Source organism: Pistacia vera, unplaced genomic scaffold (assembly GCF_008641045.1).
Source record: "Pistacia vera cultivar Batoury unplaced genomic scaffold, PisVer_v2 Contig706, whole genome shotgun sequence".
Classification (NCBI taxonomy): Eukaryota; Viridiplantae; Streptophyta; class Magnoliopsida; order Sapindales; family Anacardiaceae; genus Pistacia; species Pistacia vera.
The window spans coordinates 335,762-407,850 of NW_022196564.1; the positions used below are offsets into that span (position 1 = coordinate 335,762).

General features: G+C 33.6%; 2 protein-coding genes and 1 long non-coding RNA gene across 3 annotated transcripts; 1 reads left to right on the top strand and 2 right to left on the bottom strand.

Moving 5' to 3' along the window:
- Positions 1 to 9,358: 9,358 nt before the first annotated feature.
- Positions 9,359 to 9,721, top strand: LOC116114292 (secreted RxLR effector protein 161-like). Its single transcript, XM_031400447.1, has one exon. The coding sequence runs from the start codon at positions 9,359 to 9,361 to the stop codon at positions 9,719 to 9,721; it is 363 nt and encodes a 120-aa protein (XP_031256307.1).
- A 20,644-nt stretch (positions 9,722 to 30,365) lies between these two features.
- LOC116114275 lies at positions 30,366 to 32,376 on the bottom strand. The gene is made up of 3 exons (XR_004125529.1): positions 32,131 to 32,376; positions 31,082 to 31,177; positions 30,366 to 30,922 (listed from the first exon to the last, which is right to left on the bottom strand). It is a non-coding gene; the product is annotated as an uncharacterized LOC116114275 (long non-coding RNA).
- Positions 32,377 to 55,445: 23,069 nt separating this feature from the next.
- Positions 55,446 to 56,632, bottom strand: LOC116114294 ((-)-germacrene D synthase-like). The gene is made up of 3 exons (XM_031400448.1): positions 56,501 to 56,632; positions 55,944 to 56,220; positions 55,446 to 55,825 (listed from the first exon to the last, which is right to left on the bottom strand). Exons 1-3 carry the CDS (start codon positions 56,630 to 56,632, stop codon positions 55,446 to 55,448), a joined length of 789 nt encoding a protein of 262 aa, XP_031256308.1.
- Between the last annotated feature and the right edge of the window lie 15,457 nt (positions 56,633 to 72,089).

Genomic DNA, 72,089 nt, shown 5'->3' on the forward strand with positions numbered 1-72,089 from the left:
GAAAAAGAACATCAAGAAGAGGTTGAAAATGAAGATAACACCTTCATGGAATCTCAAAGAACAACAAAGGGAGATCTCCTTTCTAAAAGTGAGAGATGAAGTGAAAGATGCACAAATCATTGGATATCTTACTCAAGGAGTAAGAACAAGGGCATCAATGAGGAATGCATGCCAATTCGTAGCATTCTTGTCTTAAGTTGAACCTAAGAAAGTGGATGAAGCACTTAGTGATGAAAGTTGGGTTTAAGCAATGCAAGAGGAGCTAAATCAATTTGAGAGAAGCAATGTATGGGGGCTTGTAGCAAGGCCTAAAGATCATCCAATCATTGGCACCAAACGTGATTCTGGAACAGGATGGATGAGCAAGGTATTGTGGTAAGAAACAAAGCAAGGTTAGTTACCCACGGCTACTCTCAAAATGAAGGTATTGATTTCGATGAAATCTATGCTCCCATTGCTAGATTATAAACAATTAGAATGTTACTTGCTTATGCATGCCATTTAAACTTCAAACAGTTTCAAATGGATGTTAAAAGTGCATTTCTAAATGGGTTCATTCAAGTAGAGGTTTATGTGAAACAACCACTTGGATTTGAAAACCTTGATTTTCCCAAACATGTTTTTGAACTCTCAAGAGCACTCTATGGTTTAAAGCAAGCTCCTAGAGCTTGGTATGATAGATTGAGTAGTTTTCTTGTTCAAAATGGTTTTTCAAAAGGAAAGGTGGATACTACCTTGTTTCCTAGAAAGCATAAACATGACATCTTGGTAGTTCAAATATATGTTTATGATATCATCTTTGGTGCTACTAATTAAATCCTTTGTAAAGAATTTTCAAAGATGATGCAAGGTGAATTCGAGATAAGCATGATGGGAGAACTTAACTACTTTCTCATATTACAAATCAAGCAACAAAAGGAAGGGATTTTGTTGAATCAATCCAAGTACATTCATCAAGCGATTCAAAATGAATGAGGCAAAAGATCAACCTACTCCCATGAGCACATCACTCAAATTGGAAGCCGATGATGGAGGTAAAAGTGTTGATTAGGGGTGGTTAGGTTCGGGTACCTTGGGATTTTTGGAGGAATCGAAATCAGAATCAGAACCAGAACTGGAACCGGTCGGTTCCTGAAATTAGGAATCAAAACCGAAACCGACCAATTCTGGTTCCTCAATTGTTGGAACCAGAACCTATGAAATACGTTCTAGTTCTGCTTCTGGCTACCCTGGATAATCACAAGTTCTGGTTCTGGGTACCTTGGACAATCATAGGTTTTGATTCCGGTTCCGGGTACCCTAAATAATCACAGGTTCTGCTTCTGGTTCCGGGTACCCTAGATAATTATCATTAGTGATTGTAACTTTACAAAATGACCAAAAAAAATGTAAAATTTACAAATACACCCCTATTTGTTTAAATATTCTATAACAATATAAATTTTTCCTTATTAATTAATTTCAATATTTCAAATAATTTTAATATATAGTCTTACTTTTAATATATAGTGTAAGATTATATATTAAAATTATTCATAGCTTCTTCATATCCAAAATCCAAAATGTTCACTAGTTAATATAGTCTAGTGGTAAAATTTATTAAAACCCCCCAATGTTGTATACTAGTTATGTATAAACCCTGGTTCCTTGCAAGGTACCCTGTTACCGGTTCCTTGCAGGGTACCCTGTTACCTGTTCCTAGCAAGGTACCCTATTCTTGTTTTGGTTCTGGTTCCCGGTTCCTGGCCGGAACGAAGGAACCGAAACCAAGGGGTCCCAATTCCTATTTTTTAGAACCGAAACCTACCCTATGAGGGCTAGTTTCGGTTCCTACTCGAAACCAAGACCACAGGTACCAACCGGTTCCGGGTAGAACCTATTTTCATGCTCACTCCTAGTGTTGATACTAAGCTTTATAGAGGCATGATAGGTGCACTTTTGTATTTAACTGCATCTAGGCCAAACATTTTGTTTAGTGTATACATGTGTGCACGTTTCCAATCATGTCCTAAGGAATATCATTTGAATGCTATCAAATGAATTCTTAGGTACTTGAAAGGAACTCCAAATATTGGTTTATGGTATCCTAAAGGATCATATTTTAGTTTTATAGGATATTTAGATCCTGATTTTGGAGGATGTAGGATAGATAGGAAGAGCACTAGTGGAACCTGTCAATTCTTAGGAAGCATGCTAGTTTCATGGTTTTCAAGGAAACAAAACTTAGTTGCTACTTCGACTAAGGAAGCTGAGTTCATGTTAGTGGCTAGTTGTTGTGCACAACGTCTATGGATGAAGCAACAACTTGAATATTTTTGTTGCAAAATGCATAACATTCATATTCATTGTGATAATAAAAGTTCTATAAATTTGCCTAAAAATCTTGGACATCATTCTAGAACAAAGCATATAGACATTAGACATCATTTCCTACATGATCACATCAGCAAAGGTGATATTGTGCTTGAATTTGTTGATACTAATCAAAATTGGCTGATGTTTTCACTAAGCCACTTTGTAAAGAAAAATTGTACACTATTCGAAAGAAGCTTGGAATGATAGATGCGAACCAGGTATGACTCATTGTCTTATGTGATTGCTTTACATGTGAAATTGATTGAGATAATGTGTTTTATGTGCATATTGAGAATGCATTTGAGTTGATTGTGATAACATGCTTTATACATTGATTGTGTGATTGTCTTAGCATAAGTCAAAATACAATTACTCTTACATAACCCTATAGTGATTTGATCCATCGGATTGCAAAGATAAAAGGGTTGGGATTATGAGTTGGGTACTCTAACATCTACTTTTGCAACGACCTATACAGAGAAATCTATACATGTTTCTCCACAGGGGACCAATAATGTACATTAGATAATGGACTTAAGAATCACTAAGTGGCAAGTCTTCTCACAAAGATGGAGAACATATTCAGTTCATATGTAAGACTTGTTTTGTAATTTTAACATATGAGAGACACATTGATTGATAATTATTTGCTTGTATGATGGAATGGGTGTTTTGATTGAAGAAAAGTCAAAATGATACAATCTTGTGGTTGATATCAAACTTGACACTTTTTCTCAAATATGGAAACTCCCTAAGTGATTGGAATATCAAAAACATTGGTTGTTGATGATGTTTTGATCACTGTGCAAATTAGAGTAATTTTTTTTTCAAATTGCCTATTTTGGAACGATCATGCCTTTCAATAGAACAATCATACATGTTGAATGCTTTTAAATTAGTTTGTAAAAACCAACGCATGTTTGTGCTGGTTATCACAAATGACCGTGTATTGAGTTAAGTTGCCTTAACCCTAATATAAAACATTAGTGGAATGATTGTGCTCAACTGCCGCACGATCGTGCCTCATGTTTTCTATATAAATTTTGGTTCCTTTTTTCATCGATTCCAAAAAAGAATTTCAAAAACTCTCTACACTACTCAAAAAATTTCACTTCAAATTCATTCCATATACATCCCAAATACCTCAAATCACCCAAACACCATGAGAAGAGCAAGAAGGATAGCCAGAAGAAGCAATGTGTCTTTGATAAAAGATCTAAATGGTCTAAATGGGATTATCTTCAAAGATTCAGAGCATAAAAGAAGGTTTCAAGCTACGGAACAGCAAGGTATGTTTCTTGGAGGTGCCTTTGAAAGGAAAATATTGACTAGTTTAGAATTGACTGAGCCTTATTACTGAATGGGTAGCAAATTTGAAGTTTTATAAGCTGATATGGATAAAAATGGACGCTTATGAGCATCTTGTGTATGAGTTCAATAGTAGTCTTGAGATCATTAAGGCATTTGATGGTGAAAACGCTCCATACACCATGTTCTTTAGGTTGAAAAATGTGGAGTTTAAAGTGACTCCTGCATTACTTGGAGAGTGGTTGGGCTGTAGTGCGAAAGGAGTAATTCATCCTCCTAGTAATTGGGACATCAACAAGGCTTGGAAAACGATCTTTGAGGTAGAAAAGTTTAACCCCCATCTATCCAAATCCACCAAGATAATGAACCCCTCAATGAGAATATTTCATAGGTTCATATTCTACTCAGTCATTGTTAGAAAGAGAACAAACACCCAAGTTACCAAAAGAGATGTTCTAATTTTGGAAGCTGTTGTGGCTAAAAAACAAATCAACATTCTTGCTTTGTGTAATAATTGCTTCATAGTAGGATACTCAGAGAAATACATCAAGTAAAACACATTTATATTAGCAAAAGTAAATGGGCCCCAAAATTTTCTTTTAATACATTTAATCATTCTTTATACAAAGTAAGGTATCATTTGTAAAAGTTATCAAAAACAGTGGACAGTGTAGCTATTGCTCCTTGCTTGCCGACGCCCATCCGACCGCGTCCTTACCTAGATCCTGCAAATACAAAGAGAAACAACGGGGTGACCACAAATTAATGCTCAGTAAGTAAATCCTCTACTAGTCTGTCCCCGTAACTCTTTCTCTTAATTCTTTCCTTACACTCTTCTCATCTCATTTATTTTCTCTTTCTGTTTCTCTTTCACATAGATATTTTCTATTAACTTTCTATTGTATGTCATGGCCTCATCTTACCGGAGGCACGGCTGAGTGGAGATCACAAAGCACCCACCCACTCTTCGTGACTTCTACTCATTCTCTTCCTCTATTTTTTCTCATATTTTCTCATTCTTCCTCACTTGAATGTCACGGTCTCATCTTATCGGAGGCACGGCCAGGTGGAGTTCACAAAGCACCAACCCACTGTTCGTGACTTCCGGGTGGAGTTTACTAAGCACCAACCCATTCTTCATAACTTCCGGGTGGAGTTCACAAAGCACTAACCCATTCTTAGATTTTTCTCATTCTCTTTACTTTTAGAGTAGCCCATTCACAAAGTTCTCTACTCTTTCTCAAACTACTTCTCAATGTACAATTAATGCATAAGGATGATTCATGCTTAAATTTTCTTACTTAATGCACTTATGAAATGCACAAATGCAATATTGCATCAAGATAGTCATTTTGCACAGGTCACACTCAAGAAGGCATAACTTGAGTTATACAAATCAGATTGCTACGATTTTGGTCTTGTTTAAACCTTAGAGACAGGGCTACAACTTTTACGTTTTGGTCTCAACCCAGTTCAATCTATAAAATGCCCAAAAATCACTCAGAAAGTCACCGCTATGACAGGACAGTTTTCACTTAAGCATTTCATCAAACATTAGTTGTGCATAAACAAACCCTAATTCAATTATCATTCTATTTATTTCTCAAACCATCCAAAATGAGAGAAAAACTCTCTTGTAGCATCACATACCTACATGGCAAACACACTCCACAAAAATTTCTCCAATTCTTCCAATTTCAACCCATCATCAAATCATCACATATACTTCTCATATTCAAATATATCCAACAACAAGCATAATTCATCATCAATCTCATCTCAATTTCTCAATAATCAAAACATATGCATATTTAAAAGAAATCTCTACTCACTTGAATTCTTAAATTTTAGCTTGAATTGGATTTTGAGTGGAATTTACTTACCTTGTGCTTGAGTAGTCTCTCCTAAGCTCTCTATTCTTGTTGGATTCCAATCTTCTCTTAACCCTAAGCATAAACTTCATAAGAACTCAACCTTTACACAAATAAATCATAGATAAAGAGCATGAATCCTTACCTTTTAATGCCTAGAATCAAAACCCTATGAAAAACCATTTAAAAGCCCTCAAAATCCTTGGAGGATTGAATGACAATTTGAGAGAAAATGGGGGAGGAGTGTGGCGGTGGAATGAAGAAAATAAGGGTTTCAAACCCTTAACACTTTAATTTATAACCACACTTTCCCATTTTGCCCTTGCTCTTTCTTAGAAATTTTATCTATGTCCCTTATTCAATTACAATAATGCCCTCATTTTTAATGCATTCTCTATGAAATTCTATCTCTTTTCACTCCCCACAATTTCAACTAATTTTGAGTGAAAAGACCATTTTACCCCTGATGAAAGTTTAAGGGATTTTCTTCACATTTTTCTCAAAATAACTTTAACAAAAATTCAACTAAGGGCCAACCAACCAATATTAACAATATATTAACCCAAATGAGAGCAAAACAATAAACATTCAAGCAATACACTATAACTTAGCTACGTACCTCAAGTGGGGCGTTACACTTTGTTGATTAAGAGGTTAGAAGAGATCCGTAAGGACTTTGGAGAAATTTAGTTTGGCATGTTCATAACTTTCATCTACTCCAAGCTGAATTTGAGCTTACTAAAGAGGACGCTACTAGGAAAGTAGAGTTTGGTTCCTCTCATCTCATTTATCTTGTGTTGCAGAAGATGCACATGGTACAGTTAGTTGGCAAAGACAAATGGATATTGGCTACTGACAAAGGAAAAATAAAAATTGAGGAGAGTGAAGAAGAAGAGGAAGCTAGAGATGGCTCAAAAAGTTCTGATTCTCCTACTGAAATCTTGCCAAGAAGGAAAATTCCAAAGCTGGACAAAATGAAGCTGGACCAAGGGAATAAAAAAGGCTCTCTATTCTCTAGCTTGGTTGATGGATAAACTTCCACCATTCCCTCCACCATCTTCACCTCAAAATCATTAGCCCATTTTGTTATTTTTTCAAAACCTTTTTAGTTTAAGTCTTTATTTACTTTGCACATTGGGAACATTTGTGTCTTTTGGACACCTACCTTTACTTGTGGACGTCACGGTTATATATCAATGCAAATGAATGTTTATTAACTCATTTCTTTTCCTCGATGTTATAATGTTGTATCTTTTTTATTGATGACAAAAAGGGGGAGAGAGAAGATGGAAATTAAGTTGTGTTGTGTTATTGAAGTGTTGAGATTGTGTGTTGGTATGGAAGTGTTGTTGATAATGTATATTGAAGTTGTTTTTTGCTTGATTGTTGTGAATTGTATTTATAAATTGAAATGTTAGTTTATTGAGAGAATATGCTTGGTGAAAGGGAGCATTTGTGCTCAAAATTCATGTTTGAAAATGCATATTTGGAAGAAGAGTTAATAGTTTAGGGGGAGCTCTTCTCAAGTTTGGCTTATAAAGAATGAATGTTCAATATATGTTATTATGCTTATTTGAAACTCAATTTTTGTTTAGTTTTATCATCAATCAAAAAGAGGGAGATTGTTAACCTATCATGTGTTTTGATGTGCAAAAACTATCCAAAAAGTTGATTGAACACTAACCATAATATGCTAAGGTATGACATTAGTCATAACCAAACCAAAACAGGTTTATCAGGTGGTATGATCGTGCATAAGCAAATTTCTACGTAGGTACGACTGTGCCAAGCAAGGCACGACCATGCCATAAGAGAAAGTTGTCTTGCAATGTCACACAACATTTGGTCGTTCAACATTCTGCCAAATTGAGAGGCACTCGCATGACCAGACTACACTCGCACGACCAGCCTGCACGACCGTGCACTTAAGTCAAAAAGTCAAGATATTTCAAATTCAGATCGCTTCGCGCTCTTTACTTCATCTCAAAGGTCAAAGTCAAAACTCAAGGTTCAAAATTGGAACAATTGTTCCTGGTGATGGAATGACCATTCGTATCTGAAGAGTTTTGCATGACATCATTCCAAGAGGTCGTCACACCTTTGGAAATTTAAGAAGATTTGGAAGAGCATCTGGATATGATCATTCTGTGTGGTAGAATGACTGTGCAATGTCTTTGCATGATCATATGGCATGGTGGAATTATCGTTCCAGTTAAACTAGATTTGAGAAAAATGATCGTTGTGTCAAGAATGACCATTTGCGATTATGAAATGACTATTCTTCTAGGTTCTGGAGACTTTATCAGAACTACATACATTAAATGCTGCAATGGCTAATCTTTTTAGTGTTATAAAAAATCGACCTTTTTAGGGAAAAAGAGAGAGAGAATAGTCATAGTAAATCATAATACATTATCATACAATCCCTACAGCCCAAGATCCAAATCATATACTCTCACTTGTACTCATTTTGTAAACCTTTGAGAGTTCACTTGTTCTTATTGTGTGTATAAGCCTGTGATAAAATCCTATAAAACTAGGTGCAATCTTGTAAATCTAAGTGTGTGAGGTGAAAATCCTTGTGAAAACTATTGTATTGGTGAAACCCAAGTCTAGTGGGACTTCAAGGAGGTTGCCTTGAAGAAGTGGGTGTAAGAGGCTTGTGGATATAGCTCTGAACCACTCTAAATCCTTGAGCATTTCTCTCTCTCTCTCTCTCTCTCTCTCTCTCTCTCTCAACTCTTTGTCATTCATTGCATAGTTGTTGGTTGAACATCATTATTTCACTTGTTCTTGCATTCACTGTTCATATTTATTGCCTACAAGTTGAATTCATTTACTGTTCTCTTTTGAGTTCATTTATTGCTCATTTGCATTAACTTTAACCCTATCATACTTTGGTTGGTGAGTTTAGTCATTGAACATTGTTTTGATGAACTCATCATTTGCTTTAACTTTTATTCCACAAATATTTTTATTGATTCCTATTCACCCCCTTCTAGGAATATTAGCCATATTTAGGGTTTAACAAATTGGTTGCAAGTGGGTGTTCAAAAGAAAGCTGCGGGTAGATGGAACAATTGCCAAATATAAGGCGAGGCTTGTTGCAAAGGGATTCTCACAAATTAAGGGTGTTGATTATGGTGAGATTTTCTCACCTATGGCCAAGTTAACATCAATCAGGTATGTTCTATCTATAGTGCTGCATATAATCTTGAAATTGAGCAATTAGATCTAAAGGTTGTGTTCTTACATGGAAATTTGGAGGAGGAAATTGACATGAGGCAACCAGAGGGGTTTGTATGCAAAGGGAAGGAAGACTTGGTGTGTAGGTTGAGGAAGTCTCTATATGGGCTTAAACAGTCACAAAGGTTGTGGTACCAAAAGTTTAATTCACGTATTCTTCAACATGGCTTCAGTCACAGTAACATGGATCATTGTGTCTACGTGAAAAGGTTAGATAATTTTTTTTTTTTTTTTTTAACCTTATGTGTGGATGATATGTTACTGATAGGGAATAGCAAAGAGTTAATAAATTTTGTCAAGGGTTGTTGGTTGTGTAGTTCAGTAGTTCTTAGTGCTACAAATTTCATTTTGGATATGCAAATTACAAGAGATCATTAGAGTTGTAAATTATGATTAAGGTAGAGAAAGTACATTGAGAAGTTGTTGAAGAAATTCAACATGGTAGACTGTAAACCTGTGAAGACTCTTATTACTTTGGGAGCAAAAATTGTATACTGATCAGTGTCCAAAGTCTGAGGAAGATGATGAAGAAATGACACATATGTCGTATGCTAGTGTTGTAGGTGGTTTATTATGCCATGGTGTGCACGGGACCTGATATTGCACAAGCAGTGGGAGTTTTAAGTCGATTTATGTCTAATTCTAGCAAGAAGCATTGGAGTGCTGTAAAAAGGGTTCTTAGATATCTACATGGGACCTCAAATTTAGCATTATGTTATAGGGGCATGGCGATTGGGGATGAGCTAGATGTAATAGGACTTGTGTATGCTGATTGGGGAGGTGATCTCGATAGTATGCGTTCTACAAGTACATATGTATTCTCTTTATTTGGTGCCATTGTTTGTTGGATGAGCAAAAGACAGAGTACTGCGGCTTTGTCATCGACTGAGGCAGAATACGTGGCACTAACACATGCTGGCAAGGAAGCTATGTGGCTTTGAAGATTGAGTTTAGAACTTGGTTTCGAGCTTGATGTTGGGAAGATATGGTGTGACAATCAAGGGGCTATTTATTTAGCCACGAATCCGGTCTTTCATTCACGATCAAAACACATTGACATACAATACCATTTCATCAGGCAGAAGGTGGAGGAAAAATTGGTGTTGTTAGAGAAGGTTGATACACTTGTCAATGTTGCAGATTTTCTGACCAAGACGGTAAGCTTAGCAAAGTTTACATGGTGTGTGATGAGGTAGGCTTGCATTGTGTGATGTACTCGCCAAGTGAGAGAATGATGGAGTTGTCAACCACTTCAGTATTAATGGACTACGCAAACGCATTCGAGTGGTAAAAAATTGCAATTTTATTTTTGATGGTAGTGATTTCGCTCGCTTCACTTGAATATAAATATAAATAATAATGAATTATATGCAACTCTGTTATTTTTAACTAGTGAAATAAAATATTATTATTATTTTTAAAAAAATAATGAAGATGCACGAATGTTATCTTTCATGTGATCAAGTTGATTTATAATAACTTAAATTTTTTACTTAATTTAAGACCCCGATTTAGAACTATTGATAAATCATAATCCAACGGTTGAAAATGTAAGGAAGTGACACATTAAATAATTACTTGTAACTTCACATTCATCAACCGTCAAATTATTTCTAATTAGCAGCTTAAATTTTAAATCACCATTTTAAGTAAAAAAATAAATTTAAGTTAATATATGTATATATTTATATATTTTCCAGTTAAGATGTCATAATATAATATCAAGACCCTGCTTAATCATTCATTGTGTAAGGACATTTATTAATAATTATTGATGATGATTTTTGAGATCAAGTTCAAATGATCTATGGTATTTTATTTCATTTTTGGAGATAAATATTATTTGGATTACTTGAATGAAACTATATTTATTTTCTTTTTACTCTTTTATCACATTTTTAAAATTAATCTATATATTTATATAATCCTGAAGCATGGCCTATTTGATTATCATAAATGATTTTTAAAACTCTAAAATTGGTGGATTTTGACATATTGGATGATTGTTCGACACGTGGTTGCATTTAATTGGTGATGATATGGGATAAGTATATTTGACTGCATATAATTGGTGATGATATCAGATATGTGGATGTGTGTGGCTTAATGTAATTGGTGTTTGATATTTGTTAGTATTAATGAGACATATTACTACTCAAAAAGAAAATCAAGAGTCAAATTTAAGAACATCTGATGCTATCCACTTCCACTGGATGTTTTACACACCAAAAGACACACAATTAACGTTTTACACATTAAATGACACAAACATTTCACTTTCCATTGTTTCTCGGTTTCCACTAAACAGTCAATAATAAATTGATCATAACTTGTTCAATAAAAGTCCAATTGATGAAAGAATTGAAGCATTGGAAACTAGACAGACAAGGATTTAATTTGATATATTATATGCTAAATTTGAATAATTGTAGACCCTTCGCATTCTGGTCGAAAAGATATGACCCGTTTCTTGGTTTCTATTGAACAGTCAGTAGTAAATTAGCCATGACCTGCTCAATAAAAGTTCAATTGATGAACAAATTGAAGTATTGGAAACTAGATAGATATGAATTTAATTTGATATATTATATGCCTTGTTGCCAAACCATTTATCTAAATAATTTTTGCTTTCCTCTGTTTCTCAGTTTCCATTGAACAGTCAGTAGTAAATTGGTCATAACTTGCTCAATAAAAGTCCAATTGATGAAGAGATTGAAGCATTGGAAACTAGACAGAGATGCTGCCTTTGATATGGAATATGCCTTACTGTCAAACCATTTATCTGAATAAGTTAATAATAATTGATGGTCTACTTAAAGCTTTGTTTAGTCAAATAAGAAGATCTATAAATTCGTGTTTGTCCCTTCATATTCACATAAATACAAATGTTTCACATTCTCATTCCACCATGACATCATCGGTCAGCTATTGCCGCATTATGTTACTTGGTTTCAACAATATGATTGGTTTCAATAATTCGGTACGCATATCTCTTTATAATGATGAAAATCAATTAATTTTTGTTATTGTTGTTTATAGGGAAAAGATTTATGTATTGGAATGGAATCAAGCTGAGGATGTTTCTATTACCAAAATACACAAACATGATGTTTTCCTCTGTTTTTCGATTTCCATTGAACAGTTAGTAGTAAATTGGTCATAACTTGCTCAATAAAAGTCAAATTGAAGAAGGGATTGAAGCGTTGGAAACTAGATAGACAAGACTCTAATTTGATATACTATTTGCTACCTTTGATATGGAATCTACCTTGCTACTGAACCATTTATCTGCATAAGTTTTGCTTTCCTCAGTTTCTCGGTTTCCATTGAACATTCAGTAGTAAATTGGTCATAACTTGCTCAATAAAAGTCCAATCAGTGAACAAATTGAAGCATTGGAAACTAGACAGACAGTGGTTTAATTTGATATGTTATATGTTACCTTTGATATGGAATATGCCTTACTGCTGAACCATTTATCTAAATAAGTCAATAATAATTGAGGGTCTACTTAAAACTTTATTTATTCAAATAAGAGGATCTATATATTCATGTTTGTCCCTTCATATTCACATTAATACAAATGTTTTGCATTCTCATTAAATAAACATAGTTGAAGAATGAATTTCACAAACAAAGAACTGAAATTGTTAGAAAAAAACTAAACAAAATATGAGAAAGGCTCCGAACAAACACTGCAAGCATTTTCGAAAGAATCATCACAGCACCAGAAGACAAAGCTGAAAGAATCTTATTCTCGCAAACAATGAGACTGGCAGTGATAGTGAAGGAAGAATGAAGAGAAGAGAAGATAAAGAAATAGAAAATTAGTGAAGTGGAGGAGGAGAGAAATTTGTGAAGGAATTTGGGAGAAATGGTATAAAAGGAAAGAAAAAAAAGCCCCCTAGAAATTTGTTAACCCAATATCAAAACGGGTTGGCTACAAAATAATATTACTCATGTTATTTAATGAATTAAAATATTTGTAATGTCATTCCATTTTGATTTTATACTTATTTTAAATTGGTATATATTTAATATTATTTATTTGGATTAATTTAGTATACATTCCATCCTGTCTAACATATATCAAATTATTTAAATATATATTTCACACATGTAATATTTCTTTATTATTTATTGTTTTAATTATTAATTCAATAGTAAATTAACTTAAATATAAACAGTTCATATTCATATAAGTACTATCACATTATTTTCAATAACAGTTCATAAACAACAATATGTTATCGACAAATAACAATATTTAAAATACAATTCTATAAACATATCCGCGTAATGCACAGGCCTTAATTTAGGCTCGTAAACTAAATTCATGGCTTTATGAATGACAAAAAGAAAATACATCAATTATATAAAGTAAAAGTTGGGAATACACACGCGCCTGCATAAGCGAGCGCGCGCGCGCGCGCACACACACACACACACACATATATATATATATATATATATATATATATTATATATAAACAAATGACTAAAAAAACAGAAATTAAAAAAGGGTTAGATAAGATCCTGACAACATGCCTTTCTGAGACCCTTTAGACTCTTTTGAAAAGACTTTCTGACAAAATGGTGGATGAAATTTCGAAAGGACTCGTTCATTACACACACAAAAGAATATCAATATAGTCCCTTGTATTTTAAAAGTTCACCCAAAAAATACTTAAATATATCAACACAAAATTGTAATGCTCAGTACTTTTATCAAGTCTAACAGTTTTTGTTACCAAATTTTATATCTTTTATTTAGTTGCAAAAAAAAAAAAAAAAAAAAAACACCACTCACCATATTTTATCTACCTCGGTTGCCTTATTAACGTTAACTCTTATCACCTCTCTGTGTCATGTATTTATCTGAGGTGTGGTACACGTTTTTACCGTCAGGATTTAGAATTTCCTTTTCTTGTTACATTCACCGACAAGGCACTAGGGCCCGGGGCCACCATGTTGAAAAATCAATTTTGGAATTTCAAGGCGACTTAGACCCACATAATATATGCCCTTATCTTACTCTTGACAAAATATTAATATATTATAGATTAATGTGACAGCTGACGTCGCCTGAGTGATCTCACTCCTCTATCGGTTATCACCTAAGTTTTTCTTATACTTTTCTACCACTTCTTTATTTTATGAACACAACTTAATTAAATACATCAAAAAGAATAAATGACCTATTGTGTCGTGCCCTAGGTCGGTCCACTGTCAACTCTAATCTAAGGTGTGATACACGTTTTATAATTTCCTTTTTTTTTTTTTTTGTTGTGACAACCACCGACAAGGCCCTAGGGGCTACCATGTTGAAAAATGAGAGCTCTTAGCATCAATAAAAACAATTCCTATAGAAAACTGAGCATCAATAATTGAGTCTTCCAAAATGATTTTCAAGGCGACTTAGACCCACATAATATATGCCAGTAATGCTATAGGGATCAAGAATAGTATACCGAATTTATGTACCGAATAATATGACGTAATCTTGATCATCGATTAATATTAAATTATAATTAATCAACGATCATGATTATACTATGTCATTCAGTGTACATAGTCGGTGTATTACTCCCCGATGTCCCTATTATTTTTCATGCCCTTATCTTACTCTTAACAAAATATTAAAATAAATTATAGATTAATGTGGCAGTTGACGTTGCCTGAGTGATCTCACTCCTCTATCGATTATTGCGTAATTTTTCCTTATACATTTCTACCACCTCTTTATTTTACGAACACAACTTAATTAAATACACCAAACAGAATAAAGGACCTCTCATTTCAAACAGAATAACTTTTTTTTTTTTTTAATTTTTTTTTAAATTTTTTTTTATTTTAGTTCATATTTTTTTCAATTTTTTAGTTCTTGTATTTATTATTATTATTATTATTATTATTGTGCTTTAAGTAAAAGTACATGTGGCCGGTGCTTAGCTAAAGCTTACAGAGAAAGCAAGCAAAATGATCATATTGCCCCTTTGTCGTAAATTACTTACTTTAACGAATGGAAAATCATATTGAGTGGGAAAGTATTGTTCTGGCAAAACTAGGGATGGGAAAATGTATTTTTGCCTTAATTATTTTGATGATATATGCTTGTATTAATACAGTATTATTATAGATATTAAGAATTAAATCTGCCTCCCCCTATCCCCCCCAGTTGATCTTCTCAACCCTATTCTATTTTACTATCATATCCTAAAAAAATGAAAAACGTATTTTTTTTAATATTGTTGAAAATCTAATCCTAATCCATCTATATCTTGGCTGTTGTTGATGGTTGGATCTCTAGTTGTCATTTGACCATCAATGATGGTCAAGATATGGTCAGCATCAACGGCTAGATTTTTGGCCATATATTTGATTGTTTCCAGCCAAATCAGCGCACGAACGGCTAGATTTGGCTAGTTAGGCACCATTCTAGCGACTTTTAGCCACCGTCCGATGGTGGTGACCGGTTGCCAGCAATTAGTTAGGTGGATGGAGGTATTTTTGTTAATTTATAAACTTTTATTGTGAATGGGTGTTTATCTTAATTAACAAATGTACAAGGTTAAAATAATCTAAATATTTTCATAAAATGTTTTTAAAAAATGTATCAAACACATTCTTAGAAGTCTCTGTTTGATTAAATCTTATTATAACCTATTCAGAATAGAATACTATTTAGAAAAGTGTATCAAACAGAGCCTTAAGTTTCCCATTTTTTAAACAAAAATCCTCCCATTTTCCTTTCCCAAAGCTAAATTATTTATTTTTCACTTTTGCTTAACTTCTATGTAACTTCATCTCAATACTTTATTGAAATTTCAAATTTTGACTAACTTAAACCCATAAGTGAAAAACTTCATGAAATTTCAGCCAAATTCAGTTGGAGCTTACAAGAAACCCCACCAAATTTTCTTGTGATTTTCCTCTGTTTTTGTCTTAAAAAAGTTGGCAAACTTTCATGAATCTTCTCTAACCTAATAACAAATTTCTCTTTATCAGAAAAATAAATTTATCTTTCTTGAAATTCTTGAACCTACTTTGCGAATCAGTTTGAAATTGAAAAAAAAAATATTATATATATATATATATATAATATATATATATAGACTTATTTCTCGAGTCCTGAATTTGAAACTGAAAATATGAAATAATGATCAATAATCGTCTAATGCCCTCGAAATCTAAATATTCCATTGTTTGTGAATATAAACTCAATCTATGAGTAATAAATAATATTTTATTTGTTGATAAAGTATTAGAGGAATGATATGATTAAAGTAATAAAGGGCACACTAAACTTGTAATCATTCAGCCACCTCAGCATTGACTCAGTCAATCTCAAATCAATTTTCTTTTTCTTTTACTTTCCAACAAATTTTCCGAGAAAGTGAGTGAAAAATGAAAGGCATTTTCCAAAGTCAAATCATTCAAAATTTCCCAAACCCACCAACCCAAATAAACATAAATCTATATATCTAAATAATTAAAGAAGTCATTAAACACTAAAATTAAGAATTCTAATTGCTCTCTATTATTAAGTTATATGATTTCATAAACTATCTCTAAAATTTCCGAAACTATCACTCAGAATGAACATCCATCCGTATATAAGTTAAGGTACGCTTTACTCACTCTATCCTCAGATGAAATCACCATCTCCATAACGTAACATTACAAAAGATTTATATATTATCAATTTGGAAGTCTTTTTTTCACAACTTACTAAGATTACATAAATTAAAAGACATAAAAACTCATAAACCGATAATCAAGTCAAAAAAAAAAAAAAAAAAAAATAAAAAACTAGCAGAGTCGTTGGAATTGAGAGTCAGCGACATGGTACCAGTTGGGACGAGATGCCATTTAACTAGCCGACCAGCCTTTAGTCCTAACATCGGTGACGAACAACAATGGTCTGGCGCTGAAGCATGAGAAACAGGAGAATTTCAGAGTAAAAACAGAGGAAGAAAAATAATATTGACTTGTTACATGCAACATAAATATAACTGGTGTCCAATGCACCAATCTCATTGGCTTAAATATGGACTTGTTATATGCGATTAATGGGTAAAAAAACCAGGGCAAGATGTTTTGAAGAATTGGTCTATTTTTCTTTGTTGTTAAATGGTTTTCTGATTTATTTGTTGGCCAATTCTCAACAACAGATTGTACGAGGATCAGTCTGGTATCTTCCATTTATAAAGTCACCAAATTGAATAGATAACTTACCTAAATTGAAATGCATTGGCATTTGGCAACCGTCACTTATTAGTGCAGAGATGGCCCGAATTTCACCTTAGATCTCCCTTCGTCAAGCTTAAAAACCTTTAAATAATCCGCGCTATCCTTGTGTTTGAATGATACAGTGTAGCAATCAAAAACAAATTTTTACTTCAGTCCACCAATTTAGCCAGGTGATACAATTCGGATCGTTGAGTGGACCTGCAACTTGAGTAACACTCAAGATTTGGAATCCAGAGTCAAGTACCACCCTTGGAATCGACAAATTTTTATCATGACAAATAAATCTGATTAAAACAAACGTCTGTTAAATTCATACGTAATATCATACTCCCCCAGTAAACCCCCAAGTCTATTTCTTGTCTACATTTCTTCATAAACTCAACCTTCTCCCTCCAATTTCGCTATAACACAAAACCTTAATCACCCGAAAAGTTTCCAATGAACGAATTCATTATTGATGATAGTCTAGCTTATGCTATGGCATCATCGTTCTCTACGTAGAGCGACACTTGTAGAGCACTAAAGGAAATAGCAAGACAGTCAAGAACATGATTATGAATGCCAATGTAGATAAACGTGAAATGATAAAGTGATGCTAAACTCGGTTTCCATCTCACATTACTATGCATTGTTGCTCTTGTTGTGTTGGTTTGATCTTGTACAATTAGATCACTCTTGATGAAAATTCCTTTTTAGTCTAGCTTTGGCCTTGGCGAGAATGCAGGATCTGGTTGTGTTTGCCCAGTTCCTTAATTGCCAATAAAATATAGAACGCAATAAAATATTGACCGATATAACAGCAAGTAATTAATCCACTCAACAGTGTCATGCTGTAACTGTAAGGAGACAAATGGGCTGAACCTGCAGAAACGAATGATGCTTCAGCAAGCAAGTATTTTATGAAGAAACTTAGCAACATTCTTAGACAGATCTTATCACAACATAAAAACTTAGCATGGCTCACACACACAGAAGAAAAATTATGATAGAATCAGATCAAGTGTAAACAGCAGTGATTACATTCTTTTGGTTTTCCATTTCTCCGCCTTTCTTTCCTGCTTCAGTTTTCTACGCAGTATCTCTAATTCCATTAAGATGTTAACTCACAGATATCTGTAATAAATAAAATATATATCATACATATTTACATACGGAGGCGAAGAAACTAATAGACTTACAGAAGAAATCTTAAGTACTTTTTCTGCACATTGATGGCTTGACATTGTCCCTCAATATAGACTGTATCATACACTCAAACCAGGAAATGGCATTTAAGTTTATGTAAAAAGAACCATGTTGTTAAAATCTTATTTATCAGAGATAAGTTTATCCATTACTTCCTCTACAAGCTCACATAGAACAATACCAATTACTAAAATACAGAACAAAAAGACTGAAGCTGGTCCTAATCACCTATCCCGAAATTTCATGGCAACAAAATTTCTCTTCCTATCAATCACTATATCTCGACATAAAGAAGCAATCGAGAATGAAGAGAACAGCAATCTGCAATACAAGCATTAACCTCACGGTAAGAATATTGTCAAATTGCCTATAGGTTTGCATCAAAAGATATCACCCTGTAATAGTCTTCTCAAACATGGCTCAAAGATTTCAACCTTACTGCCACCAAACTTTCAGATACTTAATAAAGCAATTCATTAAACAGCCAAAACATTAGATTTAAAGATTTATAATCACTATCTAACGGTTCCAAGAAAATCTATGCCTCAACTAATTAGCTGAATGAATAGAGCTATATCAAAATCCCATTCCTTAAATTGGTGTTAAGTTTCGGAGACTCCCCAAACAAGTTGATCAATTTGGATGTTAATCAATCTAATTCCCCATATAAAAAAAATAGATTTTAGCTATACCCAGACGATTTTATAATAAATTTTCAGAGCAAAGCTTAACTAAGAGTAAAAAACCATAAACAAATTAGAAAAACAGAGCTTGCAAAGTGCGATCTAAATCACCAAAATTTCCTACAAAATTCAAAAAACATAATATAAAAGAAGATAATTAGATGAGATGATGTTACCAGGAAGTAAATTATGACTAAAACCAAATAAGATCGCGAGAGGAGATATCCACATGAACATCGATGCAATGAAGAATTTTTTAACTACTTCTGCCATTTTTATGCTCAATTTCGTTTCACTGAGATGCCCAGATGCTCATCAACTGTAAGCTTCTTGAACCGAATTGATTATGCGATTTGATTTGTTTTCCAGTGAGAAAGTTGGAAGCTTTTTATTTGTTTTTGTGAAGTGGGACGAGGAAGAGAAGGGCATTGCAGTTGGGCCACAAATTAGGCTCTATTAGGGCCCATTGATCAGAGTCGAAGCCCCACTTATAACAACCCTCGGTCCAAGTTAAGATACTGAACAGAAATCATGGCCCGTTTGGTACACTTTTTGCGTTTTTGGGAAAAGTTTTCTGAAAAAAATTAAAAAAAATTGAATTTGATAGGTATTACGAGGTAAGATTACAAACTATAAAATACTCTCTATGTTTGTTTATTTACAAAAACTCCCATAATAAAATATTAAAAGTTAACAAAAACACCTCCAACCACACCTCAAATACGACAGCAGGCCGCCACCACCGTTAAGGGTAGCCAAGTCGTCGTATCGACTCATGACCGACTGGATTTTGCCGGTCGTGCGTCGATATGGCCTTTTCGGCTAGATCCACAGTAGATCTGCCGTATTTGCTCATCAACGACGGCCAACAAACGGTCGTCTTGATGGTCAACGACAACCGTTTGTTGGTCATCGTTCCTGATTGGTTACGGGCAAAGATCTGGCCTTTTTCAGCCAGATCCACATGGACTGGTCGGAAAAGGCTAGATCGGCGCACTACCGGCCAGATTCAGCCGGTAGTGCGCCATCCTACCAGATTTCGACCATTTTTCGACAGTGGTGGCCGGAATCTAATAAATGTGGATTGTTGGGTGTTTTTGTAATTTTTAAAAATATTTAGGGGTATTTAATTAATTAATAAATTTAAGGGTTTAAAAAAAGTTAAATAATTTTTGAGTTTTTGGTATTTTACTGTTTAACCTTTTTGGGAATACTAATAATAGTATTCCTAAAACCAACCAAATGGAGCCATATAGTTTGTGGGGGTATTTTGTATTTTCGTCCTCAAAGTTTGGAGTACATAATTAGGTTTGGAGTATATTTCTTAAGTATTATTTAACCTCTGAGATATGGTCAAATATGTAAAACCCCTCAAATACAGGAATTATAAAAAAAAACCCTCGTTGTTTGTCACTTTCATTAGTTTCAAAAGAATATGGGTAAAGACCTTAATGCCCACCACCACCTAAACCCAAAACTTGAACCCCAAACCTGAGTGGAGGGGATTGCTAGCTTTTGGTTGCGGTGAATGGCATGTTTACAGTTAGATTAAGGTTTTTTTTTTTTTTTTTTAACGAATATTTTTTTATATTATATTTTAACATTTTGGATCTTTATTATTATTAATTTAAAAAAACTATTGTGATAGTTTTGCCCTACCTGTTTTTGACATTTGATAGGCAGCGGGGGTTTTGCATAATTCTTGGTACTTGAGGGTGTTTTCATTTTGAGTAATATATGTACACTACCAATGTGTACATCCAAGTATTACATTGGAAATTTGAAATTTTTTTTTGGACAGAATTTAAAATTTTAAATTTCAATTTTAGTATTTGGATTAGTCCATTAGTTATACATATAATTTTATTCTTCTTTTTTTGACTAAATTAGGGGTTTAAGTAATAATCCCATATTTCTTAGCTCCATTACCTGGGAAACAAACATTTAGTCAGTTAGGTGAAACTTTTTAATAACGGTCATAAGTACACAAATTGTCTATTAACATTTTATTAGAAATGAATAATATTTAAAAAAAAAAAAGTAAAAAATATACCATACATCTTAAAAAAGAAAAAAAAAAGAAAAAAAATCTTTTCATAAGAGTAATGGTTGATATCCAAATATAATACAAAAATGTTAGCCCATTATAAAACCTGCTTAATTTCATAATTGTAAAACTATCAAACATCATCTACCTATATCACTCATCACAATTAAAATATGAAAATCATCAAGCTAAACTCCGAGTGAAACAATACAAAAAAATTTAAAACATTCAACTTTTTCTTTTTTTTTTTTTTTTAAATATTTTATTCATTCCTAACAACATAAGAATAAGACAACAAGGTATATAACTTTTTAATATCTGTCATAAAAAAATTATGTTTAAATTATGTAAACTAATTGAAACAAGATGTATTCTATTAGGCATTGCTTAGATTTAGCATTTTATTGCATAAAACTAGTACATAAGAGAATTGCTGGTCATGTAAATGAAAATCAGATCCGTCAGGAGAGGAAACCGTGTAAATGTAAACATGTGCTGCAAAAAATAATCACTATTGACAATTGATCGTCAATAAGCATAATATAACTAAACAGAAACATTGAAATTAAGACGAGAGAGAAAAAAATATCACAAATAAGCAATTTCAAGTGATTCTTTTGCCAAGTCAAGGAGCAATTCTTTTATTATCTTATCACTCTTTCACACACAAAGCATTTCTCTCAACTGCAACTATCATACGGAGACGCCCCACCGAAGTTTGTTTTGTTAAAAATATAGATTATTTGTTTATTATTATTAAGGGTAGATTTGTCTTTTCATTATTTCTTTGTTTAGCCTTATATATCTTTGTATTTAGGTTAAATCATATTTGTATCTACTGAATTATGCAGTATCAATGAAACCCTAGCCTCCTGTTTTTTATTATTTCTTTGGATTGTTTACATGGTATCAGAGCAACGTTTCATGGGACTTGGCTTAATTTTTGGAGAGGGTATTCGTTCAGTTTCTGCAATCTATATTCGTTGTATTCGTTCAATTTCGGCAATCTGGTATTTCATTTTCCTTTCTTTTGCATTCTGGTTTTCTTGTTTTTGAATGGCTACTGAAAGAGACGATTCGCTCAGTTCTGTAAGTGTGAGGTTAGATGACAAGAATTATTCGTATTGGAGTTATGTGATGAGAAATTTTCTTAGGGTAAAAAGATGTGGGGATTATTAGTGGAACTTCAGTAAACCTAGAAATTGATGAGGGTTATGATGCTTTGATAGATGCCTGGGAAGAACAAACCAAAATTATTACTTGGATTAACAATTCTATGGGCATTCTATAGGTACATAGTTAGCGAAGTATGAGACAGCAAGGAGGTTTGGGATCATCTACAAAGGTTATTCTTAGTCAAATTTGCAAAGCCATTGAGAATGACATACGAGCTTTTCAGTAGAAGAATATGAGTGTTCATGAGTTTTATTCTGCTATGAGATCTTTGGATCAATTGGCTCTACAGAATCTGCAGAATAAAGGCATGTGGTGCCTATATTGCTCATAGAGAGCAGCAACGGTTCAATTTTGCATTGTTCTCCAATGCCTTCTGTTGACTCAGTTGTCAGTGAGTTATTGGCTGAAGAAATACGTCTTAAGTCTCATTCTGAAAAGGGAATTCTTTCTGCTTCTACTTTTAATCCTTCTGTGTTGCAGTACCTTTGAACCAGTCTTTAATATCAGAATAAAACCTTACACAAGGGTTGCCTTTGATGAGTGCAGTTTTTGTAAGCAAAAGGTCATTGGAAGGCTTAGTGTCCTAAGTTGAGGCAAAGAGAATAAATCGCAGCAGCAATCTCAAGCTTGGAAGCTAGCAACCAGTCACAATCTAATGCTCATAGACTACCTCAGGTTACAAACCACCACAGTCTAATACTGCAACAGTAGTTTCATCAGGTCCTTTCACCGATCCTAGTACTCTGGCTGAGCAATTTCAGAAGTTTCTCTCCTTACACCACAAAGCTATGTCTGCTTCTTCTTCCGTAGGTCAGTTACCTCATAGTTCTTCGGTATGCACATTCTGTATGAGTTTGGATTCTGGTGCTTCACATCATTTCTCCAGATTCTTCATCTTTTGCTTTTGTGTCTCCTTCGTCTTCTATTCCTGTCATGACTGCTGATGGCACTCCTATGCCTTTAGCAGGTATTGGTTCTGTTGTCACACCTCACTTGTCTCTCCCTAATGTTTCATATTCCAAAACTTACTAAATCTGCTTCTGTTGGTCAGTTATGTGATTCTAGTAATTTAGTCACATTTTCCTCTCTTCTATTATGTAGGATCTACGTCTCAGAAGTTGATTGGACAGGCCGTAGGAAGGGGGGACTATATATTTTGGATGATTAAAGTGCCAGTTGCTGCTACTACTAGTGCGATGCTGCCGCTACTAGTGTTGATTTGTCTTCTTTTCGTTTGAGTCCTCTTCTTCTAGTTTTATTTATGCATTCTCGTTTAGGTCATGTTTCGTCTTCTCGTTTGAGATTTTTGGCATCCACAGGGGCTTTAGGAAATTTGCAACTAGTGGATGTAAACTGGCAAAATTTTCAGCTTTACCTTTTAATCGAAGTATTCTATTCTTCTTCTCCATTTGATTTGATTCATTCTGATGTATGGGGACCTTCTCCTGTTGCCACAAAAGGAGGGTCTCGATATTATGTTTCTTTTATGATGATCATACTCATTATTGTTGGGTTTATTAATGAAACATCGTTCTGAATTCTTTGAGATATATACAGCCTTTCGAGCTCTTGTCAAAACTCAACATTCTGCTATTATCAAATGTTTTAGGTGTGATTTGGGTGGGGAATACACTTCTAATAAATTTTGTGAGTTGCTTGCATTAGATGGAACTGTTCACCAAACCTCGTGTACAGATACTCCTGAGCAAAATGGTGTTGCTGAAAGAAAATATAGGCACATTGTTGAAACTGCTCGTTCTCTCTTTTGTCTGCCTCTGTTCCTAGTGTGTTTTGGGGTGAAGCTGCTCTTTTTGTTAAATGCATTGATGCAGTCGTATCATTCGTCTTTATATGTTGATGACATGTATTATTCTGGTGATGATATTGATGGTATTTCAGTTTTGAAGACAGAGTTAGCTCAACAGTTTGAAATGAAGGATTGGGTTCTCTACGATATTTCTTGGATATTGAGGTAGCCTACTCACCTAGAGGTTATCTTCTTTCTCAGTCGAAATTGTGCAGATATTCTTGAGCGGGCTAGACTTATTGATAATAAGACCGTCGATACTCCGATTGAGGTTAATGCAAAGTATTCTTCTTCTGATGGTTTACCTTTGTCAGATCCTACTTTATACCGACGTTGTTGGGAGTTTAGTATATGTAACAACTCCTCTTAGTACTATTCTTATAATACGTACTATGTAAAATATAGATATGTATATAATATGAAAGATAGTGGGCTCAAATTTTTCTTTACTCATAAAAATATACTTCTTTACAAATACAAAATACCATGTATTAAAACTTTCTAATTAATACAAAATATCATAGCTGGTGGACAATGGTGCCATACTCTTCGCTCCTCGACGTCCATCCGACGCTGCTCCTAAATCCTGCAAAACAGAGAAGACAACGGGGTGAGCACAACAATGCTCAGTAAGTAATCATCTACTACCTGTCCCCATAACTCACTCTTTGGTTCTTTCCTTACTCGACTGTTCTGCTATTTCTTTTCTCACTGTTTTTCTCTTCTTTCTAATACTGTTTTCTCCTTAGCTCGTTCAGCTCTTATTTCTTTCTTTCTCTTTGTTCTCTTTCTCTTATTCTTATTTACCATGAAGAGCAATCATGGTTCTCTCTATTTTCATCATACTTACCATGAAGGAAAGTCATGGTTCTCTTTCTCATTCGCGATATACTCTCACTAATCATGGAAGAACTCATGGTACATGCATATCTGAGATGTACATGCAACTAACGTAAAAGAACTGCATGTTTTCTTCTTCTCTCTCTATTTTTACTAACTCAAACTTTCGCATTCTTTCTCTACTCTCTCTTTCTATCTCATTCTTTCTCAAGCTTTTTCAAGCTTCTCATTCTTTTTCTGTCTATTATCTCATTCTCATTCTCATTTCGTTTCTCTTTCTCATAACTATTTTCTGATAATTCTCTTTAGTAATCACGGCCTCATCTTACCGGAGGCACGGCCGGGACTCGCTCCCGCTCTACATGACCTCTATTCACTCTAGCCGATCGAACTTGGTTATGCATGGATTCGGAACCCTTGGCCATGTGAGTGTATAATCTCTCTCTCGGGTACTCGAGTATAGCCCTCATCCGCATGCATCTCACAGGCTACACCACTTCTCTATCTGATACTCATGCCGCTCTCTCAATGCGCGCACATGCGGGAATACTCTACCCATTACTCACGGGTTCCCCATCGCATAACCTAGTCTATGCTCTTATCTCTCTCTTACTCTTTCTCATTTGCTCATCTCTTTCTCAAGCTAGTACTCATAATACAGTTTAACTTTTAACTTGTCTCATCTCTGTTCTTTCTCATTCTTACTCATTGGAATGTCACGACCTCATCTGACGCGAGGCACGCTGGGCGCTACCACTCTCCGTGACTTCCGCTCATTTCACTACCGATCGATGTAGTTATGCATGGATTCGGAACCTTTGGCCTGTGAGTGTACAATCTCTCTCTCTCTGAATGTCACGGCCCCATCGACCGGAGGCACGGCTGGAACCTCATGTTCCACTCTGCGTGACGGTCACGGCCTCATCTAACCGGAGGCACGGCTGGAACCTCGTGTTCCACTCTACGTGACTCTACTCGTCACTCACATTCCCCATCGCACAACTTACTCTATTCTCCTCTTTAACTCTTTGCACAAGATCTCTATTCTCTCTAGCTTACATCATAATGTAGCTTAACTCTTAGAGTAATTCTTTACTCTTTCTCAACTTTTCTCCTTACTAGAGTATTCTCATTCACTTTACTCTTAAGGGTTGCTATTCTCAACATTCTCTACTCTTTCTTACTCAAACTATTACTTATAGTATAGCTTATCTTCAAATTCTTTACTCTTAAACTAGTACTCACAAGATAGCTCATACTCATTCTATATTCTTTCTCAAACTACTTCTTAATGCACAAATTATGCATAGGATGGTTCTACTTATATACACCTTTGAAATGCCAAATGCAAGATTTCCTCAGAACTGTCATTCTGCACAGGTCACACTAAAAAGACCATAACTTTCATTAACACCTCTGATTTCTACGGTTCTGGTCTCGTTTCAAAGCTTAGAAACAGGTCTACAACTTCTCTGTTTGATCTCAGCCCAGTTCAAACCGTAAGATACTCAAAAACTACTCAGAAAGTTACGGCAGTGACAGGGCAGATTTACTTAGGCATTTCCTCAAACAACTTATGTGCATACAAAACTCTTCATTAACTACAACTCTCCTTCTCTTTTTAACCATCCAAAATTGGAAGTAAATTCCCTTCTATGGGCATAAACCTACCATAAAAAACACTCCCAAATACAAACTCAATCTCCTCCAACTCTCTCAACTATTACTCATAAACACTTTCATAAAGAAATTCAACAAACATAATATAATACTCTTCTCACTCAATTTCTCAAATAAACATCATCTCAATACTCATTTCCATAAGCATCATATATACATGCATAAATAAATCTCTACTTAAGAATTTCTTAACTTTAGCTTGAGTTGGATTTACTTACCTCATACTTGAGTAGTCTCCACTAAAGCTCTCTACTCTTGTTGGATCATAACTTTCCCTTATTTCCTAAGCATAAACTTAGTAAGACTATAACCCTTACATAAAAAAATTCATCTCTAAAGTAGGGATTCTTACTCTTTCTTGCTTAGGATCACTTCTTTGTCAAATTCCAACTCAAACTCTCAAAAATCCCTTTGAAAATTGAGTGAGAAATTGAGAGAAAATGGGAGATGAAGAGGCGGTGGAAATGGGTAGAATGAATGGGTTTAGAGAACTCAACCCTTATTAACTCATATATACCATCTTTCCCATTTTGCCCTTACTCTTTCTTGAAAATTCCACCTTATCCTTTAATTCTTTACAAACTCACCCCCATTTAACATTACTCTCCATGAAATTCCTTACATTTTACTCCCCACTTTTTCTACTAATTAGGGGTAGAATGGTCATTGTGTCCCAAAAGAAGAATTCTCTAGAAACCTCAAGGAACTTTTCTGCCAACGTCGCCACGGCGAAGAACTTTCTGTCGCCCCGGCGAAACATTCCAAACCAACCTGCCAACACAAAACCAACGTCGCCGCGGCGAAACTTCTCCCTCGCCCGGCGAAGACTGAAATTCCAAAATTTGCTAAGTCTTGGTCAATTCCAGGGTAACACTCAACCAAACCCCAAAACATAAACTCACACAAAACATGAATCAATATATAAACTCATTTGGGGCAATTCAGTAATTCTTTAGGCCATACCGTAAACAGTGGCTACTTATTCAAGTGGGGTATTACTATATATCACTATTACTACTCGTCCAGATATTGCATATGCTGTTCTGTTGTTAATCATGTTGTTGCTTCTCCTACTACAGTTCATTGGGCAGTTGTTCTTCGTATTTTGCGGTATCTTCGGGGTACAGTCTTTCAGAGCTTTTACTTCCATCCACCTCTTCCTTGGAGCTACGTGCATACTCTGATGCTGATCATGGCAGTGATCCCACGAATCGTAGTCTGTTACTGTTTCTGTATCTTTTTGGGTGATTCTCTATTTTCTTGGAAGAGCAAGAACAATCCATTGTTTCTCAATCTTCAACCGAAGCAGAATATCGTGCTATGGCATCTACAACCAAGAGATTGTTTGGTTACGTTGGTTACTTGCAGATATGAGCGTTCTTTTTTCTTGTCCCATCCTATGATTGTGACAACCAGAGTTCTATTCAGATTGCTCACAACTCGGTTTTTCATGAACGAACTAAGCACTTGAGACGATTGTCACCTTACTCGTCATCACTCAAGCATGGCACCATTACCTTGCCCTTGTTTCTTCTTCTTTGCAGATTGCAGATTTCTTTACCAAGTCGCATTCTATTTCCCGTTTTCCGTTTTTTAGTTGGCAAACTCTCGATGCTTGTAGCCGCCGCATCATGAGTTTGAGGGGAGATGTTAAGAAATATGTAAAAATTTGTGACTACAAAATATGAAAGTGTGCACTTCCGATATGGTATGCACTAGTTAGATCTAACCAAACCAGCAGCAAACATAAAGTTTAAAAGATTCGAAAGTTTTAGCACCTTAAACCAACGTAACTCATACTGCATCTGTAGCGCTGCACCGCAGATGTGATCAAGGCTTTTTTGTGGTGCCAATTTTCCAGCTAAGTGCAAGATATTGTTCCCAAAGTTGTCTTTAGACATCAACAACAAATGTTTGTGATGGCTTATTTGAAATATAAGTTTGAACACATTCTCTCGGCGGTTCATGACTGCCAACTGTAATACATTATGATTCTTTGTATCTAAAAAACAAATTACATCAGGAAATAATTCTATAATAGCTTTCACAACTTCGTGAAACCCGAATTCCGCTGCCAGAAGGAATGGTCGTTTCAGCATTGAAGAGGCTAATCTGTTGTGATTTCCTCACACAAGAGTTTGACAAGTTTATGCATATTGTGATATATATGTACCTCTTCTTTCTTTTTTTCTTTTTTTTAAATAATCCAGAAGTCGGAAACTGCAAATTAAAATAACTCAACAATGTAATTATCGTGTAGGAATTTGTAAGTTGAAGATCGAAAATATCTTTTAGTTTCATAAATGTTGAAATCATTATACTGATCTGTGAAGTATGTATTTAATCTGTTGTATGGCAAAACAAATAAATAATTAAAAAGTATCACTGCCAAAAAANATTAGACTTATTTCTCGAGTCCTGAATTTGAAACTGAAAAATATGAAATAATGATCAATAATCGTCTAATTGCCCTCGAAATCTAAATATTCCATTTGTTTGTGAATATAAACTCAATCTATGAGTAATAAATAATATTTTATTTTGTTGATAAAGTAATTAGAGGAATGATATGATTAAAGTAATAAAGGGAAGCACTAAACTTGTAATCATTCAGCCACCTGCAGCATTGACTCAAGTCAATCTCAAATCAATTTTCTTTTTTCTTTTACTTTCCAACAAATTTTCCGAGAAAGTGAGATGAAAAATGAAAGGCATTTTCCAAAGTCAAATCATTCAAAATTTCCCAAAACCCACCAACCCAAATAAACATAAATCTATATATCTAAAATAATTAAAGAAGTCATTAAACACTAAAATTAAGAATTCTAATTGCTCTCTATTATTAAGTTATATGAATTTCATAAACTATCTCTAAAATTTCCGAAACTATCACTCAGAATATGAACATCCATCCGTATATAAGTTAAGGTACGCTTTACTCACTCTATCCTCAGATGAAATCACCATCTCCAATAACGTAACATTACAAAAGATTTGATATATTATCAATTTGGAAGTCTTTTTTTCACAACTTACTAAAGATTACATAAAATTAAAAGACATAAAAACTCATAAACCGATAATCAAGTCAAAAAAAAAAAAAAAAAAAAAAAAAAGTAAAAACTAGCAGAGTCGTTGGAATTGAGAGTCAGCGACATGGTAACCAGTTGGGACGAGATGCCATTTAACTAGCCGACCAGCCTTTAGTCCTAACATCGGTGACGAACAACAATGGTCTGGCGCTGAAGCATGAGAAACAGGAGAATTTCAGAGTAAAAAACAGAGGAAGAAAAAATTAATATTGACTTGTTACAATGCAAACTAATATAATAACTGGTGTCCAATGCACCAATCATCATTTTGGCTTAAATATGGACTTGTTATATGCATCAAGTAATGGTGAAAAAAACCAGGGCAAGAATGTTTTGAAGAATTGGTCTATTTTTCTTTGTTGTTAAATGGTTTTCTGATTTATTTGTTGGCCAATTCTCAACAACAGATTGTACGAGGATCAGTCTGGTATCTTCCATTTATAAAGTCACCAAATTGAAGATCAGTAACTTACCTAAATTGAAATGCATTGGCATTTGGCAACCGTCTACTTATTAGTGCAGAGATGAGCCCGAATTTCACACTTAGATCTCCCTTCGTCAAGCTTAAAAACCTTTAAATAATCCGCGCTATCCTTGTGTTTGGAATGATACAGTGTAGCAATCAAAAACAAATTTTTACTTCAGTCCACCAAGTTTAGCCAGGTGATACAATTCGGATCGTTGAGTGGACCTGCAACTTGAGTAACACTCAATTTTTTGTATTCTTTTTTTTTTTATTTCCTTTGTATTCTTTAATTTTTTTTTTTTTTAATTATATCCTTGATTAAAACATAACGTCTGTTAAATTCATATTTAATATCTTACTCAACCCAAAGTAAATCCCCTAGTCTATTTTTTGTCTACATTTCTTCATAAACTCAACTTTCTCCCTTCTAATTTCGCTATAACCACAAACCTTAATCACCCGGAAAAGTTTCCAATGAACGAATTCATTATTGAGTGATAGTCTAGCTTATGCTAGATGGCATCATCGTTCTCTACGTAGAGCGACACTTGTAGAGCACTAAAAGGATAATAGCAAGACAGTCAAGAACATATGATTATGAATGCCAATGTAGATAAACGTGAAATGATAAAGGTGATGCTAAACTCGGTTTCCATCTCACAATTACTATGCATTGTTGCTCTTGTTGTGTTGGTTTGATCTTGTACAATTAGATCACCTCTTGATGAAAATTCCTTTTTAGTCTAGCTTTGGCCTTGGCGAGAAATGCAGGATCTGGTTTGTGTTTGCCCAAGGGTTCCTTAATTGCCAAATAAATATAGAACGCAATAAAAATATTGACCGATATAACAGCAAGTAATTAATCCACTCAACAGTGTCATGCTGTAACTGTAAGGAGACAAATGGGCTGAACCTGCAGAAACGAATGATGCTTCAGCAAGCAAGTATTTTATGAAGAAACTTAGCAACATTCTTAGACAGATCTTATCACAACATAAAAACTTAGCATGGCTCACACACACAGAGAGAAAATTATGATAGAATCAGATCAAGTGTAAACAGCAGTGATTACATTCTTTTGGTTTTCCATTTCTCCGCCTTTCTTTCCTTGCTTCAGTTTTCTACGCAGTATCTCTTAATTCCATTAAGATGTATAACTCACAGATATCTGTAATAAATAAAAATATATAGGATCATACATATTTACATACGGGAGGCGAAGAAAACTAATAGACTTACAGAAGAAATCTTAAGTACTTTTTCTGCACATTGATGGCTTGACATTGTCCCTCAATATAGACTGTATCATACACTCAAACCAGGAAATGGCATTTAAGTTTATGTAAAAAGAACCATGTTGTTAAAATCTTATTTATCAGAGATAAGTTTATCCATTACTTCCTCTACAAGCTCACATAGAACAATACCAATTACTAAAAAATACAGAACAAAAAGACTGAAGCTGGTCCTAATCACCTATCCCGAAATTTCATGGCAACAAAATTTCTCTTCCTATCAATCACTATATCTCGACATAAAGAAGCAAATCGAGAATGAAGAGAACAGCAATCTGCAATACAAGCATTAACCTCACGGTAAGAATTATTGTCAAATTGCCTATAGGCTTTGCATCAAAAAGATATCACCCTGGTAATAGTCTTCCTCAAACATGGCTCAAAGATTTCAACCTTACTGCCACCAAACTTTCAGATACTTAATAAAGCAATTCATTAAACAGCCAAAACATTAGATTTAAAGATTTATAATCACTATCTAACGGTTCCAAGAAAATCTAATGCCTCAACTAATTAGCTGAATGAATAGAGCTATATCAAAATCCCATTCCTTAAATTGGTGTTAAGTTTCGGAGACTCCCCAAACAAGTTGATCAATTTGGATGTTAATCAATCTAATTCCCCATATAAAAAGAAAATAGATTTTAAGCTATACCCAGACGATTTTTATAATAAATTTTCAGAGCAAGATCTTAACTAAGAGTAAAAAACCATAAACAAATTAGAAAAACAGAGCTTGCAAAGTGCGATCTAAATCACCAAAATTATTCCTACAAAATTCAAAAAACATAATATAAAAGAAGATAATTAGATGAGATGATGTTACCAGGAAGTAAATTATGACTAAAACCAAATAAGATCGCGAGAGGAGATATCCACATGAACATCGATGCAATGAAGAATTTTTTAACTACTTCTGCCATTTTTATGCTTCAATTTCGTTTCACTGAGATGCCCAGATGCTCAATCAACTGTAAGCTTCTTGAACCGAGATTGATTATGCGATTTGATTTGTTTTCCAGTGAGAAAGTTGGAAGCTTTTTATTTGTTTTTGTGAGAGTGGGACGAGGAAGAGAAGGGCATTGCAGTTGGGCCACAAATTAGGCTCTAATTAGGGCCCATTGATCAGAGTCGAAGCCCCACTTATAACAACCCTCGGTCCAAGTTAAGATACTGAACAGAAATCATGGCTCCGTTTGGTACACATTTTTGCGTTTTTGGGAAAAGTTTTCTGAAAAAAATTAAAAAAAATTGAATTTGATAGGTATTACGATGTAAGATTTACAAACTAATAAAATACTCTCTATGTTTGTTTATTTACAAAAACATCCCTATAATAAAATATTAAAAGTTAACAAAAACACCTCCAACCCACCCTCAAATACGGACAGCAGGCCGCCACCACCGTTAGAGGGTAGCCAGAGTCGTCGTATCGACTCATGACCGACTGGATTTTGCCGGTCGTGCGTCGATATGGCCTTTTCCGGCTAGATCCACAGTAGATCTGGCCGTATTTGCTCATCAACGACGGCCAACAAACGGTCGTCGTTGATGGTCAACGACAACCGTTTGTTGGTCATCGTTCCTGATTGGTTACGGGCAAAGATCTGGCCTTTTTCAGCCAGATCCACATGGATCTGGTCGGAAAAGGCTAGATCGGCGCACTACCGGCCAGATTCAGCCGGTAGTGCGCCATCCTACCAGATTTCGACCATTTTTCGACAGTGGTGGCCGGAATCTAATAAATGTGGATTGTTGGGGTGTTTTTGTAATTTTTAAAAAATATTTAGGGGTATTTAATTAATTAATAAATTTAAGGGGTTTAAAAAAAGTTAAATAATATTTTGAGTTTTTGGTATTTTACTGTTTAACCTTTTTGGGAATACTAATAATAGTATTCCTAAAAACCAACCAAATGGAGCCATATATAGTTTGTGGGGGTTATTTGTATTTTCGTCCTCAAAGTTTGGAGTACATAATTATGGTTTGGAGTATATTTCTTAAGTATTATTTAAACCTCTGAGATATGGTCAAATATGTAAAACCCCTCAAATACCAGGAATTATAAAAAAAACCCTCGATTGTTTGTCACTTTCATTAGTTTCAAAAGAATATGGGTAAAATGACCTTAATGCCCACCACCACCTAAACCCAAAACTTGAACCCCAAACCTGAGTGGAGGGGATTGCTAGCTTTTGGTTGCGGTGGAAAATGGCATGTTTACAGTTAGATTAAGGTTTTTTTTTTTTTTTTAACGAAATATTTTTTATATTATATTTTAACATTTTTGGATCTTTATTAATTATTTAATTTAAAAAGAAACTATTGTGATAGTTTTGCCCCTACCTGTTTTTGACATTTGATAGGCAGCGGGGGGTTTTGCATAATTCTTGGTACTTGAGGGTGTTTTCATTTTGAGTAATATTATGTACACTAACCAATGTGTACTAATCCAAGTATTAACATTGGAAATTTGAAATTTTTTTTTGGACAGAATTTAAAATTTTAAAATTTCTAATTTTAGTATTTGGATTAGTACACATTAGTTAGTACATATAATTTTATTCTTTCATTTTTTGACTAAATTAGGGGTTTAAGTAATAATCCCATATTTCTTAGCTCCATTACCATGGGAAACAAACAATTTAGTCAGTTAGGTGAAACTTTTTAATAAACGGTCTATAAGTACACAAATTGTCTATTAACATGTTATTAGAAATGAATAAAATATTTAAAAAAAAAAAAGTAAAAAATATACCATACATCTTAAAAAAAAGAAAAAAAAAAAAGAAAAAAAATCTTTTCATAAGAGTAATGGTTGATATCCAAATATAATACAAAAAATGTTTAGCCCATTATAAAACCTGCTTAATTTCATAATTGTAAAACTATCAAACATCATCTAACTATATCACTCATCACAATTATAAATATGAAAAATCATCAAAGCTAAACTCCGAGTAAACAATACAAAAAAATTTAAAACATTCAACTTTTTACTTTTTTTTTTTTTTTTAAATATTTTATTCATTCCTAACAACATAAGAATAAGACAACAAAGGTAATATAGACTTTTTAAATAAAATCTGTCATAAAAAATTATTGTTATAAAATTAGTAAAAACTAATTGAAACAAGATGTATTACTATTAGGCATTGCTTAGATTTAGCATTTTATTGCATAAAACTAGTACATAAGAGAATATGCTGGTCATGTAAATGAAAATCAGATCCGTCAGGAGAGGAAACCGTGTAAATGTAAACATGTGTGCAGAAAAAATAATCACTATTGACAATTGATCGTCAATAAGCATAATATAACTAAACAGAAACATTGAAAAATTAAGACGAGAGAAAAAAAATATCACAAATAAGCAATTTCAAGTGATTCTTTTGCCAAGATCAAGGAGCAATTCTTTTATTATCTTATCACTCTTTCACACAAAAGCATTTCTCTCAACTGCAACTATCATACGGAGACGCCCCACCGAAGTTTGTTTTGTTAAGAAATATGAGTTATTTTGTTTTATTATTAATTAAGGGTAGATTTGTCTTTTCATTATTTCTTTTGTTTAGCCTATATATATCTTTGTATTTAGGTTAAATCATATTTTTTGTATTCAACTGAATTATGCAGTATCAATGAAACCCTAGCCTCCTGTTTTTTATTATTTCTTTGGATTGTTTAACATGGTATCAGAGCAACGTTTCATGGGACTTGGCTTAATTTTTGGAGAGGGTATTCGTTCAGTTTCTGCAATCTGATATTTCGTTGGTATTCGTTCAATTTCGGCAATCTGGTATTTCATTTTCCTTTCTTTTGCATTCTGGTTTTCTTTGTTTTTTGAATATGGCTACTGAAAGAGACGATTCGCTTCAGTCTGTAAGTGTGAGGTTAGATGACAAGAATTATTCGTATTGGAGTTATGTGATGAGAAATTTTCTTAAGGGTAAAAAGATGTGGGGATATATTAGTGGAACTTCAGTGAAACCTAAGAATATTGATGAGGGTTATGATGCTTTGATAGATGCCTGGGAAGCAAACAATGCAAAAATTATTACTTGGATTAACAATTCTATTGGGCATTCTATAGGTACATAGTTAGCGAAGTATGAGACAGCAAAGGAGGTTTGGGATCATCTACAAAGGTTATTTACTTAGTCAAATTTTGCAAAGCAGTATCAATTGGAGAATGACATACGAGCTTTTCAGTAGAAGAATATGAGTGTTCATGAGTTTTATTCTGCTATGACAGATCTTTGGGATCAATTGGCTCTTACAGAATCTGCAGAATTAAAGGCATGTGGTGCCTATATTGCTCATAGAGAGCAGCAACGGTTCAATTTTGCATTGTTCTCCAATGCCTTCTGTTGACTCAGTTGTCAGTGAGTTATTGGCTGAAGAAATACGTCTTAAGTCTCATTCTGAAAAGGGAATTCTTTCTGCTTCTACTTTTAATCCTTCTGTGTTAGCAGTACCTTTGAAGCCAGTCTTTAATAATCAGAATAAACCTTACACAAGGGTTGCCTTTGATGAGTGCAGTTTTTGTAAGCAAAAAGGTCATTGGAAGGCTTAGTGTCCTAAGTTGAGGCAAGAGAATAAATCGCAGCAGCAATCTCAAGCTTGGAAGCCTAGCAACCAGTCACAATCTAATGCTCATAGACTACCTCAGGGTTACAAACCACCACAGTCTAATACTGCAACAGTAGTTTCATCAGGTCCTTTCACCGATCCTAGTACTCTGGCTGAGCAATTTCATAAGTTTCTCTCCTTACATCTACAAGCTATTTCTGCTTCTTCTTCCGTAGGTCAGTTACCTCATAGTTCTTCAGGTATGTCACATTCTGTATGAGTTTTGGATTCTGGTGCTTCACATCATATGTCTCCAGATTCTTCATCTTTTGCTTCTGTGTCCCCTTCGTCTTCTATTCCTGTCATGACTGCTGATGGCACTCCTATGCCTTTAGCAGGTGTTGGTTCTGTTGTCACACCTCACTTGTCTCTCTCTAATGTTTATCATATTCCAAAACTTACATTAAATCTTGCTTCTGTTGGTCAGTTATGTGATTCTGGTAATTTAGTCACCTTTTCCTCTTCTTCTTGTTTACTTACACCCCTTAGTACTGAGTTTTTTTCTTTCGGGGAAAAAAAAAGGTAAGAGTTGTAAGAAAGCAGCAGAGTTATGTGCCTTTATCAGGTCAACAAAGCTGCTATTCAACTAAAAACATAAACCTTAAGAGTAACCAAAGTCACATATTTTTTAACACTTGGTGTTGGACTTCCATCCAATAGTGTGTTTTCCAACTTCAAATCCCGGAGACAAATTTCCTGTAGTGAAAGAAATGTATATAATAATTAGAGATCAAACATAAGATGTAAATTAAATTTTGGATATCATCATACCATGGCATGACAGTAGCTGGCGCCAGATATTTGCTGCTGGAGAAAAACCTGCCTATTGTGAAAAGGGTTTTGCTTACAAACAAATCATTAAGAAAATCAATTTGCATCACAACAATTCACATTAAACCAGAGATAAGTGACCTAAAAGTAATTTAAAGAAGCAAGCTCCATAATACAACCTCATCTTCACTACCCGACCAACACTGCATATTCTGGCAGAGTTCGCTACCAGCCGCATATTCCATGACAATAGCTAAATGAGTAGAGTCAACAAGACCTGCAGTACAACCTGATAGTGATTTCTACCTCTATTTACATTCAAAACACCCTCATCTAAACTCCACCTAGAGTATAATATCATCAACACCATCTAAGCATAATATTTTATATATATTAATATATATTATATATATAATATATATAATATTATATAGAGAGAGAGAGAGAGAGAGAGAGAGAGAGAGGAGAGAGGAGAGAGAGAGAGAGAGAGGTAAAATCTCTTAATAGTCATAATGGTGAGACTAACTAATTTTATATTATAAGAGATTATAATTAATAGAGGTATAGTTACAAAATTTCTTATTTTAAATTCATGTTTTTGTAGTACAGTATTAGGATTTCAATTCAGCTGTTCATTGCTTACTTTTGAAACGGATAGAATTGTGTCTTGGAACCAATAAGATAAGTGTCCTTGATGAATTGTAAATGCAATTGCTGCATGGTCAAATTAATGTGAAGTCATAACAATTGCCGATTGTTTTAAGCATTACAAAATTAGGACCCCCGATGTCAATTAATTACAAGTTACAAATAAGTAGATAAAGAGAATCAAAGAATCATAGTAGAAATGAATGATCAGATTTGACAACTTCACTAATGGATTTTAATGTCTTCCTCAATTATTCAAATGAGCAACAAGTTATGTATACTTAAACTGAAGAAGAAATCATTGTTACAATTAGACAAAGAAAGAAATAATCATGAGAATGATGTAGGAAAATACAAAAAGTTTGTGTGCCAATAAACTCTAAACATGCTTGAGAAGCTGAAATATTTTGGTTTCAACAAGAAGATGTCCATGCTAGTGATAATGTACTCGCAAGTTAGAGATGTGTAACAAACTAAATTAAGTATAAATATGGCGCAATGAATATAACAAAACACAAACTTTTGACTGAATTTATTGCGTAGAAAGACAAAGGGAAAAGAAATTGAAAGGAATTCTACGAATAGAAATAGAAATTGAAGTTATAATTAATATAAGAGAGAGCGAGAGAGAGAGGTGGAGTTACGTCAAGTTCGAGTAAAATCCACTCTTTGGTGTTGGTGGCGGTGGACCAGTGGGTGCGGAGGTCGGTGTCGAGGACGTGAGAAGCCTTCTGCGACAGCGATTCTCTTGACATTCCCTTGACTTTGTAACTCAATGCTTTAACTCGAGGCTCCAGTTCTATCTCCATCTTCAATTCTGGTTTTAGGGTTTAATTCAATATCAAACTTTGTAATCGCAGCTCTCCCACTCCCTCAGATCATAATTCATAAGCCTAAATCTAAACGCCTCTAATCACCAAAAACTAACTTCATACTATTTCAAATTATTTGGGCCTCATCGATTGGGCTTCCTTTTTAGCTTTTTTTAAGATAAATATAAATCTATTACTCCAAGAATTATCACAAATAATTTCATTTATATCTAGATCTTTAACACAAAATTACAAACGTGACTATAGAGGTGATAAATTTCGTTTTTTTATTTTTAAACATATTTTCATTTTTTGTGTTTTCATATACTATATTTAGACAAACACGTTTTCATTTTCACATTTTTCAATTATTTTCAAAATTACACAAGATAAAATTTATAAAAGAACACACCCTTAAGGCTTTTACGATTTCGTATTCATTTTCGTTGCTTAATTTTCACTTCAAATATTCTACTTTCTAATCATTTTAACTTTTTCTCTCAAAATTACTATGCTCTTTGTTACGTGACTGTTAACTTTTGTTAGAACTTTAAAAATAAATTAGGATATCATTGAATAGAGATTGGGTAGGGATAGGATTTTATCTTAATCTATTATTTTTGTTTTCTTCCTCAATAATGTACTTGTTATTAAAGCCATCAATTAATACCAATTTCAAGTAATGTTGTTACAAGGTTTTCGGTTCCCTTTAATAATCCAAGAGGTCTTAGTTCCCTCAAATCACATTACTGGAAAAACCTTATTTCTTGACAGGTAATAACTGTCAAGAATGGAGTTTCTTAATAGTTTTTCACCCGTCATTAAAGCCGGTAACCGTTTTTTGAACTATCAAGAATTTCTTCCTCAACCAACAACAATTATCAAAATTCAACAATAAATTTAAACATTCAACAAATTTGTCATGGAAACAGATGAATAGGATTTTCATAATACAATCAAAGTATATACATAATCATATAGACACAAAAAGATAACTCCAATCATCAAACATTGCTAAATTTTACCCAAAATTTATAAGCAAATCCCACCAGCCTAGGGCAGCAACATCACCTGCGAGTGATTAATGAAAAAGATAATCCACAGTAAGGATAAGCTTCACATAAGTCAACCAGTAGTCCAGTACCAAATGATATCGTGAAAAAATATGATAGCCAAATAAATACACATATAATATTATAAAATAAATACAATTTAAAGAACAGGATGTTAATGGGAATTTGAGAGCAATAAAGCTGTGCAATACACATATAATATTATAAAATAAATACAATATCTCATAGAGTCAAGGGACATGACTTGGTGATACAAATTTTTGACTTAAATTGAGATAGAAATCCTTAACCACTCATCTATCTTCATCCAAGAAGTTAGAAACATCAAATGCAACTTTTGACTTCAAATCTTAAGTCTTGGATTAAAATAAATGAATAATTCGGAGTTTATGTCTTGTTTTAACTGAAAAAGTTTAGGTCACTCACAGCCTATGTAATTAAGCACTTGAAATGCATAATATATATCCCAAATTTTAAAATCGCACAAACTAAAAGGCCTATGATGAAATTTAAAAGTGCTCAAAATGCAGAAATCCTCTGATGTATATTATATATGCTTTTGCATTCGAATTCATTAGGAGCTCTTGAATAAGAGCATCCACAGAAACAAGAGACCAATGTGACAAGCATGTAGTTTCTCTGTTTTCCAATGGCCATGTGGTCTAGTGGCATAGGCCTCCACACATTTGTGGATTGTCTAAAGTCCTGGATTTCGAATCCAGGCAAAATGGAGGAGTTTAGAACTGCAGGTTCATATTATCATTTGATTGCTCCTACCATTTATTGATCCGCATGAATGTCTCCATACTTCCATCAGCAATTCTAACCAAGTGTTTACTGGAACACACAAAATCAGATGAAAAATAAAAACTCAATACCTTTCCATCATATTCCTTTCATGACAGCACCTCCGGAGCAATATATGCTAGAGTTCCAACAGTTGATTTAGGCTGTGAGTGCAACAATCCTGACTGCAAGATGTAAAGCAAAAACAATACTGAAATTTAAAACTAAGGACTATAATGTAAGATATAATTTATAACTTACAACCCCTTAGTACTGAGTTTTTTTCTTTCGGGGAAAAAAAAAAGGTAAGAGTTGTAAGAAAGCAGCAGAGTTATGTGCCATTTATCAGGTCAACAAAGCTGCTATTCAACTAAAAACATAAACCTTAAGAGTAACCAAAGTCACATATTTTAACACTTGGTGTTGGACTTCCATCCAATAGTGTGTTTTCCAACTTCAAATCCCGGAGACAAATTTCCTGTAGTGAAAGAAATAAGTATATAAGGTAGAGATCATAACATAAGATGTAAATTAAATTTTGGATATCATCATACCATGGCATGACAGTAGCTGGCGCCAGATATTTGCTGCTGGAAGAAAAACCTGCCTATTGTGAAAAGGGTTTTGCTTACAAACAAATCATTAAGAAAATCAATTTGCATCACAACAATTCACATTAAACCAGAGATAAGTGACCTAAGAAGTAATTTAAAGAAGCAAGCTCCATAATACAACCTCATCTTCACTAAACCGACCAACACTGCATATTCTGGCAAAGAGTTCGCTACCAGCCGCATATTCCATGACAATAGCTAAATGAGTAGGAGTCAACAAGACCTGCAGGTACAACACTGATAGTGATTTCTACCTCTATTTATGCAATTCAAAAACCCTCATCTAAACTCCACCTATGAGTATAAATATTCAATCACCATCTAAGCATAATATTTATATATNAAGTGTAAAAAGAGAGATTGAGCAGGTAGCAATTTTTAAAGTGGTTCGGATGTTCTAAGGCAGATCCTATGTCCACTGTGATTATATTAATGGTTGATTACAATCAAGTCGCACTCGGCGAGCTGAACTACAATAGAAAAAGTAAAATAAAAATAGAGAGAGAGAGAGAGAGAGAGAGAGAGAGAGAGAGAGAGAGAGAGAGAGAGAGAGAGAGTAAAATCTCTTTATAGTCATAATGGTGAGACTAACTAATTTTATTATTATAAAGAGATTATAATTTAATAGAGGTATAGTTACAAAAATTTCTTATTTTATAATTCATGTTTTTGTAGTACAGTATTAGGATTTCAATTCAGCTGTTCAATTGCTTACTTTTGAAACGGATAGAAGATTGTGTCTTGGAACCAATAAAGATAAGTGTCCTTGATGGAATTGTAAATGCAATTGCTGCATGGTCAAATTAATGTGAAGTCATAGACAATTGCCGATTGTTTTAAGCATTACAAAATTAGGACCCCCGATGTCAATTAATTACAAGTTACAAATAAAGTAGATAAAGAGAATCAAAGAATCATAGTAGAATGAAATGATCAGATTTGACAACTTCACTAATGGATATTAATGTCTTCCTCAATTATTCAAATGAGCAACAAGTTATGTATACTTAAACTGAAGAAGAAATCATTGTTACAATTAGACAAGAAGAGAAATGAAATAATCATGAGAATGATAGTAGGAAAATACAAAAAGTTTTGTGCCAATAAACTCTAAACATGCTTGAGAAGCTAGAAATATTTTGGTTTCAACAAGAAGATGTCCATGCTAGTGGATAATGTACTCGCAAGTTAAGAGATGTGGTAACTGTTAAGAAATACAGGGTTATTTTGTTTTATTGTTTATTAAGGGTAGATCTATCTTTTCATTATTTTCTTTGTTTAGCCTATATATAGTCTCTTTGTATATAGGTTAAATCATTCTTTTTGTATTCAATTACATTTTGCAGTATCAATGATCAATGAAACCCTAGCCTCCTCTTTTTATTATTTCTTTGATTGTTTAACATGGTATCAGAGTAAGGTTTCATGGGACGGGGCTTAATCTTAAACACAGCTTACGCGGATCCAACTTCGCGGTGAGTTGGCTGGGGGTCTACAGGGGACAGCGTGCCCCTGTTGTGGTTCGGGGCACAGCCCCGAAAATTTTTGGAGAGGGTATTCGTTCAGTTTCTACAATCTAGTATTTCGTTAGTATTCATTCAATTTCTGCAATCTGGTATTTCGTTGGTATTCGTTCAATTTCTACAATCTGGTATTTCGTTTTCCTTTCTTTTGCATACTGGTTTTCTTTGTTTTTTATTATGGCTACTGAAAGAGACGATTCGCTTCAGTCTGTGAGTGTGAGGTTAGATGACAAGAATTATTCGTGTTGGAGTAATGTGATGAGAAATTTTCTTAAGGGTAAAAAGATGTGGGGATATGTTAGTGGAACTTCTGTGAAACCTAGGAATACTAATGAGGGTTATGCTGCTTTGATAGATGCCTAGGAAGCAAACAATGCAAAAATTATTACTTGGATTAACAAATCTGTTGAGCATTCCATAGGTACACAGTTGGCGAAGTATGGACACCAAAGGAGGTTTGGGATCATCTGCAAAAGTTATTTACTCAATCAAATTTTGCAAAGCAGTATCAAGTGGAGAATAACATACGAGCTCTTCAGCAAAAGAATATGAGTGTTCATGAGTTTTATTCTGCTATGGCAGATCTTTGGGATCAATTAGCTCTTACAGAATCTGCAGAATTAAAGGCATGTGGTGCCTATATTGCTCGTAGAGAGCAGTAACGGTTGGTACAGTTTTTAACGGCATTTCGCAGTGCTTTTGAAGGACTTAGAGGTTCAATTTTGCATCTTTCTCCCCTTCCTTCTGTTGACTCAGTTGTCAGTCAGTTATTGGCTGAAGAAATACGCCTTAAGTCTTATTCTGAAAAAGGAATTCTTTCTACTTCTAATCCTTATGTGTTAGCAGTACCTTCTAAGCAACTCTTTAATAATCAGAATGAGCCTTACACAAGGGTTGCCTTCAACGAGTGCAGTTTCTGTAAGCAAAAAGGTCATTGGAAGGCTCAGTGTCCTAAGTTGAGACAGTAGAATCAATCGCAGCAGTAATCTCAAGCTTGGAAGTCTGGCAACCAGTCACAATCTAATGCTCATAGACCACATCAGGGTTATAAACCACCACAGTCTAATACTACAACAGTTGTTTCATCAGGTCCTTTCACCGATCTTAGTAGTCTGGCTAAGCAATTTAAGAAGTTTCTCTCCTTACAGCCACAAGCTATGTCTGCTTCTTCTTCCGTAGGTCAGTTCTGTCATAGTTCTTTAGGTATGTCACATTCTGTATGGGTCTTGGATTGTGGTGCTTCACATCATATGTCTCTAGATTCTTCATCTTTTGCTTCTGTGTCTCCTTCGTCTTCTATTCCTATCATGACTGCTGATGGCACTCATATACCTTTAGCAGGTGTTGGTTCTGTTGTCACACCTCACTTGTCTCTCTCTAATGTTGATCATATTCCGAAACTTACATTAAATCTTGCTTCTGTTGGTCAGTTATGTGATTCTAGTAATTTAGTCACCTTTTTCTCTTCTTCTTGTTATGTGCAGGATCTGCAGTCTCGGAAGCTGATTGGGACAGGCCATAGGAAGGGGGGACTATATATTTTGGATGAGTTAAAAGTGCCAATTGCTGCTGCTACTAGTGTTAATTTGTCTTCTTTTCGTTTGGGTCCTTCTTCTTCTAGTTTTTATTTATGGCATTCTTGTCTAGGTCATGTTTCATCTTCTCGTTTGAGATTTTTGGCCTCCATAGGGGCTTTAGGAAATTTGCAAACTTGTGATATTTCTGATTGTAGTGGATGTAAACTGGCAAAATTTTCAGCTTTACCTTTTAATCGAAGTATTTCTGTTTCTTCTTCTCCATTTGATTTGATTCATTCTGATGTATGGGTACCTTCTCCTGTTGCCACAAAAGGAGGGTCTCGATATTATATTTCTTTTTATTGATGATCATACTCATTATTGTTGGGTTTATTTAATGAAACATCGTTCTGAATTCTTTGAGATATGTACAGCCTTTCCAGCTCTTGTCAAAACTCAATATTCTGCTGTTATCAAATGTTTTAGGTGTGATTTGGGTGGGGAATACACTTCTAATAAATTTTGTGAGTTGCTTGCATTAGATGGAACTGTTCACCAAACCTCGTGTACAGATACTCCTGAGCAAAATGGTATTGCTGAAAGAAAACATAGGCACATTGTTGAAATTGCTCATTCTCTCTTGTTGCCTGCTTCTATTCCTAGTGTGTTTTGGGGTGAAGCTGTTCTTACTGCTGTAGTTTTGATTAATACAATTCCATCTTCTCATATTTTAGGTTTTTCTCTTTTTGAAAAGTTGTATGGGTATGCCCCTGATTATTCTTTCTTTAGAGTTTTTTGTTGTACTTGTTTCGTTCTTCGTCCTCATGTAGAACACAGCAAGTTTTCCTCTCGATCTGCTATTTGTGTCTTTCTTGGTTATGGTGAAGGTAAAAAGGGATATCATTGTTTTGATCCAATAACTCAAAAACTCTATGTGTCTCGTCATGTTGTTTTTCTTGAGCATATACCTTTCTTTTCTATTCCATCCACTACTCATAACTTGACTAGATCTGATTTTATTCGTATAGATCCTTTTTCTGAGGATTCTGATAGTTTGTCATTTCAGGTTCTTAGTACTTATCCTCGACCAATTTGTACTGATCATTCTGCAGGTACTGACACTTTACTCTCCAGCACACCTGAAGCTCCCTCTTCTCCTATGGTCCCTCAAGCTCCGTCGAGATTGTGGATCCATCTCTACGTCAATCCATACGCATTCCTAAGTCCACAAAGTTACCAGATTTTGCTCATTCTTGTTATTCTTCATCTTTTGCTTCATTTTTAGCCTCTATTCATTGTCTCTCTGAGCCCTCTTCCTATAAAGAGGCAATTCTTGATCCTTTTTGGCAGCAAGCTATGGATGAGGAACTTTCTGCTTTGCATAAGACAGGTACTTGGGATTTGGTTCCTCTATCTCCTAGTAAGACTGTTGTTGGTTGTCGTTGGGTGTATAAGATCAAGACTAATTCTGATGGATCTATTGAGCGATGCAAAGCTAGGTTGGTTGCAAAAGGGTACTCTCAACAGTATAGTATGGATTATGAAGAGACATTTGCTCCTATTGCAAAAATAACTACTATTCGTACTCTTATTGTAGTAGTTTCGATTCGTCAATGGTATATCTCTCAACTTGATGTTAAAAATGTCTTCTTGAATGGAGATCTTAAAAAAGAATTTTATATGGCGCCCCTTCCTCGTGTTTCACATTATTCTGGGTATGTTTGCAAGCTCAAGAAAGCGTTATATGGTCTTAAACAAGCACCTCGTGCTTGGTTTGAGAAATTTTCTGTTGTGATCTCTTCCCTTGGTTTTGCTTCTAATAGTCATGATTCTGCTCTTTTTGTTAAATGCACTGATGCAGGTTGTATCATTCTGTCTTTATATGTTGATGACATGATTATTACTGATGACAATATTGATGGTATTTCAGTTTTGAAGACAAAGTTAGCTAGACAGTTTGAAATGAAGGATTTGGGTTATCTACGATATTTCTTGGCTATTGAGGTAGCCTACTCACCTACAGGTTATCTTCTTTCTCAGTCGAGATATGTTGCAGATATTCTTGAGCGGGCTAGACTTACTGATAATAAGACTGTAGATACTCCGATTGAGGTTAACGCAAAGTATTCTTCTTCTGATGGTTTACCTTTGTCAGATCCTACTTTATATCGTACTATTGTTGGGAGCTTGGTATATCTCATTATTACTCATCCAGATATTGCATACGCTGTTCATGTTGTTAGTCAGTTTGTTGCTTCTCCTACTACAGTTCATTGGGTAACTGTTCTTTGTATTTTGCGGTATCTTCGGGGTACAGTCTTTCAGAATCTTTTACTTCCATCCACCTCTTCCTTGTAGCTGCGTGCATACTCTGATGCTGATCATGGCAGTGATCCCACAGACCACAAGTCTGTTACTGGTTTCTGTATCTTTTTGGGTGATTCTCTTATTTCTTGGAAGAGCAATAAACAATTCATTTTTTCTTAATCTTCAACCGAAGTAGAATATCGTGCTATGGCATCTACTACCAAAGAGATTGTTTGGTTACGTTGGTTACTTGCAGATATGAGAGTTTCTCTTTCTCATCTCACTCCTATGTATTGTGACAACCAAGTTCTATTCAGATTGCTCATAACTCGGTTTTTCATGAACGAACTAAGCATATTGAGATCGATTGTTACCTTACTCGTCATCATCTCAAGCATGGCACCATTACCTTGCCCTTTGTTTCTTCTTCTTTGCAGATTGCAGATTTCTTTACCAAGTCGCATTTTATTTCCCGTTTTCATTTTCTAGTTGGCAAACTCTCGATGCTTGTAGCCACCGCATCGTGAGTTTAAGGGGAGATGTTAAAAAATATAGGGTTATTTTGTTTTATTATTTATTAAAAGTAGATCTGTCTTTTCATTATTTCCTTTGTTTAGCCTATATATAGTCTCTTTGTATTTATGTTAAATCATTCTTTTTGTATTCGATTACATTTTGCAGTATCAATGAAACCCTAACCTCCTCTTTTTATCCTCTTTTTATTATTTCTTTGATTGTTTAACAGTAACAACTTTAAAACATAAATCATTCACCCAAACAACTTTAGATAAATATTTTATTTCATCTTAAACCTTTAATGTAAGGTAGTATATATATTTTTTTTCAATATATAGATAATTATTACTAAGTGAAGGCAACTTCCTTAAGAGTAAAATTAAAAAAATTATAACTTATTACAGTGTGAAATTTATTTTTATTTATAAGTATCCACCAAATCATAACTATGAGATAAGTGTAAGTTATTGAACCAAAGACCAGTTTACACCTATAGCTAATGAAGAAAATATTAACACCATATAAATAACATCTCAGGTTATATTACACTGATCCATAACGAGAACCAATGGATCATGAATCATAACTATGATTTCCTGTAAAATGCTAGTTTGTACAACCTTTCTTGCTTATTTTGTAGTCAGAAAATTCATAGTAAAATTCTCAAACCAAAATGTTTATTCTAGATAGTGACCGTCCTCGACTTTGACACTTGAACATAACATACTTCCCCCTCAAGTGTGATTTTTTATCAAGAAGTGATTAATGGAACCTATACTTTTCTTGTCTCATCTCATTTGTTTCTGTTAGCTTTATGGATTCTTTCTATTATATTAATTTTTAAAGTCCTTTACTTCCTAACCGGAACTTCACTAGCATTCTTTCTAACAAAACCAAAATCTACAAAATTTTAACCCCTAATCAAAACACAAAGAACAACAGTCCATATTGTATCCCAATAAGCAAGTTATGCGCTAACATTAACTATGCCCTTAGCTGCCCCATAAACATGGTTACTTTTCATATATTTCACAACATCAGAACCAGATATGAAGTCCTAAATTAAGTTCCATAACTGAAAGTACATCAGTTCGTTACTATGGCATCAATGTATGATGATGAAGAGAATACCACATCAAGTTCTCTCATTGAAGGCAGCCATTCATGGAAGATATGATAACCCACCACATTGCACAATACGAACCAAAACTTGCCGAATCACAGGATATCGATCAAATATCTATTTATCACTACAGAACTTGAACAAATCCCAAATCGCCAAACTTGAGATCAACCCAAGAAGAGCCAACGGTACCTGGAATCACAAAGACAAAGAAAGTCTAACTAAACGAATAAACAGAAACAAAAATCACATAAATTAACATAAAAAAGAAAGAAAGGTACCATATTAACATTAAATTTCAATCTTCGCATTCTAATTTCTAAGACCCAAGACCGCAATGATAAAATTACCAAAAAAACGAAAACTTTACTCATGAAGACACACAATTTCGAAACTTTAACCACTTTCCTCAACACCCACAAGGAACTAAACAAGAACCTACACGTATACAAACACAAACAGAGAGAAAGAGAATAAAGATTCTTACAAGGAGCAGGCAAAGAAGAGAATAAACAAAGTAGCATAATTACTGGCATATCGTTTGACGTTCTCTTGAACCCTTAAGTTGAGAGTGTCCGGCAACGAGGGGAAGGAGTAAGAACCGGCGAAGCCAAGAAACTCATGCGTCCAAGAGGGGCTGCGAGCAGGGAAATATCAGTGGTCAGCTTAGCAAAGGGGTTGACTTTGAGGAGAGAAAAAAAGGTCCATAAATAATGAAAGAGGTTGTGGGTAATGGTGGCACTGGTGGTGGTTGCGATGGTGGAGGAAGTGGTGGATAAGGCAGTTGAGTTGGTGTCGAGAAGTTCGTTACGGTAAAATTCGTCTAGTGAAACAAGGTCTGGTTTGTTCAGAGATTCTACACGAGCTTGGTAATTTAAATTTAATTTGCCAATTGAGTGATAAGAGTTGAAGGACTGTCGCAGAAGTACTAAAGTCTGAAAACAAAATAAAATGTAAATCAATCAATGAATGAAGCAGTGAGAACAAATCTAAAAATGAAAATGTGCAACTTACAGGTACAATTGCTAGAAGCACAAAGATTTTGGTAAAAGAAGATCCAGTCAAATTGCTGACGAATCTGAAGAGAAGAGAATAAAAGAAGAAAAATTTAGATGTAATGGTGAAAGAATTGGTGAATTAATTGCGAGAGACAGGGTGCGTACTGTTCTTTGAGTTGCTTGTTGAGATTGTGAGACGCCATGAACGCAAATAAAATGACAGCATTCTATTAAGCAGCCGAGAATCAACACATCCACAAACAAATTAAAGAAACAAATTGAAGAAGACTAAAATACCTTTTACAGAGGACTGACAAAGAGTGGTTGTCAGCTGTTGTAAAAGCGTTTGGCGTAGAAGCCGGCTGTTAAAAGATTGAGAACAGATGAGGTTCGACGGTGACAGTCAAACTGACAAGGACAACTGGAGAAGAATAGATTTCAGTGAAACAATGAAGAAGAAGATGCGAACAGAGTGGAGAAGTGGAGAGTGTTTTGCGTCTTAGGGTAAAAATTGTTTGTGATTGTAAGAAATTTTTTTTTTTTTTTTAATTTTTGGAGGAAGTGACATGGCATTTGAATGATGTGGCATCTGTCACGTCAGCTGCCATGTCATGTTGTAAGGGAATGTTGTAAGGGAGTGATGTTTATGTTGTGTTATTGTATGTATGTATAAATGGGTTCAATAACACTACACAAACATCAATCCCTTACAACATCCCCTTACAACATGACTGCCACGTCAGCCAGATGCCACATCACTCCCCTTTCACGACAAGTTTTTGCGGGAACTTGAGTTTGTTGCCATGTTCGTCTTCAGCCATTTTTAGCTTCTTTACATGTTCCTTGCGTGGAACGCTGTCGTTTTGCAAGTTTTAGTTCATACCAAGTTTCAAGGTAACATTTTTAGTTTGTTTTATTTCTTAATTTATTTATTTTTTTGGTTTCCCAAGTAATGAAGTACTATGTTTAATGTATATTTTGCAGGATGAAGAGAGAGATTGTTTGTAGAGTAACTGGGACAGATACAGAACTAGATAGCAATAATGAAATGCATTTGTATGGTTATTGTTTTTTTAAGCAACTATTTTGAATTTGGTCTTGGGGCTTGGTTTTGGCCCTACAAAGCATATTCCTTTATCAAATGTTTGGGTAAGTTTATTACTAATTATTACTAAAATTGTCAAATAAAGAGACACATAGAATGTGTATCAGCATTAGTTACTCAGTGTCAAATAGATGTTCAATATAGTTGATTGCTAGAATCAAGTACGATGTTTGATTTGGAATCTATCAAGGAGATGGAAACAAATGTAAGGAATTAGTGAAGCAGCAAAATGCTTAACTAATTATGATTAATTGTGATCTAAGAAACTCACAGTTCATCATAATGATGGATTTGAGCTAGAAGGCTAAGCCAAGGTGGGGGCTATTTATTAAATANACATGGTTTTAAACTACACAAATTAAAGGCTTGAAATGAAAGCATCACCGCTTCTTTTGCAAAATCAAGGCGGTACAATTTTCCTTAATTCGTCATTTCTGGTTCAATTTCACTGTAAATATCAAGGAGAGCCTTATAACATAGTTTCATGTAGTCAGGCAGTTGATCTATGACACTGATATTCCACCTGAAACAGAGAAATGGCTAGGTTATTATAACCGAAAATGGATAATGATAAATTTTGGATTTGAGATTACTGAAGGTCATCAAGATTATGAAACAAATTACCTCTCAAGTGCTGAGGTCAACAGCTCAAGTTCATTAATTGTACCATACACATCATAGATATCATCGATAATGGAAGTTATGGAGATCACTTTGGTTAAAAATCTTCTACCCATTAAATATTCCGGTTCAAAATACACTCCCAATATCCCGAAGTAACACTTAACAATTCTGTCTCTTGCAAAAGGTAGCTCCTGGGCGAAGTTTAAATCCCTCCACCACCTAATTGTTAAGAAATATGGGTTTTTTTTTAATTGTTTATTAAGGGTAGATCTATCTTTTCATTATTTTCCTTGTTTAGCCTATATATATCTTTGTATTTAGGTTAAATCATACTTTTTGTATTCAATTGAATAGTGCAGTATCAATGAAACTCTAGCCTCCTCTTTTTATTATTTCTTTGGATTGTTTAACATGGTATTAGAGCAAAATTTCATGGGACGAGGCTTAATCTTAAACATAGCTTGCACGGATCCAAATTTTTGGAAAGGGTATTCATTCAATTTCGGCAATCTGGTATTTCGTTTTCCTCTCTTTTGCATTCTGGTTTTCTTTGTTTTTTGAATATGGCTACTGAAAGAGACGATTCGCTTCAGTCTGTAAGTGTGAGGTTAGATGACAAGAATTATTCGTATTGGAGTTATGTGATGAGAAATTTTCTTAAGGGTAAAAAGATGTGGGGATATGTTAGTGGAACTTCTGTGAAACCTAAGAATACTGAGGAGGGTTATGATGCTTTGATAGATGCCTGGGAAGCAAACAATGCAAAAATTATTACTTGGATTAATAATTCTGTTGGGCATTCCATAGGTACACAGTTAGCGAAGTATGAGACAGCAAAAGAGGTTTGGGATCATCTACAAAGGTTATTTACTCAGTCAAATTTTGCAAAGCAGTATCAATTGGAGAATGACATACGAGCTCTTCAGCAGAAGAATATGAGTGTTCATGAGTTTTATTCTGCTATGACAGATCTTTGGGATCAATTGGCTCTTACAGAATCTGCAGAATTAAAAGCATGTGGTGCCTATATTGCTCATAGGGAGCAGCAACGGTTGGTACAGTTTTTAACGGCACTTCGTAGTGATTTTGAAGGACTTAGAGGTTCAATTTTGCATCGTTCTCCAATGCCTTCTGTTGACTCAGTTGTCAGTGAGTTATTGGCTGAAGAAATACGTCTTAAGTCTCATTCTGAAAAGGGAATTCTTTCTGCTTCGACTTCTAATCCTTCTGTGTTAGCAGTACCTTCGAAGCCAGTCTTTAATAATCAGAATAAACCTTACACAAGGGTTGCCTTCGACGAGTGCAGTTTCTGTAAGCAAAAAGGTCATTGGAAGGCTCAGTGTCCTAAGTTGAGACAGCAGAATCAATCGCAGCAGCAATCTCAAGCTTGGAAGCCTGGCAACCAGTCACAATCTAATGCTCATAGACCACCTCAGGGTTACAAACCACCACAGTCTAATACTGCAGCAGTAGTTTCATCAGGTCCTTTCACCGATCCTAGTACTCTGGCTGAGCAATTTCAGAAGTTTCTCTCCTTACAGCCACAAGCTATGTCTGCTTCTTCTTCCGTAGGTCAGTTACCTCATAGTTCTTCAGGTATGTCACATTCTGTATGGGTTTTGGATTCTGGTGCTTCACATCATATGTCTCCAGATTCTTCATCTTTTGCTTCTGTGTCCCCTTCGTCTTCTATTCCTGTCATGACTGCTGATGGCACTCCTATGCCTTTAGCAGGTGTTGGTTCTGTTGTCACACCTCACTTGTCTCTCTCTAATGTTTATCATATTCCAAAACTTACATTAAATCTTGCTTCTGTTGGTCAGTTATGTGATTCTGGTAATTTAGTCACCTTTTCCTCTTCTTCTTGTTATGTGCAGGATCTACAGTCTCAGAAGCTGATTGGGACAGGCCGTAGGAAGGGGGGACTATATATTTTGGATGAGTTAAAAGTGCCAGTTGCTGCTGCTGCTACTAGTGCTGATGCTGCCGCTACTAGTGTTGACTTGTCTTCTTTTCGTTTGAGTCCTTCTTCTTCTAGTTTTTATTTATGGCATTCTCGTTTAGGTCATGTTTCGTCTTCTCGTTTGAGATTTTTGGCATCCACAGGGGCTTTAGGAAATTTGCAAACTTGTGATATTTCTGATTGTAGTGGATGTAAACTGGCAAAATTTTCAGCTTTACCTTTTAATCGAAGTATTTCTGTTTCTTCTTCTCCATTTGATTTGATTCATTCTGATGTATGGGGACCTTCTCCTGTTGCCACAAAAGGAGGGTCTCGATATTATGTTTCTTTTATTGATGATCATACTCGTTATTGTTGGGTTTATTTAATGAAACATCGTTCTGAATTTTTTGAGATATATACAGCCTTTCGAGCTCTTGTCAAAACTCAACATTCTGCTATTATCAAATGTTTTAGGTGTGATTTGGGTGGGGAATACACTTCTAATAAATTTTGTGAGTTGCTTGCATTAGATGGAACTGTTCACCAAACCTCGTGTACAGATACTCCTGAGCAAAATGGTGTGGCTGAAAGAAAACATAGGCACATTGTTGAAACTGCTCGTTCTCTCTTATTGTCTTCCTCTGTTCCTAGTGTGTTTTGGGGTGAAGCTGTTCTTACTGCTGTAGGTTTGATTAATACAATTCCATCTTCTCATATTTCAGGTTTTTCTCCTTTCGAAAAGTTGTATGGGTATGCCCCTGATTATTCTTCCTTTAAAGTTTTTGGTTGTACTTGTTTTGTTCTTCGTCCTCATGTAGAACGCAGCAAGTTGTCCTCTCGATCTGTTATTTGTGTCTTTCTTGGTTATGGTGAAGGTAAAAAGGGGTATCGTTGTTTTGATCCAATAACTCAGAAACTTTATGTGTCTCGTCATGTTGTTTTTCTTGAGCATATACCTTTCTTTTCTATTCCATCCACTACTCATACCTTGACTAGATCTGATCTAATTCGTATAGATCCTTTTTCTGAGGATTCTGATAGTTTGTCATCTCAGGTTCCTAGTACTGATCATTCTGCAGGTACTGACACTTTACTCTCCAGCACACCTGAAGCTCCCTCTTCTCCTATGGTCACTCAAGCTTCGTCTGAGATTGTGGATCCACCTCTACGTCAATCCATACGCATTCGTAAGTCCACAAAGTTACCAGATTTTGCTTATTCTTGTTATTCTTCATCTTTTGCTTCTTTTTTAGCTTCTATTCATTGTCTCTCTGAGCCCTCTTCCTATAAAGAGGCAATTCTTGATCCTCTTTGGCAGCAAGCTATGGATGAGGAACTTTCTGCTTTGCATAAGACAGGTACTTGGGATTTGGTTCCTCTACCTCCTGGTAAGACTGTTGTTGGTTGTCGTTGGGTGTATAAGATCAAGACTAATTCTGATGGATCTATTGAGCGATACAAAGCTAGGTTGGTTGCAAAAGGGTACTCTCAACAGTATGGTATGGATTATGAGGAGACATTTGCTCCTGTTGCAAAAATGACTACTATTCATACTCTTATTGCAGTAGCTTCGGTTCGTCAGTGGCATATCTCTCAACTTGATGTTAAAAATGCCTTCTTGAATGGAGATCTTCAAGAAGAAGTTTATATGGCGCCCCCTCCTGGTGTTTCACATGATTCTGGGTATGTTTGCAAGCTGAAGAAAACGTTATATGGTCTTAAACAGGCACCTCATGCTTGGTTTGAGAAATTTTCTATTGTGATCTCTTCCCTTGGATTTGCTTCTAGTAGTCATGATTCTGCTATTTTTGTTAAGTGCACGATGCAGGTCATATCATTCTGTCTTTATATGTTGATGACATGATTATTACTGGTGATGATATTGATGGCATTTCAGTTTTGAAGACAGAGTTAGCTCAACAGTTTGAAATTAAGGATTTGGTTTCTCTACGATATTTCTTGGGTATTGAGGTAGCCTACTCACCTAGAGGTTATCTTCTCTCTCAGTCGAAATATGTTGCAGATATTCTTGAGCGGGCTAGACTTAGTGATAATATGAGTGTCGATACTCCGATTGAGGTTAATGCAAAATATTCTTCTTCTGACGGTTTACCTTTGTCAGATCCTACTTTATACCATACTATTGTTGGGAGTTTGGTATATCTCACTATTACTCATCCAGATATTGCATATGATGTTCATGTTTTTAGTCATTTTGTTGCTTCTCCTACTACAGTTCATTGGGCAGCTGTTCTTCGTATTTTGCGGTATCTTCGGGGTACAGTCTTTCAGAGTCTTTTACTTCCATCCACCTCTTCCTTGGAGCTGCGTGCATACTCTTATGCTGATCATGGCAGTGATCCCACGGATCGCAAGTCTGTTACTGGTTTCTGTATCTTTTTGGGTGATTCTCTTATTTCTTGGAAGAGCAAGAAACAATCCATTGTTTCTCAATCTTCAACCGAAGCAGAATATCGTGCTATGACATCTGCTACCAAAGAGATTGTTTGGTTACGTTGGTTACTTGCAGATATGGGCGTTTCTTTTTCTCATCCTACTCCTATGTATTGTGACAACCAGAGTTCTATTCAGATTGCTCACAACTCGGTTTTTCATGAACGAACAAAGCACATTGAGATCGATTGTCAACTTACTCGTCATCATCTCAAGCATGGCACCATTACCTTGCCCTTTGTTTCTTCTTCTTTGCAGATTGCAGATTTCTTTACCAAGTCGCATTCTATTTCCCGTTTTCGTTTTCTAGTTGGCAAACTCTCGATGCTTGTAGCTGCCGCATCGTGAGTTTGAGGGGAGATGTTAAGAAATATGGGTTATTTTGTTTTATTGTTTATTAAGGGTAGATCTGTCTTTTCATTATTTCCTTTGTTTAGCCTATATATATCTTTGTATTTAGGTTAAATCATACTTTTTGTATTCAATTGAATTGTGCAGTATCAATGAAACCCTAGCCTCCTCTTTTTATTATTTCTTTGGATTGTTTAACACTAATCACATAAATGGAGAATTAAGTTAATCAAGGAGAATATAAAAATTCTATAACATGTATCTAATGGGCAATGCGATACCATTAGATAGTTTAGTAGAATGAAAAACTGCTTGAAATTAATCATGATTAAATTTATTAACTTACTTTGTAATAGCACTGAGTTCCTTCTGATGTAACTTCTGTAATATGTTGAAATCTAACTTTGCAAAAGTTAATATAACTTCATTGTGCGAAGCTTCTTCATGATAGATACTCATGTAATATATTGCCTCCAGCCTTGGTAAACTCTTGCGAAGAGGTCGAGTTAAGGCATGCTTAACTTGCCCTGCAAGGGGAGAGCTAGGTTGAGTTGCTACCCACGACTCAAGGTGATTGATAGTGAAAGTAATGGCTTCATCTAGTATATTTTCTCCATGAACCCTGAGATTTGAGGCTTCGTACAAGCTTAACATTCCTCGAACATCTTTTGCAAGAGATGCCTTGAAGCTCCCAGTACTGTCCTTGAATTCGTTGAACACGTCTGCTTATTCACGACACAACACACCACATCTAAATAACGTAATTAAGGAATTTATTTACAAAATAAAAAAATAAAAAAATAAAGTAATTGCCGAGGATAAAGAACATATAATATATACCGCATGAGATTTTATAACCATGTTGTCTAACGAAGCGGAATTTAAGAGAGATGGAATACAAGTCATCAGTGTCATCTCCCGTATCACTTTCATTGTGAGCCTTATAGACGTCTTCTAAGATTTCATTAACCTCAATTTCAAAATTATAAGAGACCCCTAAGCGTTGGATTACATTAACCAAATCAAGTTTTTGCAGAGACTTGTTTGCGTCATCCATTGGCATGCTTTTAATTTCCTCCTTCAGCTTCAGTAGTTTTGCTTTATCATCATCATTTTCCTGAACAAGCAAAATAAATTGGTGAGAAAATATGTAAGACTTAGTTGTTATTGAAGAGAATTAAGTTCCGCATAACTCAGGGGTACTTTGTAAAATTTACTCACCAAATATGTAAGATTATCACGTCAGTTTGCAAAGAATAGTTTGTATATATAATGTTATTCAAATGAAATTTATTGCATAATTATATAATTAGCTATTTTTGTACATACTCAAAAGCATTTTTTTTTAATAAGCAGTCACTAAGTACATGGAAATTAAATTAGAAGAAACAATTTACCATAAAATCAGTAGCATATGAGCGGAAATGGTGCCCCCAGATGCTAGGATGATAATCTGCCGAGCGACGTTTAGTTTCTTCCTTGGCATTGTTTTTGACTGAAGAAGGAACGGCTGAAACGTGAAAAGACATTATAAATTTGTTTTCAAGAAAAAACAATAAATGGTGTAGAATGCTGAATATAGCTTTGTGCTTCAAGAGATAGTGAGTTCACAGAATCTTCAAGCTCATGTTATATAGATGTAGCCGATCGAGAATAGTAATAAACATGTTTTTCATGTTATATAGATGGGAGTTCATATACTATGAACAGACGTTTACCTAGAATAGACGTCCATCCATTGTTTGAAATAAAAAAATTATAAAAAAAATTAATTCAATGGACAGACGTCCATCTTAGATGGACAGGTGGACGCCTGTCTATTGTTTGATTTAAAAAAATTTACAACATTTGAGTCTCAATCCAAGAAGTAAATATTGCCATCTTCATTAAATTTTTATCCATATTCAAAGTAATTGGACAAGTGTCATAAGAATAAGGCATTAAATTTTTGTCTATATTAAAAGTAATTGGACAAGTGTCATAAAAATAAGACACCAACTCAATTGGGATTCATTAAATAAATTAATGCATTAAATAAATTTAAACTTTAAAATTTTTCAATATTCTCATAAATAATTTAGGCCAATTTTTTTAGTTTAAACTATGAACGAGCGTCTATTTTAGGTGGACGGCTGTCCATATAATATGGACGTGAGTCCATTTCAAATGAACGGTCGTTCAATAATAATGGACAGTCGTCTATATTTGATGGACAGCTATTCATTCGCAGAATATTTGTTAACATGATACGTGGCTCGTCTGATACAATGAACACGTTTTTTGGCATAAAAATTTAGTGCAAAGCGTTGGTGTCCGTAGCATTTTTCATTTCAGAAAGTCTTCTCGATGGCCAGTGTTCACATTGTACGCACGTGGGCACCGAAGGAGATCAGCCAACGCTACACGTAACATATGATACGTGTCAACAATCGGATAGAGTCAGTCAGATTTGGCACAATGTAGTCTTGTCAAATTAATTTCGAATTACCATACGAATAGGTACTACACACAAATACACAATGCCCACCACGTGACGGAGGTACAAAGGTCACGGCAACCACTATTCAGTACTAGGTCTCCCTCATTAATACTGGGCATTCATTTATCTTTGTCAGATACGTTTTCGCTCACATGTAGGTGAGTTTTGTTTTTTCTTCTCTCCGTCTTTATTAGAGGTGGAAAAGTAACCCGCCCGGCCCAACCTACTGCAAGTTACGCAAATTGGCGGGTGGGTCAAGCATTGGTAGGTCGGGTTAGGCCTGCCAATTGTGGGGAATTGGCTGGCCCAACCCAGCCCGCTAACCCTAACCCGCTGGGTTAGGCTGCAGGTCAAGCTAGGTTAACCCCCTTTTTGATTTTTTTTTTTTTTTATTTTGTTTTGTTTAAGTTTAAATGTTTAATTAACTTTTCAAATGAATAATTAACAATTTATAAATGAATAAATGTAATTATTTTTAGTTAACTTCTTTTCAAATATCAATAATTCAATTCAATTCAATTTTTTTTTTGTTAACATTTCAAATATTAATTCAATTTTAATACATTAAAATTGTAATATAAGAAAAATTAAATTTATTCATTTATCAAAAAATAAAATAAGAAATTACAATAATTATTGCCTCGTTAAAAACCTCACCAAGAAAAACCCAATGGGACAAAAACTTGGTAAGGAAAAAATAGTGCAATAATTGACAATTAATTTACAAGTTACAATTTACAATTTACAAAACAACTAATTTTGGAGTTGACTAGGACCTCCCTCATCCGTATCATCTATATTACAAAATTGAAATGATTCTATTAAACTATCGTCGGCAACCTTGTATTGACCTTGATGGCGCGACCGTTCCCAATCTCGAAGACATGTGAGGACTTCAATCATTTTTTATGAAAGTTTAGTCCTCCTTTCATTTAAAATTCTTCCACTTGCAATAAATGTTTGTTCGGATGAGACGTTTGAGACTGGAACAGCAAAAACATCTAAGGCAAGTCTTGATAATACCGGAAAAATACATTTTCTGATTTTCCAATATTCCAAGATATCAAAGTTGGCTCTTTGTTATGGATCTGTTTGTAACATTTCAAGAGTTCCCAAATATTGTTGAAGCTCATTACTCTGTGACTGCATGGCGGACAGTAGATTCGTTGTTGCCATTGGTGCTTCTGAAGAGGAGGTTGTGCCTGTGCTTCGGGTTCGGTTTCTCTTCGGCCTATTAAATGCACTCCAAGTGTAGAAGTCTTCATTTGTTTCTTCTAATGAAACTTCCTTTTGTATTTCGTGTCTTTGCGGGTTCCCATACCTGTTTTCATATTGGAAATATACCTCTACAAGACAATTTTTTACCTCTCCTATTTGATTGACAAATGCTAAGTTTTTTAAATTTTCAGTTAATGTCTCTAAACCATTTTCTAAACCTTCTTGTTTAATTCTAGGATAAAAAATGGCATCTAAACAATAAAGAAAAGGAATTGGTTTAAAATGTTTTTAAAAAAAATATTTCCATTGCCTTTATTGGTTCTTTTAAAATTTCATTGTTTTTGTTTTTTGTAAATGACTCTGAAATTTTTATAATTGTATGTATTACCAATGGATTAGTAGGATAATACACACCAGAAAGTTGTAAAGTGGATTGGTAAAAAATTTTAAGAAAAGAATGAAATACTTTAGCTATTTGTCAATCATTTTCTACCAAATAATGAAGACCTCTATTATTTGCTACAAAATAACTAATTAAATTAGCAAAAGGTAAACATGAATCAAGCATTAAATAAGTATTATTCCATCTAACAGGCATGTCTAATGCAAATGTTCTAGGAGACATATTTGATTTTATACAGGCATCTTGAAATTCAGCATTTCTTTTATTACTACCAGTAATCCAAGCTAAACAATCTTTAATTCTATCAATATTTTCTTTAATTGTTTTCATACCACTTTTCACAATTAAATTAATAACATGACATGCACAACGTTGGTGAAAAAACTTCAAATTGTTATATAAAGGATAATTACTTTGAAAATAATCTATAGCTTTACTATTAGAACTTGCATTATCTAAAGTTAAACTTATCACTTTACTAACAATATCATAATCTTCTAAAACTTCAACAATTTTATTATAAATTTGTTTACCACTATGATCAACATCCATTAATCTAAATCCCAATAAAGATTTATTTAATTTACATTCATTATCAAAATAATGACTAGTCACATAAATATAATCTTGTTTAGCTCTACCACTCCAAATATCGGCAGTTAGAGCCACACTAACATGACAAGTATGTATTTTATTTTTTAATTCTAATTTCATTTTCTTAAACAATTTTATTAAATCATTTCTAGTTGCAGTTTTAGAATAACTTTTAAATCCTAGAAAAAATGAATTTTTAATAAATCTTTCAAAATATTTATCTTCAGCCATATTAATAGGTTGATCAGTTACAGCAATATATAAAGCTAATTGTTCCCTATATACATCAGAATTATAACGCCAAGTAATATTCATATTAGTTATTTGAGTTTGATTGGTTTCTCTATTTCCATGTTGAGTAATATGTTTATTAGCATGTCTTTTTAAAGTACTAGTATCATTACCTGAATCAGCTTTATAAACATTTCCACAATACTTGCATCTTGCTTTCTTCACTTGAACTCATTTTCTACCTTGTAAAACTTATCGAAATGCGTCCAAACGTCTGATGTGTGTCTGTTATCACTTTCGATAGCAGTTGATGAATCCACTTCAGCTTGAGATGAAGTTGGACGAGGACGATGATTACAAGGACGACTTCTAGAACCACCGGGAGCTGTATAGGGAGGAAACTAGGGCATATTTTGAGGTGTATCGGATTCTGAGACTGGGAAAACTACGGGACTATTTGAATCTCCTGCATTTATGTTAGTAAAATCAGCGGGACTAGGACTATGATAGTAGTTTTCTTCATCATTGATATTGATGGGAGAGAAATATCTATCCATTGTAGTTGAAAAAAAAATTGATGTAGAAGAAATAAAAAATTAAAGAAAGAGAATTGGAATATGGAAATTGGAAAATTGGAAATATGAATTGAAAATTGCAAAAACTAATAAAAATTAAAATGAGAGCAAATTGATAAATGATAACAAAGAGATTAAGAGAATAAATGAATAATTGAGATTTGAGAGATTAAAGATTAGAGAAAATTAAAGAATTTGAGTTGTGAGAAAAGATGAGAGTTTATGGCCAATTTATAGAAAAAAAAAAAAAAAGGGAAAAGAAAATGACGAAAAAGACCCCTCCAACGGTTATAAAATGACTATATTTTAAGGGTAAAAAGGTAATTAGAAAAAACAAAATAATTTTTTTTTTATTTGTTTTCGGCCAACCCGACGGGTTGGTGGTCCTCTCTCTAGAAAGGACAAAACAACAACCCGCGGGTCATCGAGTTGCCATTTCTCAACCCGGCCCGCCTGGGGGTAGCTGGTGGGTTGGGTTCAACCCGGCCGGCCTTCTTGGCGGTCCGAGTTGAACCCTCTTGAATGCAAACGGGGTTAGGGTTGACCCGCCTAACACGACCCATTTGTTCCACCTCTAGTCTTTATTGCCATGCTTTCGTGCCTATCATGTGATTTAAAGATAGCCGGCTGACATTTACCCACCCTAACTATCACAAAAATACAATTCATACCCCAAGTTCTGGAAAGCTTCAACGTTCCACCCTTCGTTAGTCTCCGTCCAAGAAAATTTCTCTTTGACCAGTTTTGACTTGTTAAAACTTGGGGTATGAATTTGTAGCTTTGCTATTGTTAGGGAAAAATACCTGCCCCATGGCCCATGTAACTTGACAAATGTTATATATAAAGTTTATAGATTGCTGCATAAAAACCTCGAGTCCGCGTCCAGAGTTGGTTTTCAAATAATAGGCTAGGCCTGGGCTAAGGCATTTCCAGTTGGGCTTTTCTGTAAGGCCCGTATTTAACTTTTGTGTTGCTTCTAGGTTGGGTTATCTTGGGATTCCATAATTACAGGCCAGTCCTTTGAAATTTGATAACAGAATGAGAGTCCAATGCATTTGGACCAAGAAAGAAGATGAACTTCATGAGCCATGGGCTGGAAACTAGAAATGTCCATCAAAATGCTAATACTTGGGCCGGTGTGGCAGTGTCTCTTGTAGTTGTGTTTAACCTTACAGCCTTTTCTTATTTTACCAAATACCAACCCAAGATTCATAAATTTTTTTTTTTTTTTTTTTTTTTTTTTTTTTTTTTTTCCTAAACTTTATTAAAGACAAAAATATTCCACTTGCTAATGCAATTCTCTAAGTCTGAAGAACCAGTTTGTTTAATTTGTTTGTTCTCTTTTCCACCATGTTTAGCCAAAAAGCATGATTTGTTTGCGATTAACTCCAACTCTTTATTCTAATTTAATACAAGTTCCTATCAGAATTTGCCTGCCATGAGGTTGAACTCAGAATCAAACTATTGTTATCTAGAAGCTAAAAATCAAATTCCATCCAGCTTTGATAGTCAAAACTGTCGTCTAAAACTTAGCTTAAAATTATATATTAAGAACAACTTGCAAGATGGTTTTCTGGGTCACGGTTGAATTGACATGTGAATGCATGTTGATCATTGGCGATATGGACTGACAAGGACCACGTGGCCTCTTCTCTCTGTGTCCTGTTCCCCTTATTTTGGGAAAATTCAATCACTCCTCATGTATATTTCCCCTCTTCCTCTTGCCCTAAAAATGTCTTATATACGTACACCAATGAATTTATTTCCTCAGTTTGCTGTGAAATTTTTGCTGTCAATTTCATTATCCCTTACTGCGGAGCCATGAACCCAGAGATGGCTCTCTCTTTCACTCTTTCTCTCATGCATGCACAAGTACTGACACAAAGGACAAACACAGCCTCAAAGACATATATTAATGAATATATAAAGATTTGACAAAAGAGATTTACTCAAGAGATGAGCTAGCTTAGTTCTCTCTTTTTTTTTTTTTTTTTTTTTTTTTTTTTTACAAGTTGCTTCAATAATATTAATTGAATAAGATCATAAAGCAGAGAGATGCCTGCACCATGAAATTAAAAAGAGAAGTTACAGCTATGTAATGAGATGTAAAAACTGAAGGAAGTATCTGTTTGTCCCCCTTGGTGTTTTGCAAAGGAATCTGGTTTCCAGACAAGTTTTTGTACGATTGCTTTGCTTTTTGGACAACTTTGATCACATCTTTACTGTATACCCACGTTTTGTTTGAGGAATTCAAACCCTGTGTAAATTATATTGTGATTTCCATAATTAAATGGAATATTTTTTAAGTGAGCTGAGGCTGAGGGGACTTCTCATCTCATCTCATCTAATCAAAACGACAAAGCAAACACAGTCGTTTTGTTTGTGCATCTCTCTCTTTTCTCACCACCACCATCAAAACATTATCTATTTCCAAAACGTCTTACCTAAATAATTGGAAACATGAACTAAGCTTGCTGGAATTCACAATTCAGAAGGAACTAAGCATGACAGCAGCCACCAGCTGCATGCCACAGTATTTTCCTACCCTCGCTTTAATCGTTTCATTTGCTTTGCATGAAATGGAAGTTACGTTCACCCAGGAACCTTATCTCTAAACGTTGTGATTCTTATGCGTCGTGAATCCTCAAATTTTGATTGTTCTTGCAGATGAGCTATTTGTTGCTCAAGAGAAAACACATGTCTAATCAACATGCGTTACTCGTTTTTGGAATTTATCCCTAAAGTTGTGATTCTTATGCATAGTGAATCCTCGAATTTTCGTTGTGATTTTATTTATATTTTTTTTCATTTTCTTTTTTAATTATGACGAATGATCACAAATTTAGCCGCCCCCTGAGTAAATGTGCAACAGGTTACATAAACTATTCAAATGCTAGAACTTTTATAAAAAGCCAAAATTAAGGTAAGGGAATTATTGATGTAACCCCAAGGGGTTAGCTTGGTGGTGAAGGAGGGATGCTCTCTTCTTTGAGTTCTTAGGTTCAAACATTGGATCTACCTACCACAATAATATCGTGATTTATCTGATCTTTTGGGCTTGTATGATATTCAATAGACCCCTAGGATTAATTGAGGTGCAAGCAAGTTGGTTTGAACACCCTGATTACTAAAAAAAAAAATTGATTGATGTAATTGCTTAACGTATATAAATACACTGGTGGACCAAAAAAATTATGTTAGAAGGAACATTTGAAAAGAAATTCATTTTAAGGACATATATATAAGAATGTCTTTAGACCACACTTTAAAGATGATGAATAACAATTAAATGTATTTAAATGAATCAATCTTGATTTAGTTTAATATTTTTTATGCAAGAATTTTTCTTAAGATTACATATTTAACTAAGACCCTTAAAAAACTAATATAAGAATAATTATATAGACTTATAGTTTAGGGTTTCAAAATAAGGGTTTCAAAATAGATTTATGGATCAATTAAAGTTTATAAATAAAAAAATTAAAAAAGTTTTGATGGGAGGTTCAAATGACGTTGATATAAATATAATTTCACTGGCTTGTAAGGTCAGTGAATTTATTTGATGACAAAACATGCGGCCACAGATTTGACAATATGCACAAGGTTCATATTAGTGTATCATATTTTGTGGTCATCATTTTCTGGCAAGTAAGAGATCCAAAAATTATTGGGAGAAAACAACCACAGACACGTTTGTGGTTGAGGGGATTATTGTGAAATCTCGGACATAGATATCAAATAATAAATTAAATAAATAAATAAAAACACAAAAATATAATAATATAACATGATTAAATATTAGAAAACTTCATCAATGTTTAAAAATGTAGCAGTATCCAAAAATTTTATTAATATCAAACTAAACCAAATAATTGTCAAAATACTAAGAAAATTTGGAAAGTAACGAGCTAAAATCCTTTGCAGGGATTTTTTTTTTTTTTTTTTTTTAAAAAAAGGTTATATGTAAATAATTGCAGATCATAAAAGTTTAAGAAACAAAGCAAGCTTCATCTAAAAGGAAATTTGAACAACTGAAAATTTTCAATTTTAATTCATTCCTCATGATTATAATTTTCTAAAAAGAAATTTGAAGTCCAATCACAAAGTTTGAATGTACGCATGGATTCATCGGTATGAAAATTATACTTTACTAAAACCAATAAAATCATGAGAAAATAGATATTAATTACCAAACCAAATAACGAGAATATAAGTTGATGCATACATATACAACCTAAACAATGGATGGTCCCAATAACTCATCTTCTCCATATAAAAAACCAAAAAAAGGCAATATGAAATGGGTAAAACAATGTCATCCCAAGGCCAATTCCAAAATAAGTTTAAAAATTATCTTCTTATTTCCTCTAACTTCTATATATCATTACAAATAAATAAAAAATGGATACAATATCTGGTCTCAATGACAATTTCATCTTCTTAAATCCTAATCTATAATTTAATCTTAAACTTTTAAAATAAAATAATACAAACATAAAATGTATTACCTGAAAAATTAAAGAAAAAAGAGGCTTGTTGGCTTGATAGAAGGAGAAAATTACACTTGTGCGGATAAAGTCTTAAAGGAAAAGAATTGGCTTTATAGGTTATTGAAGAGGAAGAAGACGTCTGAGATAAGGAGAATGACGGGTTTACTTTTAGCAAGAGAACGAAGAGTTTGGTCCAAAAATTATTGAAAGAGAACAACGATAGATAATCTGGGCTTAAACGTATACTTCACTTCGTGGGTCTTACTTTAAACAGTTTTAGTGTCGGGTCAATTTTTGTAACATAAATCCAAATTTGTTATTTTATTGGATTTGATGACGAAAATCCCAACCATCCATTACTTTAACTTAGCGTTTGGTTGGAGAAATTTTTTATTACTGAAAATATACATTACCATTGAAATAGATTACCTTGAAGATTAATGGGTAAATGTTATATTAATATGTTTGGTTAGATTGGTAAGTATAATTAATTAATATGGATGGTTGGAAGGAATAAAATATTATCGAAGAGGTTTTTACCGAATTGCCCTTGTTAATATTATTATCATTATTATTATTATTATTATTATTATTATTATTATTATTTAGAACAATACTTTTAACCTTCTACATTTGATAATTTAGCTAACACCCTAACAACAAAAGTTTAAAATATAACAAAATACGGCCAACCACACAAGACGATTATCGGTCGCTAGTCACCACCACTGGCCGTTGCAGGTAGTCGTTGAAACAATGCACAACCGACCCAATCTGGCTGGTCCTGTCTGGCCTTGGATCTGGCTGGAAACTAAATCCATTTTGGACATTAACGACCAGATCTGTGGTTGTTATTGGCCAGATCTATGACCGTTTACAGCCATGGATTTGGCCAGAACTGGCAAGAATGGATTTGGCTATTTCTGGCTAGATTCACGACCATTTGGCCATTTTCGACCTTCGATCTAGACAAAAACGGCTAGATTGGTGCACGATTGGCCAAATCCAGTGCCGTACACCGATTTGGTTGGAGGGCCAGATCTATTTTAACCATTAACGACTAGATCTATGGTCGTAGATCTAGTCGAAAATGACCAAATCTATGACCATTTTAACATTTCAGACGGTAATCGAATTACCTTTTATATTACTTACAGTAATCACTATTGGTATCGATCGGTCGATTACTGGAATATTTTATTACTTGACACCCAAACGTGGTAATTGCCGAATTAAAAGATAAATTACATGTATTATCTTTTATTACCTCGAACCAAATGCTCACTAACGTTTATCTGAACTTTGATCCATTAAATTCCTCTTTCTTTTTTGTGATTTTCTAATAATAATTTCACATTATAATCAAATTTTATGGTTATTTATGTCTTAAAAAAAAAAATGATATTTTGGGAATTAAAAATAGTGAGATTGCTATATAAGGGAATTACTCAATTTTCAAGTGTGTACATATATATAAACATATAAAAGTTAAAATGTATAAAAACTTAATAGTCCTAAAATACCAAAATTTAAAAATTTAAATGAAGTATATAATAATTTAATAGTAAAACTAAAAATTTAAATAAAGAAAATGCATGTGCAATTGACTAAATAACAGTTTGAAAATTTTTAAAATTTAACTGAGACTATTATATCTTCACGTCAAGGAATATAAATTTATAGAAAAAAACATTAAAGGATGTACCTGTATGTGAAAGCAACGTTACACCGAATTATATTCCTTGACGTTACACCAAATAAGACATAAAACAGGAAGGTAAGTAATAAGAAGCCAAGAGGTGGCATGATGAATGAACAAGAAAATTCTTAAGCTAAAAGTTAAATGAACCGATAATTAGGAAGACCCCAAATTTGATGATGCAGGATGCCCATGATCTCAGTAGGGGCTGAGTTCCACAAGTCCAGTCCTGACATTGTAAGACCATATTTGTAAATTTGTCAACAACAGCACTCCCTTTACTAAAGATAAGTGAGTGATGGAAAGTGATTTTGCTCAAGAGATGTAGGTAATTAAACCATCCACTAACTATTATGCACAGTCCAAGGTGGAAGGTAAGATGATGAAGTGAGGCAACTTAAAGCGGCTGAAGAGTCCTTTCTAGCAAATGAAGTAGGCCAATTTCAATAGCCGAAATAATAGGTAAATCTCACTGTAGAGAGAAGTCTCGTGACCTAGAGGAATTGCCAGGTCGAGATTGACTTTGATCCAAGGTCATAAAGAAGCCAAAAGTTGAATTTGTGCCTTGCATGAACAAGTTGATTGCCTTTGAAGTAATATTTTATCCGTTTGTCATGTTGGTCAGAGACCGAGATTAGTTTTAATCTACTTTTATTAATATTTTTCCATTCTAATGTAACACACAAATGAAATTGCATAAAGAGGTAACTGATTTAAGTTTCGTCCCAGAATAGAATTCCCAACATATATTTGTTAAATCAATTAAAGTCTCTGATGAAGACATATTTAAGAAAAATAAATTGTTTTTCATGTGTAGTATTACTCTATATCTCTCAGGCTGTCTATAAATACATATTTGTGAAGGCACTATGATTCACACTGGCCTTGAAGCACAAGAAGCTTTCCAAAACAATCTACATCGATCTTTTCTTGTTTTTCGTTCAACCAGAAAAAAAGAAATTTTAGAATTATGTCTCTTTCAATAGTTTCAGCTGCTGCTGCTTCAGTTGAAAATACTGCAAAGGAAGAAACGAAATCGTCGCTCAGCTAATTATCATCCTAGCATTTGGGGGATCGTTTCCCCTCAATGCTAGTGACTCCATGGTAAAATTAATGCTTCTGCTAATTTAATTAGGGTGTGTTGTCCAAAATGTTTACATTAAAAAATGTTTTCTGTAAAACTGAAGGAAACATTTTTAGAAGTACTCTCAATCTAAAACTGCACACTCTGCATGTGTATGAGTTCAAGCCAATGTATATTTTGCGCTTTCTGAAATATAATTTCTATCCTAGCTCTTAATATGGCTTTAATTTTCTCTAATTTTTTTGTTTTAGGAAACTGATCATAATGCAAGGCTAGAAAAAGAAGAAATTAGAAAATTGATACTTGCTGATGTGAAAAAGCCTGCAGAGAAACTGACTTGATTGATGCAATCCAAAGGTAGGCGTAGGGGTGAGCACGGGTAGCGGATAGAACCGGAACAGGGGGTAAGAACCAGAACCGGAACCGGAACCTACCCAGAACCTGCACTGTGCGGGTAGGTTCTGTTCCAATTTTTTGGAACCGCTACTGTGGCGTTCCGGTTCCGGTTCTTGCATGTGAAGGAACCGGAACCGGAACCGGAACCTGTAAAAAAGGTACCCTGTTGGAACCTAGAGGGTACCAGTTTGGAACCTTTTTGGAACCTGTTTTGGAACCTGTTTGGAACCTGTTTAGAACCTGCTTTGGAACCTGTTTTGGAATCTGTTTGGAACCTGTTTTGGAACCTGTTTTTGGAACCTGTTTGAACCTATTTTGGAACCTGGACTATTGAATATTTTGTGAAATGATAATGGTGGAGTTTCTATTATTTACATATAAAAAAATTTAAAATAGAAAAATTAAATTTTAAAATAACCTAATAAATAAATATACGAATACAATTATACTTATTACATATAATTACGCCATATTAAAAACTTTATATATTATAATACATTAATATTAAAGTTTTGATCAATTAATGAATAATTGGAATTATGATCCAATTAAAAGTGTTTACATTTTTAATGTTATTAAAAGAATTATTTTGAATAAAATAGTATATCTGATTGAGTAATTATATTAGTTATTTACTTCAATTATCAAGTTCTAAGTATATCTATAATAAATTAGTAATTAATTAATTATATGATAAAATTGATAGACATTAAAAATTTAATTACTAGTTAATATCATATTAATAACATTATAAACATTACATTATAGTTAATAATTACTTAATTAATTATAATTTTATACATTACTTAATTGATTTATAGTATAATTAATATGTGTTACATTAATTGATACTACTATTAATTGACTTATAATTAGAAATTTAATTAATTATAGCATTACGTTATAGATTTATAGTATATTACTTAATCAATTATACATTTATTATAACATTAGTACAAACTTAATTAAATGATTAAAATTTAATTAATTATAATATTACATTAAAAATTTATAGTATGATTACTTATAGTTAATTCACTATAACATTACATTATAGTATGATTATATAATTAATTATAACTTACATATTAAATAATTACTTAATTGATTATGTCATTAATTATAATATTAGTAATTACTAATTTACTACATAAACATTAGCATAATACTTAATTAATGTAATAATTTAATTAATTATAACATTACCTTATAACATTTCATTATAACATTAATTAACATTACATTATAGTTAAATAATTACTTAATTAAATTATAATATTATTATATTACATTATTATTATGATCACTTACTTAGTTTTAACATTATAGTTAAATGACTATATAATTACATAATTAGTTAGAATTTATAACATACATTATAAACATTAGTAATTACTAATTTACTATATTATTACATTACTTAATAAAACGATTAAAAATTTAATTAATTAAAACATTACTTATATATTATAATAGATTACTTAATCAATTATAACATTCCATTATAAACATTAGTATATTAATCAAATGATTTGAAATTTATTAATTATAATATTAAATTATAGATTTATAGTATGATTGCTTAATTCATTATAACATTACATTAACTATTATAGTTATGACATATAATAATATAACATTACATATTAAATGATTACTTAATTAATTATGAGTTACGATATTATGTTTAAACATTAGTATTTACTATTTACTACATAAACATAGCACAATATTAATTAAATGATAAGAAATTTAATTAATTATAACATTACCTTATAAACATTTCATTATAAAACTAATTAAACATTACATATGTTAAATAATTACTCGATTAAATTATAATATTATTATATTACATTATATATTATGATCACTTACTTAATTATAGCATTACATAGTTAAATGATTACATAATTACTAATAGTTATGAATTTATACATTCCATTATAAACATTAATAATTTACTATATATTATATTACTTAATTAAACGATTAAAAATTTAATTAATTATAACATTACCTTATAATTTATAATATAATTACTTAATCATTAAACATTCCATTATAAACTTAGATATTAATCAAATGATTTGAAATTTAATTAATTATAATATTAAATTATAGATTTAAGTATGATTACTTAATTCATTATAACATTACTTATACTATTATAGTATGATCATATAATTAATATAACATTACTAATTAATAATTAGTTAATTATTATGAGTTATGATATTATGTTTAAACTTAAATTACTAATTTACTACATAAACATTAGCACAAATATTTAATTAATAATAAGAATTTAATTAATTATAACATTACCTTATATATTATAATATGATTACTTAATCAATTATAACATTCCATTATAAACATTAGTATATTAATCAAATGATTTAAAATTTAAAATTATAGTTTATAGTATATTACTTAATTCATTATAACATTACATTATACTTTATTATTCATATAATTAATATAACATTACATAATTAAATGATTACTTAATTGATTATGAGTTTGACATTATGTTTTAAACATTAGTAATTACTAATTTACTACATAAACATTAGCACAATACTTAATTAAATGATAAGAATTAATTATTACATTACCTTATAAACATTAATTAAGCATTACATTATAGTTAATAATTACTCAATTAATTATAATATTATTAATTACATTATATTTGATCACTTACTTAATTATAGCTATATTAGTTAAATGATTACATAATTACTTAATTAGTTTGAATTTAATATTACATTATAAACATTAGTAATTACTATACTATTATATTACTTAATTAAACGATTAAAAATTTAATTAATATAACATTACTTTTATATTTGTAATATATTACTTAATCAATTTAAACATTCCATTAAAACATAGTAGATTAATTAAATGATTTGAAATTAATTAATTATAATATTAATTATAGTTTATAGTATGATTCTTAATTCATTATAACATTCATTATTCTATTAGTATGATCATATAATTAATATAACATTACATAATTAATGATTACTTAATTGATTATGGCATTATATTATAAACATTAGTAATTTACAATTTACACAATACTTAATCAAATTATATAATTTTATTAATTATAACATTATATTATAAATTTATGGTATAATTATTTAATTAATTATACATTCTATTATAAACAATATACAATACTTAATTAAATTAACAATTCAAGGGTTGCTTAGAGATTATAGGTTATGACTTACACTGGACACAAATGAATGAATAATGAAAATTTGTTAAGGGTGTATTTGTAAACATATAAGGTGGTTTTGTTATTTTTAAACTAATAGGGGGGTAATTGATTTTTTATAGGGTACCCTGGAAAGGAAACGGAACCTGCATTTTAGGTTCCGTTCCTTCAAATTGAAGAACCTGCACTGTGCGTTCTGGTTCCGTTCCTTTTTTTGGAACCTGCACTGTGCGGTTCCGGTTCCGATTCCCCCTGAAAATACAGGGTACCCGGAACCCTCACCGCTAGTTAGGCGTGTCTATCATTTTGAAACTAAGGTTGATGAAATACTAGCAAAAGTCTACAAGCTCACCAAGACAATGATCTCAGAGATGACATATATGCGACCTCTCTTGAATTCCGATTGCTAAGACAACATGGTTATAATATTTCTTGTGGTATATGTTCTTTCTCGAACCTCTTCCTCTTATTGTTCTTAATTTAATTACACCTTTTAATTTCATCGTTTAAATATGATGTGTGATGGGGTGAAATAGACATTTTCAACAAGTTCAAGGACAGCAATGGGAAGTTCAA

Bases quoted from the DNA above. Each gene is read 5' to 3' on its own strand.
- LOC116114294 (XM_031400448.1), bottom strand. From the start codon at position 56,632: ATGTCTTTTCACGTTTCAGCCGTTCCTTCTTCAGTCAAAAACAATGCC. The intron at 56,221-56,500 runs GTAAATTGTTTC...TTGCTTGTTCAG, and splicing joins CATATGCTACTGATTTTATG to GAAAATGATGATGATAAAGC. The intron at 55,826-55,943 runs GTATATATTATA...GTGAATAAGCAG, and splicing joins TGGTTATAAAATCTCATGCG to ACGTGTTCAACGAATTCAAG.
- LOC116114292 (XM_031400447.1), top strand. From the start codon at position 9,359: ATGGTGTGCACGGGACCTGATATTGCACAAGCAGTGGGAGTTTTAAGT.